We start from the raw sequence: 72,089 nt of genomic DNA on the forward strand, positions 1-72,089 counted from the left end.
ATGTAATGAAATCCTTTTGAATCTGCTAGAAATTTGTGATAATTACATCCAAACGTGTATTCCCAGAGTTTGAGGTGATATGCAAGGAAACAATCAGGGAGAGGGCAGCCTTGTGAACTATTTTCAGGATTAAAAAAGTACATAAGGAGCATTTAGTGCTTATGGATAATAATGATGGGAAAAATGAAAGTGTCAAATCAGGTGTTTTCACTTTTAGCTGGAATCCTTTATGATGCTACTCCTTTTACGCAGTTCTGAGGTCACATGTGTCTATGTGCACAGATACATATATATATGTATCTGTGACATGTGTCTGTTTAACAGATGGATAAAAATAAATGAATTTTTCTTGAATAAATGCAGGGTATCTGTTGCATGAATTCAGTTGGAAGCATTTTGGAACCCGTGTCTTCAAAAGGCAGAAAACCTTTTGAACATTTCATTCCAAGCTCCTGGTTGTAGATTATAACCCTGGTTGTTAAATTTCAAAAGGTGTTCCTCATCCACTGTGGCTGGCAGAATCTGAGCTAGAAGAACCATCCATACAGTGTATTCCTTTTGTGGCTCTTTTGTTATGAGTGTGGTCAAGTTTGCCTTGAAGATCCTCACAGAGATAATTAATGCCTCTTCTGTATGCATCATCTGTAACAGCTTGCAGAAAGTTCTTTTTGTGGTATTTTCATGTTTACACAAAGACTGTAGTCAATACTTTGAAAGAAAAGTGATTTTCTTTCAGTTGTCTTAGAAATTATTTGCTATCTCTCCCACCACATTTAGTCAGAAAGACTCCCCAACTCTGTAATATATAATTTAAATTTCAGGCAAAGCAACTGGAGAAAATTGTGTGAGTTTTCCATTTGGAAACTTGCCTTGCATCCCTGGGCCCTCCAGAGCTCACATTAAGTTTTAGTGTCTCTTGGTTTCCAGATGTGTGCTCAGTAGTTCTGGCCACCAGAGAGTTTCCTTGTCAGGGGTCTAGCCTATCCTGGTTAGAAGCCACAACATCTGTGGTTCAGTTTTTCTATTGAATTGGGATGTCGTCAGTTATCATTATTCTTTTCCTTTTGATATTAGCATGATATGCTGAAAAGAATGGTCCAGCTATTATTCATGTTGTGTACATTGTATTATTCATGCAGAAATCATTTGTTGCCATTGGGAATAGCATGGATATTTGAAAGGATTTTTTCTGTTATTAATAATTACCTCCATCTGCATTTTTAATATTATGTCCATTCAAAAGATCATATAGAATGGGCTTTTTATTTTATATTTTTTTTGTGAATATCTTTATGTACCACCAAGCAATGGGTATATTATCAAAAGCATCAAGAGGTAACTAAAGGAAATCATAACAAGTTGGAGTTCTTTCTAACTGAAAAAAAAAACCTGAGTATATTTATTAGAGAAAATAATCTCAAAAGTTTTTATCCTGGAACTTATGTATGCCTTTGAGCTACTCCTCTTACAGGATAGTTTGGCAAAATTTCAATTTGGTTCAGAAGGAAGCATAATGCTCATAACCACTTCATGTTGGGGCAGGTGAGGGAAAAGTCAGTGACAGGAACAAAAAGTGATAACTGAAGTAGGAATCCTTAAGACTCCATGAAATCTTAATCAACTATGAAGATTTAACCCCCCTCCCTACGTCCAATGGAAAGAATTGAACTGAATCAACTGATTGAAAAATGAACTCTAACTTTTGGGATATGACACTAAAGCAGACTAAAGTAAAATTTATTTATTAAGCAAAGGCCATGGGATTATAGTTGTTGGCCAAGAAGTTTGTTAGTACTTTTCCATTATAGCTTATGGAATATAATGATGTTCCATCAATATCAGAATGAACTTATTGGCCAAACCAATAGTTTGAGACTTTTAAGTCATCTTGAAGTCAACAGGGGCTTCCCTGGTGGTTCAGATGGTAAAGACTGTCTGCCGTGAGGGAGACCCAGGTTCAATCACTAGTTGAGAAGATCCCCTGGAGAAGGGAATGGATACCCACTCCAGTATTCTTGCCTGGAGAATTTTCCATGGACAGAGTAATGGCTACAGTTCCTGGGGTACAAAGGGTCAGACTTGACTGAATGAGGGCTTCCCTCATGGCTCAGATGGTAAAGAATCTGCCTGCAATGAAGGAGACCTGGGTTCAGTTCCTGAATTGGGAAGATCCCCTGGAGAAGGGAATGGCTACCCACTTCAGTGTTCTTTCCTGGAGAATTCCACGGACAGAGGAGCCTGGTGGGCTGTAGTGCATGGGGTCACAAAGAGTCGGACACGACTGAGCAACTAACACTTTTCACTTTTCAAATCAACAAGTAAGGCATTTGGTAATCCTGCCTATCAGTATAATAACATAGGTTGCAAGCCTAGTGTAAGACCTGGCACACATTAAGAATTTTAGGCTTGTTCTTTGTGAAAGCCAGGAGTGGTACACTGAAAATATATATGCATTTATATATAATAATGAAAATGTTTTTCATGTGAATTAAGAAAGTCAGTTTAAAGTTTCTAGGTGCATTGAGCTGATCAATGAAGGCCCAGGTTTCACTAACACTTCTCCTTCTAATCCCTTGGCATGCTTGGTTTTCACTTAATTGCTAAAGAAATAAAATCTATATTTTTAAATTTAAATGTTTTATTCCATCATTTCAGAAACGTTTATTTCTTGTTATGGGGCATATCTGATGTCTCTGCATCCAAGATGCAAGCTGTGATGTCATTAGGGTTAGGGCTTAGCATCAGCCCATCTTTGAGGTAGTTTGTTAAGTAGTTTGCTAAAGATATATTGGAATTTTGTGGCAGTTTTAAAGAAAATTTAGAAATGTGTAATATATACAAATACTGCAGTTTGTTTCTTCTTTTCTCCTTTTTCCTTTTGGGGAGTAACTGTAAAGTTTGGTTCGGGGGAGACATTTCTTCTTCCTATCCTTTGAAACTTAAACTATTTTATATAAATTTAGAGACAAGCATGTTGGCTATCTTCATTTCACTTCTGTGGACCCAATTTCCTCTTGATTGTAAATTTGTCATTGGGGAATCCTTTTCTTCCTTTAGGCCAAACAGCTGTTTTTAATTTTATTTTTCTTCTTTTTTTTTTTTCCACCAAGGAGGTCAAGTTCCTTTGGGGGAAAAACTAGTTCGTTATGTTCTTTTCTTTTCTATCAGCATGTACGACAACAAAACACAAATTGCTTTTGGGTTGTGAGTTGCTGTGGTATCCATTTAAATACCATTGCATTTCCAAATATTATAATTATACTACTTCCAGCCCTCAAATAAAGCCCAGTTAGAAGCTTATTATAGCTAATTTATTTCCATCTGTAAATATGAAAAATGCATTCTTAGCCATGTATTAGTGGGTTCCTGAAAAGAGTGGCAGTTAACTTTTCTTCCTATTCTGCTGTGTGTTCACACTCCATTTATGAGTACTTAGGACTACTTAGCACAAATTACTAATCCAAAGCCTATTTCAGATACTGTCAGTGTTTTTGGAACTACTTATTCCCTCAATATAGTGTCCGGTATCTTTGCATTGAATGACTCATGACGTCTCTGTTCTTCAGACACTGTGGACTCTCTTATGATGAAAATTATATAACCATAATAGTGACTGGCAATATGGATGCTGTTCAAGTGCCAAGAACTGTTAGTAAAACTAGTAAAATAAATTAGTTCACATGTAACTGGACAAAAGCATAATACCTGAGATAGGGAAACTCTTAGAAGTTCACCATGTCCTTTTGAAAGTCAAGCTATCATCCAGGCCTAAATGATCTTGTCTTACTTCTCTTTGTGAAAGTGGATTGGTCCAATATCATATTCACTGATAACAAAACAATCTATTTGTTCTTGCTTTTTCCTTCCTCCCAAGTATTTGATTTACAGAAGAATTCGCATTTAATTGAGCTATGTGTTGTAAAAACAGAAATAGATTCAGTTGAACATTGGGTAGGATAGCTTCCTGTAGCTTTATAATCATCCCTCCATGTTTGAATATGGGCAGAGACATCAATGTGTGTGTTTGCTATGTGAAAGACCTTGTTTGCTTTTTTCTTCTGTATTTTTTTCTCTTTCTAAAGTTCCAGAGATTCAAATATTTACTGCTTTCAAAGTTTATAATTCAAGAATCGTAAGGAAAAATGGGGCTATGAGGACACATGTGTGGTTTATCATCTTCTTCTTGCCTCTAAAGTACTGAAGAAAAGAGAGCTTGTATTTATGATAAAAAGTCACTATATTACCACTCCCTTTGAGAATTTCAGCCAGATACAGAATACATAAGGTCAGGTTAAGGAAAACTCTTGGAGACAGTGAGGGACAGGGAAGCCTGGTGTGCTGTAGCCCATGGAGTCACAAAGAGTTAGACATGACTTAGTGACTGAATAAAACAGCAAGGAAAAGTACCTGAAGCCATCATGCTAGTTATACTGTATCTCTATTGACAGTAACAAATGGAACCATCCCAGCAGTCATGTTCATGTGTCATGGTTTATCAGAGGCAAGTGGCGGCCCAATAAATTGGGCTAAGAGTTTAAGGAGCCATTACAACAGATGGTGTAGATATTATAGAAAACAATCAAGACAGTGGCTCCAGTGAATTCCTCTCACAAGATAAATTCAATCATACATCTCAATGCTATTCCTCTAGCAGGAAAGGGAACTATCAATGCAGAGTCTCGAATCTGGCATTATATTTCATAAATTCAATAAACAAATGCACACCCAAAAACTTAAAAAAAAAAAAGAGGGCATGAAAGCAATTCTCCAAATTTTACATCTTCTTTTCTCTTAAAAATTGTAAAAAAATATTAATTAAAGGTTCACATCCACATTACAAAAGAATCCACCAGGAACCAGGAAAACAAAACTAATAAAGTAGTTAAAATCATAGAATTACTTTGTAGGAGTTTTGTTTATTGTTGTTGTTGTTGTTTTAGTCATTAAGTCAGGTCTAACTCTTTTGCGACCTCGTGGACAAGCCCACCAGGCTCATCTCTCCATGGGATTTCCCAGGCAAGAAAGAATACTGGAGTCAGTTGTCATTTCCTTCTCCACGGGATCTCCCCAACCCAGGGTCATAACCCATGCCTTCTACATTGACATGTGGGTTCTGTATCACTGAGCCACCAGGGAAGCCCCCATAAGCTAAGTTCTGTCCAACTCTTTTGTGACCCCATGGGTGTTTTGCAGAAGCTTATTAGTCATCTCTCTGCCTACCCTGGATTTCTTTCCTAAATGAAGTAGATGCAAGGGCCAACTGAACACTGAATATAACATCAAGCTATTTCTTTATTGGAGGAAGCAGCTTAGATATTTACAGGGTGTGTTTTACAACTTCTCAAAGGACTTCACTCACTCAGTTATGAATGAAAAACTGGAAACTGCAGACCTTCCCCCAAAGGGGCTGGCCTTAGTGATGTTACCAAGCATTGGAAAGAGAACACACTTCACTCTGGGCAGATACCTACAAGAGAAGGAAAGCAAGAGAACATGACCACAGTGAGCAATGGCCTTCATATGTTATAGCTACTCTGTAGAGGAAACAGAGGATGCCTGCCTCACATCAAGCTTTAAAGCTTCCCTTTCAATGATGATGAGTGAAAAGTGGGAAACAGAACATTGGAAACTATTTAAAAATACTTCACTGTGATGATAACAGTGCTGGTTATGTTCCTCTTTTATGGAGACATGCAGAAATATGATGAGTGAAGCTCATATGATGTGTATTTCCCTCTACCATCCTGAAGAAAGTCATGAAATTCAAGTACTCACGTACAAAAAAAGTAACATGTTACTCATAAGAAAGCCAAAATAAGGCTAAATTGGATTTTGTAAAATTAGGTACCAGAGGGTAGTGAGTAATACAAAATACAAAAGAAAAATATTGTGATTTAAGAATATGTATTAATTTAAATAATCTTTCATGCCTGAAAGCCACAAAAACAATAATTTTAGTTAGATAAAGTCCTGGATAGCAACATCATGTTATTCTGGTCAAAGAATTGAACTTTTTGTAGAAATTTCTGCTTAAAATTATTGAAATGATCAGAAACAATGAAAATTAGTCTTAACTATAATAAACTAAGGAACAACCACATTATCAGTTTAATATCTTTTAGAAACAGTGACAATCTTAGCCTAAGTGAAATAGGACACCAGTAACTAATACATCTCTCTCCAGAAACAACAAGGATGCCAAATTTCATTAAACACAAGTAATGTGATCCTGAAAAATCCTAATCAAGAATTCTTTACTTGAGAAAATTAAAACTGGGAAACGGGCAATATATCATGTCCACTTCCTCACCAAAGTAAAACAGAAAATAAAGCTCAGTGAAGGAAGTGCCATTTAGTTGCTTTGAGCTGGAGAGACTTCCCTCGTGGCTCAGATGGTAAAACGTCTGCTTGCAATGCAGGAGACCTGGGTTTGATCCCTGGGTTGGGAAGATCCCCTGGAGAAGGAATTGGCAACCCACTCTGTGATTAAACAGAACACATTTTCTTACAAAGAAAAAAATTGAATCGAGGTTACTTAACTCTTCCTTAACCCACCGGGCCTACTTGTCTCCAAAGAGCTAAAACTGAAAAGATAATTCAAACTATTAGTGGTCTGGTGTCCAAACTAAGTTCCATGAAAACAATGAAAATCAATTTACAAATGAAAAAATAAGACCTGAGACAAAGCGAGTCTACTCTCCCATTCTGATGCAAGTAGTGACTTTAGTAAGTTACTGTGGCTGTTTGATGATGAACTATAGCTAGAATAAATTCAACAAGAGATCTGTGCACAGATACTTAACACTAAAAAAGCAAAAAGTAAAAAGGAGAGACAGTTTTAAACAAGCAGGGTGATACAGGAAACACTTTTGGATAAAACACTAATTTTTATGATTAAAAAAATCAAATAAATGGCCTACTTAAATAAAATAAAGAATAAATATAAAAAGATGATGTGATAAAATAGAATTATTCTTTTAAAACAAATAGGCTAAGGAAGGGAATAATAGAAAATGAGAAAACTATTATGCAAATGAGAAGATGGATGTAGAAAAAGTGCTTTTGAAATCAAATGCAGAGATATGAAAGTTTTCAGAGAGAAAAATTGTAACTATACAAAATAAAAATAAGATGAATACAATTGACTAGAAAATGATAGATATGGAAGAAGGGAAACAAGGGGTTAATCATGATTAAGTCTCTTGGTATCTACAATGAAGAAATCATTGCATAAATATCCGATCAGAAGAAGCTAGTCACTAAAGCCAGCACTTCTCATGATTATATGCAGAATTGATTGGTGTCTATGGACTATCAAGGGTAAATGGTATGACCATAAAATAACAAAGCACAAATCATATGCATGTAGAGGAAATGAAAATATATTTATGCAATAGCTTATAATTCCAGTTTTTTTAGATTTTTCTGAAAAAAATTACTTGGAGACAGAATCCAATCAACTGAAATATTAATCTAAGGGGGGGGCTGTAAAAAAACTTGTGGATGAAATATCTTATATAAAGCTAGGTAGTGAGCATTGTATCTAACAGAGTATGTGTCTTCTTTGCAAGTTCTCTTGTAACATTTGCAAAAATAATGAACTCAGATCAAATTTAAAAGCAGAGATGCATTTAAAAATTGAAATAATAAAAATCAAATACATTGATTAAACTCTGATAAAACTAGGAAGGAAAAGCAAAATTAAAACAAGCACAAATATCTAACTTGAACATACTGAAATGTTTTCTATCTTTGATTTCCTCTTGGGTCCAAAAAAATCAAAAAAATTTCAGAACAAGACAAATGATGATATGTTGCATATCAAAAATATGTGACACAGATTCAGCTCTGCAGAGATAAAATTCACAGAAGTAAGCAATCAACACTGAATTACAAACAATGGAATTAAGCACTGGAGGTAGGAGGTTTAAAAAGAGTAAGAAAAACAAAATTTAAAAAGCACTATAAGATGAATAAATTCTGAGAATTTATTGTAACAAAGCAAAAGAACAAGAAGCTAGAAATCTTTTAATGGAAAAGCACAGACCTGAATAAAACAAAGCTAATCTTTCACTGCTTAAGTCTCAAAATAATCTTCGGGCCTCCCTAATGTCTCCTCAGATTTTATAACTGATATCGACCAGGAACTGCTCTACTCCTAGTCTTTAACTATGCTAAAGCCTTTGACTGTGTGGATCATAACAAATTGTGGAAGACTCTTAAAGAGATGGGAATACCAGACCATCTTATCTTTCTCCTGAGAAACCTGTATGTGGGTCAAGAAGCAACAGATGGAATCCTGTATGGAACAATTGATTGGTTCAGGATTGAGAAAGGAGTACCACAGGGCTGTCTGCTGTCACCCTGTTTATTTAACCTACATGCTGAGCACATCATGAGAAATGCTGGGCTGGATAAGTTACGAGCGGGAATCAAGATACGTGGGAGAAATCTTAACAACCTCAGATATGCAGATGATACCATGCTAATGGCAGAAAGCGAAGAAGAGCTAAACAGCCCTTTAATGAGGGTGAAAGAAGAGAGTGAAAGAGCTGGCTTAAAACTAAATATTAAAACAAAACAAAACAAAACAAAACTGAGGTCGTGGCATCTGGTCCCATTCAGTTCAGTTCAGTTCAGTCTCTCAGTCGTGTCCGACTCTTTGCGACCCCATGAATCGCAGCACACCAGGCCTCCCTGTCCATCACCAACTCCTGGAGTTTACTCAGACTCATGTCCATCGAGTCAGTGATGCCATCCAGCCATCTCATCCTCTGTTGTTCCCTTCTCCTCCTGCCCCCAATGCCTGCCAGCATCCAAGTCTTTTCCAATGAGTCAACTCTTCGCATCTCCTTTAGAATGGACTGGTTGGATCTCCTTGCAGTCCAAGGGACTCTCAAGAGTCTTCTCCAACACCATAGTTCAAAAGCATCAATTCTTCAGCGCTTGGCTTTCTTCACAGTCCAACTCTCACATCCACACATGACCACTGGAAAAACCATAGCCTTGACTAGCCAGATCTTAGTCGGCAAAGTAATGTCTCTGCTTTTGAATATGCTATCTAGGTTGGTCATAACTTTCTGATCCCGTTACTTCATGGCAAATAGAAGGGGAAAAGCCCTCTTTTTAGGCTCTAAAATCACTGTGGGTGGTGACTGAACCATGCAAGCAGAAGATGATTGCTTCTTGGCAGGAAAACTATGAAAAACCTAGACAGTGTGTTGAAAAGCAGAGACATTACTCTGTCAACAAAGGTCCAAACAGTCAAAGCTATGCTCTTCCCAGTGGTCATGTTGTGAGAGCTGGATCGTAAAGATGGCAGAACGCTAAAGAATTGATGCCTTCCAACTGTGATGCTGGAAAAGACTCCTGTGAGTCCCTTGGACAGCAAGGGGATCAAACCAGTCAATCGAACAGGAAATCAACCCTGAATACTCATTGGGAGGACTGATGCTGAAGCTGAAGCTCCAGTATTCTGGTCACCTGATGTGAAGAGCCAATTCATTGGAAAAGACCCTGATGCTGGGAAAGATTGAGAGCAGAAGGAGAAGAGGGTGTCAGAGGATGAGATGGCTGGATGGCATCACCGATGCAATATACATGAACCTGGGCAAACTTTGGGAGTTGGTGAGAGACAGAGGCCTGGAGTGCTGCAGTCCATGGGGTCACAAGGAGTTGGACATGACTAGGCGATTGAACAACAAAAGCTGTTCTATTTCTCTTCTAAGGTTTTTCCAAATAGTGTTTCTGTGTTTTCCCCTGAAGTTATTTTCTCTATGAAGCAAGAAATAACTGATCCTGGATCCACAGGGAACCTTATTCTAGATCTGATGGAAAGAACACTCCTCATTTAGGGATCTCTGGCTTTTGAGATGGGTAATTTGGTTGTTTCCCTGGAAGAGGGATGGGTGTGCTTGCTTTGAAAAGAAAGATACAATTTGAAGACCCAAGGAGAGTCTATAGTGCTACAGGTTATTTGCTCACTAAATACTGTTTCTTTAATTAGTGCCTAGAGCTCAACTATCCTTCCTAGGTTTCCTGGAAACTAGATGAGGCTTGTGACTGAGTTCCTGCAGATGGACTATAAACAGAAAACATCTCATATATGTGTTACTTCCAGAGTTTTTGCCTTTGGTCAGAATGAGACTGGCTTCACTGGAAGCCAGGGATCAAAGAAGGCAGAGCCCCATATATAAAATAGATAGCCAATGGGAATTTGGTGTATGGCTCAGGAAACTCAAACAGGGGTTTTGTATCAACCTAGAGGGGTGGGATGGGGAGGGAGATGGGAGAGAGGTTCAAAAGGGAGGGGATATATGTATACCTATGGCTGACTCATGTTGAGGTTTGATAGAAAACAACAAAATTCTGTAAAACAATTATCCTTCAATTAAAAAAAAAAAAAAAAAGGCAGAGCCATAAGCTGGAAGGAACATGGGTCCCTGAATCATGGATTCTTAGAGAAGAGCCATCATTAATCAAAAGTGTGGTTTATACATAATACAAAGTACATTCTTTTATATTTAAAGCATTATATCTGCAGGTTGATTCTTACAGAAACTAGTGTTTGCATATCAATATTTGGAACTATTTAATTCCTTCTACTATTATTAGAATTTATACATTTTCCTTTTTTCCTATATAAATAAACTACTCTGTACTGTTCTTGGTTGAAATATCTGATTATTTTATTAGGATTTCTGGAGTTTTCTGTAGAAAAATGCAGAATGGTTTTAAGGATTTGATAAAGATTTCCAAAATTCTCTCTAGAAGTACTGTGCCAAATTTGTAATCTCACAAAAAGTGAATAAGAAGTCAAAATTTTCTAGACTAATATGTTCTCTTTCCACTGATTCATGATGAAAAACATATATATATATGTTTGTGTGTGTGTTTAATACAATACATTGTCTGCTTCAGGGTCCAGTTCAGTTCAGTTGTTCAGTCGTGTCTGACTCTTTGCGACCCCATGGACAGCAGCATGCCAGGCTTCCCTGTCCATCACCAGCTCCTGGAGGTTACCCAAACTCATGTGCATTGAGTCAGTGATGCCATCCAACCATCTCATCCTCTGTCATCCCCTTCTCCTCCTGCCTTCAATCTTTCTCAGCATCAGGGTCTTTTCAAATGAGTCAGGTCTTCACATCCAGTGGCCAAAGTATTGGAGTTTCAGCTTCAACATCAGTCCTTCCAAAGAACACTCAGGACTGATTTCCTTTAGGATGGACTAGTTGGATCTCCCTGCCATCCAAGGGATTGTCGAGTCTTTTCCAACACCACAATTCAAAAGCATCAATTCTTCAGCGCTCAGCTTTCTTTATAGTCCAACTCTCACATCCATACATGACTACTCAAAAAACCATAGCCTTGACTAGATGGACCTTTGTTGTTCAAGTAATGTCTCTGCTTTTTAATATGCTGTCTAGGTTGGTCATAACTTTCCTTCCAGGGAGTAAGCATATTGTTATTTCATGGCTCCAGTCACCATCTGCAGTGATTTTGGAGCCCCCCAAAATAAATCCAGCCACTGTTTCCACTGTTTCCCCATTTATTTGCCATGAAGTGATGGGACCAGATGACATGATCTTAGTTTTCTGCACATTGAGTTTTAAGCCAACTTTTTCACTCTCCTTTCACTTTCATCAAGAGGCTCTTTAGTTATTTTTCACTTTCTGCCATAAGGGTGGTGTCATCTGCATATCTGAGGTTATTGATATTTCTCCTGGTAATCTTGATTCCAACTGTGCTTCATCCAGCCCAGCATTTCTCATGATGTACTCTGCATGTAAGTTAAATAAGCAGGGTGACAATATACAGCCTTGACGTACTCCTTTTCCTATTTGGAACCAGTCTGTTGTTCCATGTCCAGTTCTAACTGTTGCTTCCTGACCTGCATACAGATTTCTCAAGAGGCAGGTCAGGTGGTCTGGTATTCCCATCTCTTTCAGAATTTTCCACAGTTTCTTGTGATCCACACAGTCAAAGGCTTTGGCATAGTCATTCAAGCAGAAATAGATGTTTTTCTGGAACTCTCTTGCTTTTTTAATGATCCAACGGATGTTGGCAATTTGAACCCTGGTTCCTCTGCCTTTTCTAAAACCAGATTGAACATCTGGAAGTTCACGGTTCATGTATTGCTGAAGCCTGGCTTGGAGAATTTTGAGCATTACTTTACTAGTGTGTGAGATGAGTACAATTGTGCGGTAGTTTGAGCGTTCTTTGGCATTGCCTTTCTTTGGGATTGGAATGAAAACTGACCCTTTCCAGTCCTGTGGCCACTGCTGAGTTTTCCAAATTTCCTAGCATGTTGAGTGCAACACTTTCATAGCATCATCTTTTAAGGTTTGAAATAGTTCAACTGGAATTCCATCACCTCTACTAGCTTTGTTCATAGTGATGCTTCCTAAGGCCCACTTGACTTCACATTGCAGGATGTTTGGGTCTAGGTGAGTGATCACACCATCATGATTATCTGGGTCATGAAGATCTTCTTTATATAGTTCTTTTGTGTATTCTTGTCACCTCTTCTTAATATCTTCTCTTCTGTTAGCTTCAGGGTTATGAATTTCAATTTCTGGGTATTCTAGTTACAGATTCCATATTTAAATTATTAGAGTTTATCATATGCCTTAATATTTGGTATTATGAGCTCTCATTTATTTTTCTCAAATATTTGTTTCTGGCCATGGTTTTTTTTTTGTGTGTTTTTTTTTTTGAGAAACACTTTGTTAAAATCCTTAAAAATTTCCATAGGGAATATTAAATGAGATGCATCCATTTAATAATTTTTTTGGTAATTCTATATATTTACAATATTTACTTTCAACCAGAAAGGTATTTCTTGTTTGCTTTGTTAATCTACCTTAGTACAAATTTGTACTTTTCCTCATGGTCTCATTCACACTTTAATCTAATATGTCTATTGCAATATGAATGGAATGCAAGAGGGCTAAGCTTATAGAGAAAATATTGTTTTAAAAATCAATTGTATTTGGAATTATTTTCTGTTCCAGAGATTGTGTTTTTTCAAAATAAGTTCATATGAACCAACAAAGACTAAAAACATAGGCCCATTTATTCTAGTTTTAGGCTGATTAATATAACATACACTTTAAAAATATGGGAGTTAGCACTTTGATCACATTTTCAATGGTCAAACTATATCTGAAAACTATGTCTAACTACAGATGTCCCATTTTTGTAAAGGTGAATTTGCCTAGCAGAGGAAGATAAAGATTGCGAAGATTCTGGCAATCATGCCAAGCATAAAATAGTTTTAAAAAGTTGGGAATATCTTAGCCCCCAAAAAGGAAAGGCCTGAAAATAGATGTAACAAAATACATGAAGTGTTATCCTCTCAAAGGACTAGATTTTTCACATCTCTGATATGTGATAAACAGATAAAGATACAATGATAGAAATTTTAATACAATGTTTAATGAAACCTTTTAACCTCTAGAAAGGTCTAGAAGTGAGCAGGGCTATTTTTCTGAGGTGCTGAGTCCCAGAGGGAGCTGAGCGGACCATCTGTCAGTGACACAGAGTAAGACATTCTTACACAGGGTCACAACCTGGCCTCTGTGTCCCCAAAGGTCCTGGCCAGCTGTGATTCCGTCATGAGAGTGTCATGCAGTGAAGGTGGTCCCTATTGTTAGTGGAGCTGCATTTTAGCCATCTCAGCAGTCACTGCTGAAGCCAACTATGATTTGATTCTTCTATCTATTAATTATGGGCTGTAAATATTCTGTTTGTGCAGAAAATTCCCTATTCCCTGCACCTGTGGTTGAAAATTTTAGTTATGCAATCTCATAGTCAAATGGTTGTTCCAATGGCAACACAATTTCCTCTGCCACAATTAAGTATTTTTCTCCTTTAAAGAAAAATTCTGCTGTATTATGTGATAATCAGTTTAAAATAATTTCAGGTTTCAGGCTCAAAATACAGACTTAAAAAAAATTGTGAAATCTAGAATGAAAATCATCATCCTTATACTTTGGAGCATTTATTTTATCTGATCTTTTACAAAATAAAATCTCATTTAAAAAGCAATCTTATAAGACCATATGTTTTATATCTAAGCTCACAAATTTAAAAATAAATTGAATCTAATAAGTAACGCATTATAAAGGGATATTGTGTGTGTCCAGCACACATAGTTGTGTCCAACTCTTTGTGACCACGTGGACTATAGTCTGCCAGGCTCCTCTGTTCATGGGGATTCTCCAGGCAAGAATACTGGAGTGGGTTGCCATTTCCTTTTCCAGGGTTTCTTCCCAACCCAGGAATCAAACCCGTGTCTCCTGCGTCTTCTGCATTACAGGCTGACAATTTATCACCTGAGTCACGAGGAAAGCCCCCATATATACACTACCATGCTTAAACAGATAGCTAGCGGAAGGCAGTTGTATAGCACAGGATGCTTAGCTCAGTGCTCTGTGATGACCTAGAGGGATGCCCCTGAGTGGGTGGGAGGGAGACTCAAGAGGGAGGGGATATATGTATATTTATGGCTGATTCACATTGTTGTACAGCAGAAACCAACGCAACATTGTAAAGTAATTATCCTCCAATTAAAAAAAAAACTAGTATGAAAAACTTTAAAAAGATACTTCATTATGAAAGGAAAGAAAGTTCTGAGGCAAAATCTAGAGAGATAAGAAAATCATGGAAGGGATTTTGTTTAATGGGAGTAACTAGAGAATATTCATATGCTGATATAGAAGAATCATTAGTAAATAAGATTAAGTGCACAGGAACAATGGATAACTCATGGATCAAGCGTTGGAGAAGATAGATTTCAGGTATAGATACATGAATGGCCTGAAAATTGCTTCCTCTGCCACAGGTTAAACAAGATAAGGGGAGACACAGTTATGGATAAGGAAGCAGAAATGCAGCAGTGTGTTCATAACCACCCCTGACTTTTCCAGTGGTGATGGAAGTATAGTAATCTGCAGTGACGTGAGAGCACATTGAGACAGGGGACCTGAGGGTAATGGTAAAAGTGGGGAATGAATGATCAATGAAGGAACTAGAAGAGGGAGCTTGTTCAGAATACCCAACTGGATGGCTAAAGACTTTGGCAAGCAGAGATGAAAATGTACAATGCAGTTTTGTTGGCACGATCTAACGGCCTATATAGTTGTATGTGCACATTTCTTCTCTACTTTGAGCTGTGTCTAGCACTGCTGCAGTGGTTAATTTGCAGAGGAACATTTTGGAAGAAGAGCAGGGTAGAGGAGGCAGGGTGATGGGTCATCACATATAGGATGTAAATGAACTAAAACTAGAGAGTGATGGGTGATATCAGAAGATTTATTTGGCAAACTAAGGGGGGTAAGAACTGTTAGTGACAATAGAAAATTATTGTAGGAAAAGGATGTCAGGGCTTCCCGTGTGTTGATGGTGGTGCCATTGAGGAGTTAAGTGAAAGTCAAGTTATCCCAGTTGAGGTAATCAACAAACTCTAAGGCCACTGGGTCTTAGAAGAGCCATCTACTGACTTCGGAGTCTCTCCAAATGATGCAGGCAGGAAAACGATAAGGTAGATGCCAAAATCTTAAGGCAGCATGAACCTCAAAGAAAAACTTGCTTTCAAAAGGTTTTAGTTGTTAAAAAGTAAAATATAACATTCTGTGAAATGGTATTGTAAATTTAGGATTGTTATGCTCTCTGTGCCCGAGGTTCTCATAAGTAACATCTGGGGAAAATGGAGTCCAAGAAAGGGTAAGGAACAAAAATGAAAGAATGAATGTAGGTCTATGAGGGAAAGAGAAAATAAGGAAAAGAACAATGTGAAGAGGGATTCCAGTGTTTGTTATGCTTCAGTTTTATCACCAGATCTGCTAGTCCCTGACTGGTAAAATTGTTATAGATAACAGTCTATAAAATGGAGATAATATTGCAAATACTGTATATGGTAGTAATGAGAATTAATGAGATATACAGCCTTTAAAATAGTGCATAGTACCAAATGCTTAAGCAACATTAGCATTTATTTTTATTATTACTGTGTTGTCATCATTATTATTATCTGGCTCAAAATTAAGAAGACAAACTTTCTGGGAAAATTTCCTTTTAATCATCTAATAATAAAGTTTGATAGAGGTCTCTTTGTATTTTCCACAAACTCAAAACATTAATTTTAGGTTGGGTCTATGAAAGTAGAGCATAATAGAGTGGCTTTGGTTGTACATAAATCATGAGCATCAGAATCAGCAAGACCTAACCTAGCACTTCAGAGTTAGAATCTTTCTGTTGGAAAGGGGAGGAAGGGGGAGATATTTGCAATATTGATTTTGGGGACAGATCATTCATTTCAATGAGATCAAGCTTTCTGCTCCCAGAAAGTCTTGGGATTAGACTATTATTTTTTATGCTTTCACTACTATCCTCCTTATAAAAGTTAATGAATGTTTCTAAGAGAAACGGTAATCTTTGTAAATCATTTTCAGTTTGTGTAAAGCATTTAATGTAATTTTAAAATATTAATACATTTGCTGGAAAAAAATTTCTGCAGGTCGTCATGAAAAGTTGAGCCTCAGATTTAGATAAACAAAGGAAAAGAACGGACTATTATTAACATTTTCAACAAAGGTATAGATATAAATATTGCTGAAAAGATACTATTATTTTTAATTAAACAGTGAGGAACTGATGAAACAGTTTTATCTTTGTACATCTGAGCTTGTGGTGCATTCACTGCCATGACACTCAGTGCATCTAGAATTGTCTTGGCTCGGCATGTCTGATTACCCAGAGATACATTCTTTTCTTATGAACGTTATGGAGGAGGCTGCCTAATATGGGAAGAACTTTCTCCTTTAAAAGTCAATTTATTTACCAGATTTGTAAAAATACAGATATATTTTTGGAATCCGTTGAATGGGCTGTATCCTTGTTATTCCTGGTGTGTTGGGTATATTCCCCTACATTTAGCCTTCAACTATACTGCTGAAATCAATTTATCAGGTGACAAAATCATTTTCTTTCTCCCAATCATTATATCCATATGGCACCAAAAGTCATCTGAGATTTTGTTGTAGTTGTTTAGTTGCTAAGCCATGTCAGACTTTTTGCAACCTCATGGACTGTAGCCCACTTGGCTGCTCTGCTTATGGGATTTCCCAGGCAAGAATACTGGAGTGGGTTGCCATTTCCTTCTCTAGGGGATCTTCCTGATCCAGGGATTGAACCTGTGTCTCTTGGATTGGCAGGCAAATTCTTTACCACTGAAATACCAGGGAAGTTCTAAGCCTGGCTTAAAAAATTTAAGTTTTCACAGAAAACAGTTTTCATGTACCACTAGGTAATACTTTGTCTTATGAAAGTAAATGGCTTTATGAATGTCCCCTGCATAGTTATAGTCTTATCACATGTTCACTCAACAAAATATAGTAGCACTTTGTAGACTTAAAAAATATCACAACCTAAATGTTGAGAGTTATATTTTTAGGACTTGAGCCTAATGGAGACAGCATCTCTAGTAACCTCAAGAGAACTGCTCTGAGGAAGCAGGGGTTGGGGGTGCAGCCAGGTTATATAGAAATTTTGAAACAAAGGGCAGGTAGATTGAGCTCAAAAGATTATTGTAAACCAAAGAAAATCAGATATCCCAAGTTGTTTGCTAAGGAGTTTGCTCTTTTCTGTGTTTGGGAAGATGCAAGAGTCTGGGCTCATTGAAATCATTCCTTTGATATGCACCTCAGCTATGTGGGGCCAGTATCCTGTGTTTTCGCATCCTGAATTTCCTCAGGGCTCACCGTGGGGGAGAGGCTGCAGTTTGCTAAATGGCAGGTATTTCTTCCTTGCTCACCGCTGACCATCTGTGGTGGCTTCAACTGCTGATGTCTGTGACATCCTTTGCTTACTGATATGGCAGGAAATATCCCATTTTTCAACTTATTGAACAGCACCAAATATCATCATTGTGTTAATAAGTACTTGGGTAGAAAGATGAAAATATTCTTGCTCTTAAAGAACTTACCATCTGGTTGACCTCCAATTTGAGAAAGGAAAAAAGCACATAGCAAACCATATTATAAAAGTAATATTCTTTGTGGATTCATGCCAGATCATCCACCCACTTCTGACCCCTAAAATTGTAAAATAATTATATTATTCATAATGTTAGGGCTAAAACTATTTTTGGACCATTGCTTTCTTGAATTACAATTGTTTTGCATGGATACATGATTATAAGTAATTCAAATAATACAAAATATACAGGCTAAAGGATGAAAAAGCTTGCCTCTCACTTTCCTTCTTTCTCTTGCCAAGGTTCTTGCCCAAAGGCAGAAAGTATTAACTGTATAAGATGTATCATTTGCAGGATTTATTTAAAAGAGTAAATATCTCAATGTGTGTCTTGCTATCAAGGGACATGGGGTTTGGAGTGCATTTAAATCTTTCTATTATTTTTTTTCTGATTTCTTATTACTAATACATAGGATAGTTATTTTTGATTTTTATAGTTTTACTTTTGGCAGCATCACTATCCATTCATATTTTCCCAATGTTTCTAAACTGAATCTTGCTGTGTTCTAGATAGGTAATGCCATCGACCCATGGCTAGATTTTCTTTATCTTCAGTGTTTTTTCTTTCTATTCACTTTCTTTCTATCATTGCACTTCTTGAGTTCTGAGAAAAAGGTTGAGAATAATGATGGTGGGAATTCCTTGATGGCCCAGTGGTTAGGACTCGGTACTCTCACTGACAAGGGCATGGGTTTGATTCCTGGTCAGGGAATTAAGCTGAGAGATGCAGCCAAAAAAAAAAAAAAAGAGGTAGTGATAGTATTTCAGTGAGGATCTTTTTGGTTGAATATAATATACATTTATTTATTTTTGGCTGTGTTGGGTCTTCATTGCTGCATGGGCTTTCTCTAATTGATGGGGGCGACTCTTCATTGCAAAATGGCTGTCTGGGGAGGCCTTACAAATAGCTGTGAAAAGAAGAGAAGCAAAAAGCAAAGGAGAAAAGGAAAGATAAAAGCATCTGAATGCAGAGTTCCAAAGAATAGCAAGAAGAGATAAGAAAGCCTTCTTCAGCGATCAATGCAAAGAAATAGAGGAAAACAACAGAATGGGAAAGACTAGAAATCTCTTCAAGAAAATTAGAGATACCAAGGGAACATTTCATGCAAAGATGGGCTCGATAAAGGACAGAAATGGTATGGACCTAACAGAAGCAGAAGATATTAAGAAGAGGTGGCAAGAATACACAGAAGAACTGTACAAAAAAGATCTTCACGACCAAGATAATCATGATGGTGTGATCACTCACCTAGAGCCAGACATCCTGGAATGTGAAGTCAAGTGGGCCTTAGAAAGCATCACTATGAACAAAGCTAGTGGAGGTGATGGAATTCCAGTTGAACTATTTAAAATCCTGAAAGATGATGCTGGGAAAGTGCTGCACTCAATATGCCAGCAAATTTGGAAAAGTCAGCAATGGCCACAAGACTGGAAAGGGTCAGTTTTCATTCCAATCCCAAAGAAAGGCAATGCCAAAGAATGCTCAAACTACCACACAATTGCACTCATCTCACATGCTAGTAAAGTAATGCTCAAAATTCTCCAAGCCAGGCTTCAGCAATACATGAACCATGAACTTCCAGATGTTCAACCTGGTTTGAGAAAAGGCAGAGGAACCAGAGATCAAATTGCCAACATCTGCTGGATCATCAAAAAAGCAAGAGAGTTCCAGAAAAACATCTATTTCTGCTGGAATGACTATGCCAAAGCCTTTGACTGTGTGGATCACAATAAACTGTGGAAAATTCTGAAAGAGATGGGAATACCAGACCACCTGACCTGCCTCTTGAGAAATCTGTATGCAGGTGAGGAAGCAACAGTTAGAAATGGACATGAACAACAGACTGGTTCCAAACAGGAAAAGGAGTACATCAAGGCTGTATATTGTCACCCTGCTTATTTAACTTACATGCAGAGTACATCATGAAAAATGCTGGACTGGAAGAAACACAAGCTGGAATCAAGATTGCTGGGAGAAATATCAATAACCTCAGATATGCAGATGATACCACCCTTATGGCAGAAAGTGAAGAGGAACTAAAAAGCCTCTTGATGAAAGTGAAAGAGGGGAGTGAAAATGTTGGCTTCAAGCTCAACATTCAGAAAACGAAGATCATGGCATCCAGTCCCATCACTTCATGGGAAACAGATGGAGAAACAGTGGAAACAGTGTCAGACTTTATTTTTGGGGGCTCCAAAATCACTGCAGATGGTGATTGCAGCCATGAAATTAACAGACGTTTACTCCTTGGAAGAAAAGTTATGACCAACCTAGACAGCATATTCAAAAGCAGAGACATTACTTTGCCGATAAGGTCTGTCTAGTCAAGGCTATGGTTTTTTGAGTAGTCATGTATGGATGTGAGAGTTGGACTGTGAAGAAAGCTGAGCACCGAAGAATTGATGCTTTTGAACTGTGGTGTTGGAGAAAACTCTTGAGAGTCCCTTGGACTGCAAGAAGATCCAACCAGTCCATTCTGAAGGAGATCAACCCTGGGATTTCTTTGGAAGGAATGATGCTAAAGCTGAAACTCTAGTACTTTGGCCACTCATGCGAAGAGTTGACTCATTGGAAACGACTCTGATGCTGGGAGGAATTAGGGGCAGGAGGAGAAGGGGACGACAGAGGATGAGATGGCTGGATGGCATCACTGACTCAATGGAGGTGAGTCTGAGTGAACTCCAGGAGTTGGTGATGGACAGGGAGGCCTGGCGTGCTGCGATTCATGGGGTCGCAAAGAGTCAGACACGACTGAGCAACTGAACTGAACTGACTCTTCATTGCAAAGAACAGGCTTCTCATTGTGGTGCCTTCTCTTGTTACAGAGCACAGGCTCTAGAGTGTATGGGCTTCAGCAGTTGCTGCATGTGGGCTGAGTAGCTGCAACTCCCAAGCTCTAGAGCACAGGCTCAATAGTTGTGATGAACAGCCTTAGTTGCTCTGAGGTATGTAGGATCTTCCTGGATCAGAGATCAAACCTATGTTGGCTGCACTGGATGCAGGCAGATTCTTTGCCACTGAGCCACCAGGGAACCCCCAAATAACATGCATTTAACTTGAATAAATTTATGTTAAAAAAGAGGAAATCATTAGGAGATTCACACAGCTTACAGCTTGGCTACAGGGGTACTCTAAACCAGGCATTGACATGCAGCCAGAGCTCATTCCCTTGTTAGCTCATTTTTAATTTTCTCTCCATTCGGGCCTGTTTTAAAGGTATCGATCACCCTCTTATTAACAGAACCATAGATACAGGGTTTCTTGTTTCCTATCTCAGTACTTCTTCCACTAGTTGGAATCCCTTTCTTCCTCTTCAGTTTGAAAAACAAAAATAAATACATAAAAACAACATCTGAGAAAGAATGATGATTGGTTTGTGTTGGCTCAGATGTTTAACCTTAAACAATGAACTGGGAGTTGGTGGAGCCTTCTTCCCCACCGTACAGTTATTTTGTCATGAGGAGCACTTCCCCAGAGAATGGAGTTGTCTTTTCCAGAATACAGGAATAGTATTAAGCAGACAAACAAAAGATGTTCAGGACAGTAGACATCCTAATCTTGCTAGTACCTTTAATGGGACTACATTAAAAAATGCTCATCTATGAAGTGTGATAGGTGGTAAATTCTCTATTTTTCTGGCAGATGCATTTTAATAAGATAAAGAATTGGTGTTGACAGTTCATGTATGTAAAAGGTTTTCAGCATTTGTCTAGATGCTCTCATAGATTATATTTTAAAATCTATTTATGGTGTTTAGAATTTAAAAGGATTTAAAAAGATGCAAATATCCCTTGTATCCACTCTTGCCTCCTTTGCCTTTTCTTTTCTTTTCATTTTTTTGTCTTCTTCCTACTCTTCCCCTCAACCCATTTCTTTATATGCCCTCTTTTCAATGTTAACAAACTATAAGGTTTGGGAAAACACCTCTCAAAAGAACTGTTCTGACAACTGTTGAGTTGGGGTTGCACCAGTGATCCCGAGCAAGAGAAGCATGAAAAGCAGAGCAATCTTCACGAGTTTAGCAACAGCAGAGCTGAAGAAAATGATAGCATGAGCCAGAGCACAGGACACACACTAAGCATCTGAGTATCTCTCTAAAATGCAGATTCTGATTTGTACGTGTGGGATATAGCCTGATCATCATGTGTATAAATGTTGAATCACCATTTAACATCATCATCTGATTTCTAACAAGCAACCAACCATGTTGCCCATGGGACACAGTTTGAGTAGCAAAAATATATGCATTATGATTTCCTGTCAGCCATGCACATTAACTAAATAAAGTCTTTAATAGTACACACAGAGTCGGGAACAGTGACTCTAATTTTCATCTCCACAATGTCTCTCTTCTATTTTTTTGGTCAAGATAACCTCACAGATTATATGTGGCTGGCAATGGAGTAACACTAGTGATGTTTTGGGGGACATAGTTTGATTTCAACCAGGCTCCCTTTATTGAGGAACACCCTCAGTGGTAAAGGGTCTACTCACCAATGCAGGAGATACAGGTTCAATCCCTGGATTGGGAAGATCTCCTGGAAAAGGGAGTGGCAACCCACTCCAGTATTCTTGTCTGGGAAATCCCATGGACAGAGGAGCCTAGTGGGCGACAGTCCATGAATCACAAAGAGTGAACACAGCTGCGTGATTAAGGATGCATGAGCACTCACCACCCCAAAGGGGATCAGTCGAGAATTAAAAAGGAGGCCAGTATGTCACTGGAGAAATGAGAAGGTGTCCTTTTTTCTCATGTCACTGTATTGTCAGAGAAGGGGCCTGGATCTTCGTGGTTCTTCTCCCTTAAGCGGTTATACTGAAGCAGGAACTTTGCCACTTGTTGACCTGTCACCTCTATGGCCACTCTCAAGGACAAGCATCTTACTTCCTGTTGGCCCAGAAGCTTCACCTTGCTGTGTCATAGCTTTCCATTATCTCAAAATATCTGTGGTCACACTTTGCTGAATATTACCTGTGTTCTGATCAAAGTACTTCTTTTTTTAAACTCACTGGATGCCTGTTCTCCTTTTTTCATCTCTTAATACAGGATAAAACAATTAGAACATTAAGGACACTCCTTAAATAACCCATAAAGCTAAAAATCATTTAGCTTCTATATGTGTGCATGCGTGCTCAGTTGTCGTTGCTGTGGTTCAGTCACTAAGTCGTGTCCAACTCTTCGCAATCCCATGGACTGTAGCCTGCCAGGCTTATGAAATTTTGCAGGCAAGATACTAGAGTGGCTTGCCATTTCCCTCTCCAGGGGATCTTCCTGACCCAGGAATCGAACCTGCATCTCTTGCATCTCCTGCATGGCAGGTAGATTCTTTACCATTGCACCACCAGGGAAGCCCCTTAGATTTTATATTTTTCCTCCTACATTGATGTGTATTCTTTTTTTTTAATTGAAGTATAATAGACTTGCAATGTTGTATTAGTTCCCAGGGAACAAAATGGTGATTCAACATTTATACACATGATGATATGATCACCATGATTAGTCAGTTATCATGTTACTGCTTAAAGTTGTTATTCAGTTGCTCAGTTGTGTCTGATTCTTTATGACCCTATGGACTGCAGCACACCAGGCTTCTCTGTCCTTCACTGTCTTCCAGAGTTTGCTCAAACTCAGGTTCGCTGAGTCGCTGATGCCATCCAACCATCTCATCCTCTGTTGTCCCCTTCTTCTCCTGCCTTCAATTTAAAATTACTACCTTATTGACTATATTCCCTATTCTGTATATACACATGCCCATGACTTATTTATTATATATCAATAACTATGTTTGTGCCTCTTAATATATAGTGTGCAAATATTTTCTCTTATTCAGTAGGTCATGCTTTTGTTTTGTTGCTGACTTTGCTGTGCAAAAAGTCGTTTAGTTTGATGTAGTCTCATTTGTTTATTTTAGCTTTGGTAAAGAATCCGCCTGCAATGCAGGAGACACTGGTTCGATTCCTAGTTTGGGAAGATCCCCTGGAGAAGGAATAGGCTACCCACTCCAGTATCCTGGCCTGGAGAATCCCATGGACTGTACAGTCTGTGGGGTTGCAAAGAGTCGGACATGACTGAGCGACTTTCACTTCACTTTCACTTGCTGTGCAAAAGTCGTTTAGTTTGATGTAGTCTCATTTGTTTATTTTAGCTTTGGTTGCCCTTGTCTGAGACCACAGATCCAAAAAATACTGGTAAGACTCATGTAAAAGAGCTGGCCATCAGGGATTCCTTCTATGAGTTTTATGGTTTCAGTCTTACATTCAAGTCTTTAATGCAGCTTTAGTTTATTTTGTATATTGTGTAAGATAGTGGTTCAGATTTATTGATGTGTATTCTTAAGTAATTTTTAACCTTGCACTGTTTAATTTCAACATAAGTTTTAAGTTCTTTTTGGCAGGGATTATGCCTTTATTTCTTTCTTACTACTTACAGCTTTAGTATAGTATTTGGTGTACAGTGACATTCATTTTGTACTTTTAAGTGAATGCGTTTTTAATTTCATTTTGGTAAATATTTTCTGATGACACTTTATTGCCTCCAAGATATATAAAGAATGACTAATAATTGCCTGCCAATTTGGGCAACTGGTGAGTAAATGGTATTGTTAGGTTTTTCCTTACCCTGAATGTTATGAAAGAACTAGAGCATATTGTACAGTGATTAATTAATTGCTCCTGCTAGATACATGTGTCTCTCTCTCTCTGTGTGAGTGTATATAAGAGAAAGAGTTCAAAAACTATTAAAATAACTTCCTAAATGATACACAATGCTAAAATGATAAAATAAAATTTTAAATGGTCAAGATTTGTGAGGGCCTTCTCCAATGGCTCAGCAGTAAATAATCTGCCTGCAACGCAGGAGACACATTTTCAATCCCTGGGTGGGAAAGATGCCCTGGAGGAGAAAATGGCAACCCACTCCAGTATTCTTGCCTGAAAAATCCTGTGGACAGAGGCGTGCAGTCCAAAGAGTTGTGAAGAGTTGGATACAACTGAGTACACACACACACACACACACACACACACACACACAAGATTTGTGAAGACTTATACGGTGGTGAAAGTGTGAAAGTGTTAGTTGCTTACTTGTATCTGACTCTTTGCGATCCCATGGACTGTAGCCCCCCAGGTTCCTCTGTCCATGGAATTCTCCAGGCCAGAATACTAGAGTGGGTAGCCATTCCCTTTTCCAGGGGATCTTCTTGACCCAGGGATCGAACCAGGGTCTCCTGCATTGCAGGCAGATTCTTTACCATCAGCCACCACGGAAGCCCTATAGTGTGGTAATAAAAGCTAAAATGAGGTCTCCAAGTTTATGGACAACCAAAAGAGAAAGCATAGTAAAGTAGATAACACATATGAAAATTATTTCAAGTAAAAGAAGAGAAAAGGAACACAATACTTTTCACTGGGGAAACCTGAGACTCTAATTAATCCAGTTTAGTCCTCGAATGATGTCAATTCAATGGTTTTAAAATCTACATAGCATTTTTCCCCACTTGCACATCCCATACCCACTCTTTAGAGAGCCCAGAGAAGTGGTCAGTAGAATATCTCATTCAGTGGGATAATCCTATATCCCAGGTCCTCCTCTACACTTGATGGCTCAAGCTCATTCTCAATAGCATGCCTTTCACTATCAAAATGTTATTAGAATGGATGATAGATTGTATAAAACCTACCCTTGGGCAGACAAGGAGGGTAAAGAGAAATAATAGAAGTGAAAACATATCTTACACCAGTTAACACCCATATTAAAATCTGTTTTGTACAGATTTGAAGCAAGACTGAATTTTCTACCTGGTGAGAACAGAAAGTCTGTACCATGCTGAAGGGCAAGGGCAAAGAGGAAGACAGTGGGAGGGAAAGCTACAGTGTTTGCTGGAATGTCCTTCAGTGAAGCAGTCTTTGTGCAAGGTCTCAGTTCCTGACTCATCAGCTTATTCTCTTAAAGGCTTGGAGCCAGTGATTCTGTCTGGACCAGGCAAAAGCTGGCTATGGTGAAGGTCAGTGCAAATGGAAGCATATGAGGAAATATACTCCCACGTCTTAAATTTTTTTTCCTGGATGAACATCTGTTCTAGTCTTAGAATTAGGAGAAATAATATCATAGGAAGTAAAGGCTATTTCCTAGACTGGTCTTTTGCCCAATACCACATCCTGAGGTCCTGAGAAAGAACAGCTGGGAAGGTACCAGCGCCAGTGGCTAGGAGCCTGTTTTCATGATTTGTATTATCAAAAGTAGGATATTGGGGCATATAAGAGCTGTATGGAGATTTGACTTTCTACAAGTTTCTTTGGAAGAATCACAGAAACAGGAAAAAAAATTATAAATTTTAGGTAAAAATTACATTGTAATAAAGATTAAAGGCAACTTACTCTGCTTTTCATTTTGTAACTGTTTACCATTGTATGTAAATAAGATTTTATCCTGAGTATTTATTTATGTTTTGCTTCTCTAATATTAGGTCTCACATTCTAAGTTGATAAAAACAGTTATTTTTCTCTATAGCTTACACATGGATCAAAATCTTGAATTCATCTTTGACAGCGTCTTCTAACATTTTAAGTTTGATCCTTTACCACTCTTATCAGTATCCTTTGATTCTGTCCTCACAGGTAGAACCATTTCTCCTCCTTTAAACAATCCTGGATATTGTCATCAACTACGTTTTCTTAAAGCAACACTCTAAACTTTCTGGCTGAAAATCTTTTAATGAATTCTTCTTGATTTTCATAATGTGTGTGCTAAGACACTTCTGTCGTGTCTGACTCTGTGACCCTATGGACTGTAGTCTGCCAGGCTCCTCTGTCCATGGGATTCTCCAGGAAAGAATCCTGGGAATGGGTTGCCGTTTCCTCCTCCAGGGGATCTCTCCGACCCAGGGATCAAACCTGGGTCTCCTACGTCTCTTGCATCGGCAGGCAGGTTCCTTACCACTGGTGCCACCTGGGAAAAGCCTTTTTAAAATGTATGAACTATTTGTTCTAGTGTTCAAGGTTCTTCAAAATTTGGTACCCATAAATTTTCTAATGGGATCTTCTATACTTCATTTACATAATATAATTCATGTTTCAGGCAGACTGGAATATTTAATATGGCAGCAAAGGCCCTTCACAGGTCCATCTGTCCAGTTGTATCATGGGTACCTTTCCTGTTAACCATAAGAAGCCATCTAATCTTTCTCTAAGGCTTCCAGATGATTTATGTATTAGTACTTTTGAAAACTTATGCTCTTTCAAAATACTGCCTTTTCCTTGTATGTTTGAATTTCAGGTAACTCTCAAAATCCAAATCAAGAACACCTGAAAAGCCTATCCGTGCTACCCGAGCAGAGATGATCATTTTATCCTTTAACCATCCTTACATTCAGTGCATTTCCTAAACACATGCTTATGGCAATATTTCAGGATAATAAGTTCATTCTTCTCTTTCTCCCTTCCTAGACTGGAGAGTTAATTGAGGGCTAAAATACTCTTCCATTCATCTTTGTAAATCTCAAGGTCTCAGCAGAGTTCCTGGCACAGTAGGTTCTCAGAAAGTTAATGCTGACTGCATGAATATTTTTTATTTCTTGACATGCATTTTTTCACTTTTATAGCATTTCTGAAGCCAGTTTCTCTCCTAGAATGTTCTTTGATACCCCCTTCCATGTGTGCTTTCAGCTGTTCAGTAGTGAGAACATGTGTGACTTTGAATTGAGGCAATCTTTGGTTTGAGGACCACTACTTCACTCCCAGCCTGAGCTATATGCTTTCAACACTGCCTGGGCATAAATATATCATATGCTTAGCATTTGACATTTTAAGTCTTACATTGTGCATCACAATCCTAACCACCTGGCTGATGACCATATCAATGCATGAACCATATTTTAAGAATATCATTGTAATACAATACTTAGTATATTGCCCTGCACATGGGAGGTGCTCAATAGCTGTTACTGAATATGAATTGATGGCTTTATTTCCATCAGCTTGATGTCTTTGCCTAGAACAGCTCTGTGCCACTGATTACAATGGGAGATTGTATTGTACACTTTCCTTACTAGTTGCATAAGTTCTGAGGACTCTCACTGTTCATCTATATCTTACAAAAAAATAGTTTCTCTCACTTCATTATCCTTCTATGTCAATTCTGAATCTATAAAATTATTTCCTTTTTATATCTTCTCATTTTAAAATTATCTTTCATGTGCAATCATATTGTCTTCTGAAAGTCAAAACAAAGTCATCTTCACTGATTTCTTCCTGGTCATATGTTTAATTATTTTTGAAAGAATCCATATAGCTTAAGCATAATTTTTCTTTTCTTACAGAAAATTTTTGTCTTGTTTCTTTCTTTCTTTTTTTTTTTTTTTTTACCTATAATGTTTCTTTCATTGGCCCATACATTAATATAACCTCTACATGTTTTTTCCAGTAAGAAGTTGATACTCACTGGTCCATATTTCTCAACCTTATATTTATGATCTTTTCTTTGGATTTGACTCACATGAGCAACCTAACAGTTCTAAAATGTGGGAGAAATGGAATAATAAATTTAACTTATCAGGGAAGAGTTCCATATTTTCATCTCTATATTTTTCAAGCTTTTTCATAGATATAATCTCATTCTAGGAAATTATGCTTATAGATATGGTGAATTTTACACTTGGGTATATTTTTTCAATGTCGAGTGGAATTTAGGAATAAACATCTGTCAGATGTTTTTCTCAATAAAGACCAAGACATGCAGTGCAGTACTAATCTATTCCAGCCCATCCCCTTCATATTCCTTTTTTTCTCTATTTTCTTCCTATTATACACATGAATGTCTGGCATACTAAATAGCTTGCTTATTTTCTGTTTATTATCTGTCTTTCCTTATTGGGATGTAGGATGTAGCATGTAGGGAGAAACTTGAGACTGGTTTGTTCATTGATTGTTGAATTATTATATTCTAGATCTTAGAATAGTGCTTGGTGTAGAATAGTTCTACAATAGACATGTGTTTGATAAACAAATTCATTTGGTTTTTTGTTACTTGTATTTATTCCTGTGCAGGTCTTGTATCTATTGATCATTAAATGCTATATTTTTTCCTATGGATGAATCAACTTTTAAAAATTTTCTTACAGATTTCCCTGCCTCCTTCTAGTTAGTTCTTTTCTCTGTTGAATATTCCATAGCTTTCAAATTATTTATATCATTAGAAAGGGACTTTAAAAGGAACTTGTAACAGAGAAAATAAGTCAATATTTTATTCATGTCTTATGTAGAGAAAACATCTGATCACATTCAATAAATATGTGAGCCCCAAAGGGTTACCCATCTCAGAACTGAACTGGTCCAACCTCTGAAGTTAAGTGGAGTAGAATGGAGTGGTGCATCAGTTGGTACTCAAACTGGAACCACCATTGGACTTACTAACACAATGCTCATGCTTTTCTCCTTAGGAAATATGTAGCATCCTTTCTGTAGATATATCCAGTTCATAGCGTGCTTTTTTATTCACAGTTGATAGTTTAGAACTGGTTACTTTCAGTGCCAGATAAAATGATGCAGCATTTCATGGTTCTTATATAAAAATCTATAAAATAGGATAGACATCTCAAAAAAACATTTTTATAAATGTATTTGTATATTTAAAAATTCTGACTTTTTAATGTTTGGTCCTATAAATGACACTATTCAAAGCTGCAAAAAAGAACTCCTAACTTAATCCATTTAAAATCTTTTAAATTTAAATACCAGAATCTGATCAACGTGGCTTTCTTGCAAATACCTTAAGAGCTAGCCACATGTGATTCAGTAGGATTATATTAAACCTTTGATAAGGATTTATGTTCCCACAGAATAGCAAAGACAAATAGTTAAAGCTAGACAAATTTACATGCATATCCATAGGTAACCGATCTTCAGGGGTGCAAGTATGGGACATAGAGAATTCCTACTTGTTTCTCTGCCAATTTCTTGCTATGTTTCTTCATTCAAGCCATAAGTGCATTGGTAAAGATTCCACTGTGGCAAGTGAAAAGATGAATGGAATTTAGGTCTCTTTTGTGAGATCCAAGAGGAAAGAGAAAGGACACAGTAAAGCTTTTATTGACCCAAGTCCAAATCCAGTGTGTCTAACTAGGAAATTGTTCATTCAGATGAAAGCCAAAAAGTATCTCAGCCTAATGTGGCTGAAGCAGCAAAATCAATTCTGAGCACAACAGCTCTGTTGAGTAAGTATTTAAAGGAGACAGAAAAGGCCTGCACAAATTAATAAATGACAGTAAGAATAAGAGAGATATTGCCTTTGTATCATCTCCCTTTTGTGATATGATCTTTTATACATGATATTTTGCTGGTGAAATAAAAATAATTATTTTCTTTACCTGTTAAAAATAAAACACTGTCTTACTAAAACAGTTATTTTTATATCACTATTAATTTATGCCTTTGAACTAATTTTTCTTTCCAAAGATGAGGTGAATTTACTCTCCCTATTGGTTATGTTTGATTCCACTCCTCTAGTGTAAAGAATTCTTGTGCATAATTAAGCGTGGATCTTTAATTTTTTATTGGTTGATATTTTGCTTACTGCTAATTAAAAACAAGTTAAAGCAATACATAAGTGGATTTCTATGACTCATTCTAGGAAGAAAGGATTTTCAAATGATAGATATTATGACATTATGAAAGAAACATGCCAATAAACATATTTCTTATTAGATTTGGTGGATAAAGGATCAGAGTTTGTTAGTGATTATATAACGGCCATTATTAAAATTTGTTGGCTCCAGACACATGCAATAAAATTTCTTTTCCTTGTATCTATCTTTTTTATCCATGTTTTAATAGATAAGATCTACATTTAGCAATTGTCAATCAATATGACTGAAAATATCTTATCTAACAATCACTACCTGATACTGTATTCTCTCCAAAAGTGTTATCTTACCTGATTTATGCTTTCATAGTGACATATTATGGGGCTTCCCAGGTGGCACTAGTAGTAAAGAACCTGCCTGCCAATGCGGGAGACCTAAGAGACATGGGTTTGATCCCTGAGTCAGAAGATCCCCTGGAGGAGGGAATGGCAGCCCACTCCAGTATTCTTGCCTGGAGAACCATGGAAGAATAGCCTGGCAGGCTACGGTTCATTGCTGGAGTCAAGCCCTGGTGGATCCAGGGTAATTTGAAGGGGAGATGGCGTGGCGAGGAAAAACTTATTTATCTAGAAATATAAAAGAAATTAGGAAGAAATAGTATAGTAGGAAAATTTAGTGGAGAAAAGATGCTGAATAACTTGGTTTACTTGGAAAACCAATAAAGTTCCAAGACAAGGAACTTGCACTATCTATGTTAGGCCACTGGTGTCCTCTTGAATAGCGGGGAGTGCCCCGCCTTGGGCTCCCTCTCGCGTGGATCTTAAAAGCCGGGGCAAGTAAGTAGACATGGTGAGCCTCCACACCCCAGATGGGAATTCAGCCAGAAAATACAGTAAAGACACGGGGGAAACCAGTCCAGTGACTGGCCCGTCCTTTATTGTTGTAAAGGCTTTTTATACCTTTTTTTGTACATAGAGATCAATGGATAATATAAAATTATGCAGCGTCAGCAGCCCTGACTCTTATCGAGACCAGGCTTTCTCTCTGCATACCTAGTTGTATACACAAGTCTTAGGTGATTTACATCATCTTCTGGCCAGAAGGCCAATTAACATTTTACAGCCCTTTTCTGATAAGGGTTTGTCAAACAGAAGACTAATTTGTGTTGTTCTTCCCAAAGTCTGATGCCACTCTCGGAAAGCACTAAATAAAGTTACATTCTTACATAGCAAAGATGCAACAATTTATAACAATGAAAGAAGTATAGTGATTTATAACAAAGAGAAAGTTAATTAACTCAAAAGTCTAGTGTTGCTAACATCAAAACTACTATATTCCTATTTCTGCATCCCAATTACACTGATTAATATCCTCCCAGGTGCCTAAAAGATAAAGAATATGGAGGCCTGGTGGCAAACATTAACTCAACAAACTCTTCACCAAACTAATTCTTAACTCTAAAAGGCTCTATATCTTTAAGATGTTTTAAGCTTCATGCCTCTCACAGTTGGGGGCTGTAAACAATCCACAAATTGTAAAGTCCGGGGGAACCTGTCAGGCAAGTTAGAGAGCCATCAAAGGGGTTTGAGCTGAAACATTCTTTTTATATGCAGGAGACTGTTAACTAGAGCCCTAAGTTAATTCCTTTTAGAGGCAGAAGAGTGGAAAGCACTGTACAATAAGGCAGGCAGACTCTGGTTTTGGGGGGTAGATGTTCAGGAAAACTCAGGGGGAACCCCTGAAGCCGGATCACGCCTTTGCATTTTGTCGGGCTTCCTTCCTCATGACCTTTGCCATGGGCGGGATTCCTCATACTGGCTCCCGGCAGTTCGTAGGGTCATGGAGAGTCAGACACAACTGAAGCTATTAGCATGCATGCACGCTAGTGACACATATAGTGACATACTATACTCTATGTTCTCTAAAAAACCCTTCACTCAGTTTATATAACTAGGGCATGAGGTAATCACAGGAAAGCATACTTTTTCTGTAACAGCATATTCCACTTAATATGTTCAACTTGGTGTATATTTCAGGTTTCAGCTTAGGTGACCAGTATCTCTTAAATATTTGCCAAATGATGAGTATACGTTTCTCTATATTGAAGGGAATTTGTATTATATATGTGAATATTTTGTTAATTTCAATAAATAGGGATTTGGAAGCTAGATTCTGCAATGTTGTGCCAAAAAATTATCAAGCTATGACAAGCCTAGACAGCATATTAAAAAGCAGAGACATCACTTTGCCCACAAAGATCCATCTAGTCAAAGCTATAATTTTTCCAGTAGTCACGTACAGATGTGAGAGTTGGACCATAAAGAAGCCTGAGGGCCAAAGAGTTGATGCTTTCAAACTGTGGTGCTTGAGAAGACTCTTGAAAGTTCCTTGGACTGAAAGGAGATCAAACCAGTCAACCCTAAAGGAAATCATGCCTGAATATCCATTGGAAGGACTGATGCTGAAGGTGAAGGTCTAATACTTTGGCCACCTGATATGAAAATCTGATGATGGAAAAGACCCTGATGCTGGGAGGGTTGTGAACAGGAGAAGAAGGGAACGACAAAGGATGATGTGGTTGGATGGCATCACCAACTGAACGGACATCTCTCACATCTGGGAGATAGTGAAGGACAGAGAAGCCTGGCGTGTTGCAGTCCATGGGGTTGCAAAGAGTTGGACATGACTTAGTGACTGAACAACAATCACTACCCAAATTATAACATTAGGGTGATCTTACCTACTGCCAATGAGTTCCATGCATTGTGTACTTATTCTATGGCTTACTGAGAGAGAAGTGTCGGGGTCTTCAGTTTTGCTTTTAACCACACAATGCTTCATGTAACATGAAGTTCTCTTGTTAGATGTGTACAAGCTTGGCACTGCTATATCTTCTTGTTGAACTGACCCCTTTAACATAAGGACTTTGGTTTTGTAATGTATTTTCCCCATTAACTATGTGGGGGTCGAAAAAACTCAGACACTACCTTTCCAGAACCCTTGGGAAACACAGTCCATGTAGGCCCATAGACTGCCTTTCTGTGAACTAGGGACAAGATATCCCCTCTTAAGAGGCAAACATCCATGGGCATATATCTTGGTAAGCAAATAATTCCATCGTATGAATTAGATTTCCTCATAGCTAGTGGATAAAGAATCTACCAGCAGGGCAGGAGACCTGGGTTCAACATCTGGGTTGGGCAGATCCCCTGGAGAAGGAAAAGGCAACCCACTCCAGTACTCTTCCCTAGGAAATCCTATGGACAGAGGAGCCTGGCAGGCTACAGTCTATGGGGTCACAAAGAGTTGGACACAACTTAGCAAATAAACCACCATGAATTAGAAAAAGGTGCTACTTCCTATGGTTGCATGGAGCCCTCACAGCTACACACAACTTGGTGTGAAGCAAGCTGTTTTTTAAAATTAATTAATTTCTTTTAGTTGGAGGATAATTTCTTTACAATATTATGGTGAGTTTCCCCATACATTGACATGAATCACCCTCCATTCTGAAACCCCCTCCCACGTCCCTCCCCACTCCATCCCTCTGGGTTGTCCCAGAGCACCAGCTTTGAGTGACTTACTTCATGCCTCGAACTGAAGCAAGTTAACTCTTAATGTAGGTCTTCCTGTGCTTTATAGTAACTGCCCAACCATATGTAACCATATGCAGTGGTCCTGGTAATTACTTCCAATTAAGATATTGTATATAGTTATGCTTTGATGTTCTATTTTCTGTGACAGACCCATCATGAAAATACATGAAGTATGGAAAGGAAAGCCAAAATCTCTTAGGGATCAAGCATAACATAAAAATCTCCATGGCCATAAATGAAATAAAAATATATATGAGCAAGATGAATTCATGGGTGTGCTGGCGGTACTACCAGTGTCCTGCAGTAGTGAGAAAGGGTCAGGGGAAGTAAATGTTCAGTGTGAGATGGTGGATGTGAGCCAAGTTCTCTGCATGATATAGGAGTTTGATTGGCACCGGCCCCACCTCCCACCTGTGAAAGAAAGTGGAAAAAAATTCTAGTCGCTTTCTATTTTTATGGGAATAGGAAATGTAAGCCTGGGGACATAAGAGGAAATAAAACAGGATCACCAGCAGGATCTGAAACCGATTTTCCCTCAGCTCAGTGACTTGGTATCTGCAATATCTGTAATATCACTGCACTGCAGAAAAGACCACAATTTCATTTTAAGATCTTATCCTGGACTGGGGATTTAAGGATGAATTTCTGACTTTGCAAGAGTCTGCTTCCAGTCTCTTCTGCTTTCCGCCAAAAGTAGAGAACAGCAGAGTTTACAGCTTAAGAGTCTACTATTTTGCAGCTTTAATTTCGGGACAGTTGGAAAGTTCTAAATGTGGATGATATGTTGAGGGTGATAATGACATTGTATTTGTATAGGATAAAGTTACAGTTCTTAGGAGATAAGCTGGTGAAGTATTTAGCATTAAGGAGGCAATGACGCCTGCAACTTCTAGATGATTTAGTAGAAAAATTATCCATCTGCATACCATCATCTATTATCTATCTGTCATCTATGGAGAGATGGAGAAATACAATGAAATATTAACATTTGATAAATATAGATGAAGGAGCATGGTTATTTATTTCAGTATTCTATGTAGATTTGAAAAATTTCAAAATTAAATGAATAAAACAGTTTAATTTAGACTACCATGCTGTAGCTGTTGGAAGAAATGGCAACCCACTCCAGTATTCTTGCCTGGAGAATCCCATGGACAAATGAACCTGGTGTGTTACAGTCCATGGGGTCGCAGAGAGTCAGACACAACTGAGCGACTGAACATACACACACACCAAGGTGTTAATGCAGCAGAAGTGAGTGCCTTGTGAACCTGTTACACCTGCTCATGTAATATGCCTGTGTTTCAAGGACCTACTGGAGTCCAATCTTGTGTATAATACTTCTTAATAGGAATGATGTGCACATCCAAACTTATGGATATGTAGATCAGATAAACTCTAGCTTATAATAAGGCATTTTAGCTTGCATGATTATTTAGTATACCATTGTCAGCCACTGATCCTCTGTAAGGCACAGAAATATTCCAGAAATTGATGACAGAAGGCTTTGAACACTGTGGCTTTTTATTAGCCCATAAAGATCTAAATGAAGGTATAATTCACTGAAAGTTGAACATGCTGCAAAGCGTTTTTCTTGTTAAGGATCCTAAGATTGGAAAATTTGATAATTGGGTCAAAAAAGTCACACTTTATAATATAGTACATGAAGCTTTCAGAATTTAAAGAGGTTTACCAAGACTTTTCTAAAAATGGAGAGTACAAGGTAAAAACCTACAATGGAGAAGGAAGAGCTTCACAGAAAAAATAAGTCACAGTGTACAGAGAGTAATTATATTCCAGTTCTCCTCCTGTAGCACATGTGTTAGGATTGGACTACCCTTGCCGGAAGAGTGGAAATGAGATGTATCCCCTTGGAGGCACTGCAGCACTCACCATCGTGCTGTTCTTATGCCACAGTGATGATGACAGTAATTGCTGATTTGATGCCTTTATCAGACTAGATCTCTGAATGATTTTCATTGACTATTTAGTGTATGCAAGAAATACACTTTTGTGATGTTAACACACTGGTGTTTTTGTTGTTGTTTTGTTTTTACAGCATCTTCAAGTAGGCATTGATACTACCCAAAAGGGAAATCTAGTCTCAAAGGGCTACATACAAATAAAGCTTTCAGAAACAGGAAGGTATGGTAAAGGAGATGATGGTGAACATTGAAGCCATTAAAAAACAGAGTCAAGACTAAATACTGGTTGGAATTACAGTTAAAAAATAGAAAAATGAAATCTTGGTAATATAAAAATAAGAACGTAACTAACACATTTCATTTACAGTGGTAATATCTTAATATTTTATGATAGAAAGTGAAATAAGATATAAATTAAAATTTAGTTAAAATGAATTTAACTTAGTCAAGAGGGTATCTCATTCTGAAAAAACATTCATCTAAAGCTTGGAAACTCCTTTACTTTGAATTCAGTTTCTCTTTCTTCTGTAAATTTAAACACAATAAAACTTAAAATTTAATTAATTTTTTTCATTATAGTAGAATAATCTAGGTTTTAAATACCATGCTTTCTATCCATCTATCCACCCAACCATGCATCTGCTATCCAACTATCCTTTTATTTGTATATTCTTCTATTATACATAGTAATTGGAGATGCCTGAAATGCTCTTTATAGTAAGATAATTATAGTTATTTATAAGTGATAGGATTCATAGAGATATTTCCCCATATGTTTTGTAGTTTCCTATCTTAGATGCCTTTTCCCTATCATTTTTTCCAGAGCCATAAACTCATAAATCTTAAAAAATATGAAAATACGAATTTCTTGGCTTCAAGTGCCTCAAGTAACTTATTTAGGAAACATGAAATCAAAAGTTCCTATTATGTTTCAGTTCCTATCAAAATTCTTTTCTCTTCAGTAATTTTAACATACTAAAAAGAAGACTTTGAGTGAAAATAATAGGATCTGTTGGAGGGGGTTCGGAGCCAATGTTTTAAATACACGTTTTAAAAACTGATAAAATACATGGAAATAATCTGAGAAGAAGAGCTTGAAAGGAGTGGCTAGAAGGACACATTTGCTTGAAGTCACTTAATAAGCCCTTGAAAATAAATAAGACTCCGTGTTCTCTTTACTTCACACCTAATTTATCAATGAATACATCCATATTTTCAAACGTTGGATTCAGGAAATCGAATTATTACTAGTCTGGTGATTAAACTGCCTTATCCATCTGCTAGTATATTGTCATCATTATTTGAGCCTAGCTCAAGTGATAACAGCCATTATAAATCACTTTCATTTATTAATAATTATACTGCTTGTGTAATTCAAGCACTGATTGTATGAAATCTTTTAGAAAAAATAAAACATTGAATGAGATTTTTTTCCTGTATTAGCATTAAGACAAAATCTGAAATACAGTAAGTTGAACTTGGAGGAGATTTTCAGAAATCTAATGATGTCTCCAGGTAGCAGCACTTTGGATGATGCTCTGTTGGTTGAGATTGCATCCAGTGAGATTTCTGCTCTAATGGATAGCCCAGTGCTGGTGAGCTTGTGTGTCTGTTTAATTAGTGGGATTTGTGCTACTCCTACAATAATCTTAATGCTGTTAGTGCACTCATCAAGCTTTTTAACTCACTGAGAATCTTTGTTATTTTAGAATAAACTCTTCCTGAAGTCACAGAAGGACAATTGTGGTTATCATCTTAAATCACAGTTTGGTGTCTGTGTCATTTATATGGTCTACTAAGAATATTCATGGGACTTAAAAAAGGATACAGTAAAGTTCTATCAGAACCTTAGTGTTTTCTTACTAGATCACTGTTAAATAGAATGGAAAGCATTCTACTACAATCAGCCTTTCCAGTTTCTTATTACTATGAATTGAATAAATACTTTAAGTTGTTTATCCATCTAGTAAATACTATTTGAATGCCTCCTATTGATTACAAGGGCTTCTTTTGTGGCTCAGCTGGTAAAGAATCCGCCTGCAATGTGGGAGACCTGGGTTTCATCCCTGGGTTGGAAAGATCCCCTGGAGAAGGGAAAGGCTACCCACTCCAGTATTCCGGCCTGGAGAATTCCATGGACTGTATAGTCCATGGGGTCGCAAACAGTCAGACACGACTGAGCGACTTTTACTTCACTTTACTACTTATTACAAGGTATCCTGGAGGTGCCACTCAAAGCATTCGCCATCCAGGAATGTTCCTCCAGGTAAATAACTGGACTATGTTTGCCACAAGCTTCCATAATATTCTGTATTTGCTTTCACAGCAATTAGGCTCTTTCTTTCAGGTACTTGTTTTAAACAGTTTGTTTAAACTGTTTAAAGAGTTTAAAGAGTATAGGGTCCTATACTCTATGTGGGTGGAAACTATGTCCCATTTGTTAATGGCTCTATCCCTAGTGCCTAACACTGCAATAGACACATCATAGGCTTATGTATAGATGTAACTCACACAAGTACACATGGGTAAATGCATATACACAATCACTGCACATTAGATGTCCTCACACACCCACACACATACTTGTAAGAAACAGATAAAATATTAGGACTATTTTGTAAGAAACACAAACAAAACTCAGGAAATTATCAAGGAAAATAGCATGAGAAGGGCAGATGAATAACAGATGGAGGAGGATTTAAAAGAAAAAAATTAAAGAATAAAGAGTTTATTCTCCATGAAGAGGAGACATCCTAAGGAGATTAGCACATTGTAGGCAGATTTCCCAAATTCATATTGTGCATTGCCAAAGACTTATTTACACATCACATATTATCTACATTAGAGTCTGAGTCTGGGTAAACTTCATAATCATGTTTACCAAATTAGACATTTAATTTTTTTCCTTTACTGTCTTCAAGCGCTAGTTTTAAAGAAAATGAAAAAATATAGGAAAATAGAAGTGAAATCTATCACCACAAAACCCAAATGGAAATAGTGCTAAATTTTTTTCACTCCAGTTTTTCAATTTGTATGACAGGTGTTTGATTCTGACTTGCTGAGATAACACTCTCTAAGGTTTAACTGGTTTTGTCTACTCTGGGTCTCAAATTATAATCTTTGTGAGTTCAAGAGATTCATTTGACCTGATTAGCCACCTGTAATAGTATTGGAAAGGGCTATTAACATTATATTTCATGCGTATACTGAAAGGACTGAGAGTGACAAAACCAATGTTAGGAAACTTTATTGTTAATTTCAACATTAGTGCATACAATCAACAGTGGTCTATAAAATATTTCAAGTTTTTGTGTCTTTTCATTTTTTCCTGTTTAGGAAGACCTTTTTAGTTCAGGATGCTGGAGAAAATGTGAGTCAGATTATTAGGATCTGATGTGAAGGGTAAATCTGATGGTAACAATTTCTCTTAAATTTTTTTCACTGGAGAGCTGCTGGGTTGCCATTTCCTTCTCCAGGGGAGCTTCCCAACTCAGGGATCAAACCTGGGTCTCCAGCATTCTAGGCAGATGCTTTATCATCTGAGCCACTAGGGAAGTCCTCAGATTTTCCCTAGAGTTCTGTAAATTATTTCACTGTATGTAAAATTCTGGGTTGGCAGGTCACTTCTTTCAGCTCTTGAAAAATGAGTAAAAACATATATTAGCACTATTTAAAATTTAATTGTTTTCCTTTACAGGATTCAAATACTTGTTTTAAAGAAAATGGGAAAAATATAGAAAAATAGAAACAAGAATAAAGTCTATTACTACAAACTCAAGTTTAAACCCACTGTAATTCAAATTGTTTTTCACCTCTAGATAACATGTGGTTTTCTTTTTTCCCCACTGCTTTCAAGATGTTTTCTTATCTTTATCTTCAGAAGCTTGAATGTAATGTGTCTTATTGGATTTCTTTGGGTTTATCCTGTTTGTAGTTCACTCAGTTTTTGGGTTACGTAGGTTTGTTTCTTTTGCCAGATTCAGAAATATTTTTGCCATATTTTTTGCATACTTTTCCAGCCCCCTCCCTCTTCATTTTCTCCTTCTGGGTTTCTGATGGCACAAATGTTAGATCCTTTGTTATATTCCCACAGGTCCCTTGGGACTCTTTTCATTTTTTTTTTTTTCATTTCCTTTTTTTGGAGGGTTTATTTTCCTCTCTGTTGTCCAGATTCGCTAATTTCTAGTTTCCACGTTCAAATTTACTGATTCATCTCCCCGCTTCATCTGGTTTGAGCTCATCCATTGAGCTTTTTATTATTTCAGTCATTATATTTTTCTGTTCTGAAATTTTCATTTGGTCTTTTTTATATCTTCCATTTCTTTGCTTAGATAGTCTATTTGCTGAGTTTTTATATTTTTCAATTGGTTTAAACATGTTCATAATTGTTGAAGTGATTTTATAATGGTTGCTTTCTCAGTTAATTTCTAGCATCTTTATCTTCTTTTCCCTTGACATTTTCCTGGTTTTTGGTTTAGTAAGTGACTTGATTGATATTTTGGTGTTTCTGAAACGATATTGTGAAACTCTGCGTCCTATTTATCCTCTGTTTTAGACAGTTTAACATTATCCAGGCAGGAACAGCTTCCCTGGCGGCTCAGATGGTAAAAGCGTCTGGTCACAATGCGGAAGACCCGGGTTCCAACCCTGAGTCAGGAATATCCCCTGGCGAAGGAAATGGCAACCCACTCCAGTACTCTTGCCTGGAAAATTCCATGGATGGAGAAGCCTCGTAGGCTACAGTCCGTGGGGTCACAAAGAGTTGGACACGACTGAGCGACTTCACTCTCACTTGGGCAGGGACAGGAAATCTTTGGTGGCTCAGGCAGTAAAGAATCTGCCCCACAGTCCATGGGGTTGAAAAGAATCTGACACCACTGAGCGACTAACACTCTCTTCCTGGCAGGGACAGAGGGAGAAGAGGGATCCGTGCAGTATCTTTACTTCCTGGTGAACCCAGAAGTCTTAGGTTCCCCACTTGGCGTCCAACACATGAGCAGAGTCCCTCAGTACTGCTGGGCAGAGGTGGAAGTCTGGCTCCCCATGAAACCTCCGCTCACACCTCTTTGGCTGAAAGAAGTAAGAGTGCCTCCTTGCTGCTCCCACAGCCCTCCACTGATTCCATGGAAGGATGGCCCCATTATCTTTGGGGGCAGAAAGTGAAAGTGAAGTCACTCAGTCGTGTCCGACTCTTTGTGACCCCATGGACTGTAGCCTACCAGGCTCCTCCCTCCATGGGATTCTCCAAGCAAGAGTACTGGAGTGGGTTGCCATTTCCTTCTCCAGGGGATCTTCCCAACCCAGGGATCGAACCCAGGTCTTTTACATTCTGGGCAGACGCTTTAACCTCTGAGCCACCAGGGAAGCACCTCTTTGGGAGGCTGGTGAAGTCCTAATCTCCATCTGCCCTCTTCTGACACCATCTTAGAGGGTGGAGGGAGGTCACCTCATTGGTGATCGGTTTTCCACTCTGCCCTTGCTGTTGCAAACGAGGATGAAGCCTTCATTTTTCCTGTGATGTGTGCCCTGAGTAAGGCAGTTATTATCTAAATGTATCTCTCTGGGCTGCCTTCCCTGCTTGTCTTGTTTAGAAAAAGCAGTTTGTTTGTTTTTTTTCCTTTTGCTTGTCTCTGTTGGCATTTCTGGGTTGCTGATTTCTTCAGCTCTGACTCTGCAATATATGAGGCAAAAAGAAAACTCCTGAAACTCACCATCGTGTCATTCTTTGGGTCCCAAGTTCCCCAGCTATTCTGCCTATTTCTGTCCATTTCTGGAGTCTTCCTATGTTTGCTTTATAGAACAATGCCAGGGTTTTGGCTGTATGTGGGGGGGAGAAATAAGGAAAAGCATATCTACTTAATCTTCTCACATGATGAATTTTGAGAAAACAAATTTTGAGGAAATGACAGGATGAATTTGTGGAAAATCAGAAGTCTGAAAGTTACTCAATAGTGGTCTTCCAGTCCATTCAAACTCCATACAGAGATTGGTAACCATTGCATTCTTTTTCATTAGTTTTTATTAATGATAAAAAACAGATTGAGAATCACAGATTAGGTCATAATAACAATCATCTGACCAATTTCTTTAAGAGAAATTTCTTGAGTAGTTTTTCTAGGAGGAATTCTTTAAAACAGAACAGATTTTTGTTGGATTCTGCTGACAGTGTTGTGACTCAAGGAGTCTTAAGAGATATCTTTCAACTCTTTATATAGACAATAATATGGCTCCTAACATGTTATGAATGTTATATAAGCATTTAGTTGTTTCACTAAAAGTCTTCTATGTAGGTTACATTTCCTTTGAAAGTAATAGTCTGAAGTCAATTTTAAGCTTATTTTATTTCCTTATGTTTCTTTCAAAGAGTAAATCATTCCAGCTCTAGAATAGAAATGCTTAGTCTCCTGAGATTACTCTGCTGATGAACAGCCAAAGGAATAATTGTTTGGCTACATGAATTCAACATTTTTTTTAGCAAAATCATAGATATCCAGTTGTAGATTCTGGCAATTTAGGATGTTGGGTCAATATGAGGAATTTCCAAGGGGACTCTGAACCGCTCATGATATTACTAGGTTACAGAAGTAAACAGAATGGGCATAGTTTTTCAATAGTCAAAACAAAGTATGATCTATGGAACATATTTTATATCATAAGTAATACAAATGTAATACAAAACAGGTGACTAATATTGCTTAACTATTTAAGTGTACCATATATGATCAAATATAGCCAAATGGTAATTTAATTATTGCAATGAAAATACAGATACATTCCAACATTTTAAAAATAGCTGATTTACTGTGTTGTGAACTTTGAGGCTATACATGTGATTGTGTATGGTGAGGAACTTTACAGTTTATTATATAGAATCAGTTATAAAAAAGTAGATGAATATTCAGATCTTCTGGGAAGGAACTGTTGTGCTTTTTATGTGAGGAGATCAGTCATCCAAAAAAATATTTCCAAGAAATACTTTCTGCTGTGATGAGCTGAACATTTGTACTATTTAACTGAGCTCCTCCGAACACGAGGCTCATGCATGAGATCTAACCTTTGGTGCACCTTGAGCTGCTGTTTTACTTGGTGGCTGTGGAATGCATCCCTATTTGAGACTGTCCCTTAGATAATGCAGCTTGTAAAATCCAGATGAGAAATAAATTTGAATAACTGGAAAATCTAAAACTATTTATCCTGATATTGGATCAGTAACATTAGTTTTCTTTACTATGGAGAAAATTTAAATAAATTAAATGGAGTAAATTAACTAAATAAATTAATTAAATTTATAAATTAAATGAGACATATATAAGTGATAACTACCATGAGAGAATTATTAAAGTCCTTGCTCCTGACCTGTTTAGGGCATCTGCTCACAGGACATATCAACGTCTATGGGATACACTGTTGGCTTGAATTGGTATCCAAAATTGTCATATTTTCTTTCTTAAAGACTTATTCCAGTACCAACATGTGTATTTTCACTTTACCAAGTCTGCTTGGCCTCAACAATGTGTATGGTTAAGTGAACAAGGCCAGTGTGAAAGGCTACATTCTTAAAATTTTTACGGTATGACACACTGTATAAGGCAGTACTCCAGAGCAGTAAATATTAATAGATCAGTGGTTGGCAGAAGTTCAGGTGAAATAAAAAGAGGGATGAATAGGTGAAACACAGATTTTCAGAGCAGTGAAACTCTTCCGAAAGATATTTTAATGGTAGACATGTGACATTATGCATTTGTCAAAATACCACAGAACGGTATAACACACACACACACACACACCAATGTAAACTGTCTTTCCATAAAAATGTATGAATGTTGGTTTATCAATGGTAACAAATGTACCACAATAGAAGAGGAAACTGTTTAGAGGAGAGAAGATACATAGGAACTCTCTGCTTACCTTTTCTGTACACCTAAGACTGTTCTGAAAAATAAAGTTGATTTCTTTAAAAACCACTAAAGTTGTAGAGAAGTATATAATATGCAAATTTTTAATTAAATTTCCTACTTTGAGGTGCCCATCCCCTCCCTTTCAACCTTGTCTGTCTGGTATCTTAGTCTCAGGAGTGAAAGTCCTCCCCACCCCATGCACAAACAGTAGGTGAACAGAGGCTAAGCGCTCTGGCTCTTTTTTTGAAACAGATTTTTTAACCAATCTCTTGATTTTCTGTCTCAACACTCTGACTTCTGTAGACCTTGAACCTAAGTCTGTCATTGCTCTAGATTTATTCACTGCTGCTCAGTATTCTCCCGTCCAGGCAGCTCAGTTGAAACTTTCTCTATTCTGCTAATTTACTCACTGTACTACGTTTCTCATCTTCAAAAATTTGTTGTAATATTTATTCTGATACTGTCTCCTTTTTTTCCTTGCTAGTCTAAACATTCATAAATTGCTTCAGCTTTTTTTTTTTTTTTTTTTTAAGTAAAGCTTCAGGGGTGAGAGGAAAAAGCACATATAGCCAAACAACTCTGTTTAATTAAAAGTAAAGGTGGCTTTCTGCTTCTCTTTCTCGGCTTTCCCATCTTTCTCTTTCTCTGGACACAATCGCTCTTATTAAGTAAAGTTAAACATAATTTTTGCCAATATATTGCACAATGATATGAACTACTTTAAAGTTAATAATAACTGTTTTGGGCAATGAATTAACTTGATGGGATCATGAGATAACATTTGATGTAATTATTTAATTAATGAAAATGAAGTATTGCAATATGAGGGACTTGAATACATACTGAAGGATACTATGGATAAGAACTATGGCTCAAAGCCAGCTCAGAGCAATTCACATTTCAAATAATGAAATGATGAATTTTCATTGCTTCCCCCCCGCCTTTTTTTTGCTTCTCTAAGCTTTGCATCCTGATTGAAGCAAAGACATCTGTCTTTTCCCAGATAACAAGAACTTGGTTGCTGTGGCAACATATTGACTAGGGAACTTAAAATAAAGGTGGCTCAATTCCAGATCACTTTTTTTTTCTCCTTCACAAAAACAGCACACATTGGCTCAAAAGCTCTACTAGAATCTTTATAATCAATAAACCTGTTGTTTGCTGAAGGTTTGTATCCCCAAACTTGCATTTTAAGCAGGTTAGAAGTGAACATTTGGTTTTTGTATAATTTTAAACTGTGAAATACTGCACTGCATCCTTTTATACAAATTTTTCTTCCTCTTCCCTTCCTTTCTTCTGTCCTTCCTTCATTCTTTTCTTCCTTTTCTCCTCTCTTTTTTCTTCATTTCTTTCTCTCTCTCTAGTTTAAAAAATGGGATGGTAGGGACCCAAGTGCATGTAAGAGGAGGGGTAAAGGCAGTGAAAGAAACTCTTCAAAGGTCTTTGCAAAAGCAGCGCCTGGTTGCTAGGGCTTCGAAAGATTGTTATTTGTAGCTAACACAAAGTTATCCCAAATTGCACTCAGCCTTAGAAGAAAACAAGTTCCAAATTTTTAAAGAGAGGCATGGATTGACACTGCCAACATATGAAAATAATCTTTTGACACTTTGAGATGCATATCTATTTGTGCATTAAAATTTCTAAATTGCTGAGTAGGAGAATTATTGTTGAACTCTTAAATGGAGGAAATATATTTTTAAAAATTCATATATTTAAAAATATTTGAATTTTTATAGTATTTATTTGTAAATTTCATCTTTTGAGTCCTGTTGTAAAGTTGAGTTCATCAGCAACCAACCTGCATGGCAGGAAAATAAATGTAATGCTACCTTAGTTTTATTTATTTTTTTCCAATCCTAGAGCCTAGTAATTCATTTCTTTTCCATGTACTTAACAAACTAACACAAAGTAAATGATATTTGAGAGATGGTCTGTATATATGAACTTATTTAATATAAGGTTACTTAAATTAATTAAATATTACTCCAAAATTTTCTATAATACCAGGCCAAGGTAATTTACATGGGATTGGTAATTTTAACAAATAATAAATTCAGTAAGCAAAGGAAATAAAAATGATGTTATCTCTATTAACTGTTGGTTATATGATTTGAGATAGATATTTAGTTTTCAAATCTATTTAAGCAACAATTAGAACCATACATGGAACAATGGACTGGTTCCAAATTGGGAAAAGAGTACGTCAAGGCTGTATATTGTCACCCTGCATATTTAACTTATATACAGGGTACATCATGCGAAATACCAGGCTGGATGACTCATAAGCTGGAATCAAGATTGCAAGAAAAAATATCAATGACCTGAGATATGCAGATGATACCACCCTAATGACAGAAAATGAAGAGGAACTAAAGAGCCCTTTGATGAAGGTGGAAGAGGAGAATAAAACTCAACATCCATTATTTTGAAAGTAGTTTTGATATTTCAAATCCCCTAAAAGGATCTTGGAGACTTTCAGGAGTCCACAGATCACATTCTGAGAATTGCTATTTTAGAAACTACCCTGCTGTTATAAAGACTGAATACTAATACTTTCCTTAAGTTCATTAATAGAAACGAAAAGAAGAACTAGAATAATTTGGAAAAACATCAACAAAAATATTCAACTACCTTAGTCACCAATGCATAAGCCTCTTGAAAGAATTGTATCTTTTACTATTTGAACAACATCTTAGGTATGCAGTAAATAATAATAATAATAATAACAATAATGAAAGTTAAAAAAAATCAACATCCAAAAAATTAAGACTATGGCATCTGGTCCCATCATTTCATGGCAAATAGATGGGGAAAAAGTGGAAAGAGTGATAGATTTTTATGTTCTTGGGCTCTAAAAGCATTGCAGATGGTGGTTACATGCTTGCTCCTTGGGAGAAAAGCTATTTCAGATCTAGATAGAATCTTAAAAAGTGGAGACATCACTTTGCTGAAAAAGTCCTGTATAGTCAAAGCTATGGTTTTTCTAGTAGTCATGTACAGATGTGAGAGTTGGACCATAACAAAGGCTGAGTGCTGAAGGATTGATGCTTTCAAACTGTGGTGATGGAAAAGACTTTTGAGAGTTCATTAGACAGCAAGGAGATCAAACCAGTCAATCTGAAAGGAAATCAACCCTGAATATTCATTGGAAGGATTGATGCTGAAGCTGAAGCTCCAATACTTAGACCATCTGATGAGAAGAGCTGACTTATTGGAAAAGACTGAGATGATGGGAAAGACTGAAGGCAGGAAAAGAAGAGAATGACAGAGGATGAGATGGTTGGATGGCATCACCAACTCAATGGACATGAATTTGTGCAGACTCTGAGAGATGCTGAAGGACAGGGAAGCCTGGCGTACTGTAGTCCATGGGGTTGTAAAGAGTTGGACATGACTTAAGAGACTGAACAACAACAACAAGATATTCAGTTTTCAAAGCTATTTATGGCCTGGAGTTCACGACTCATCGACTGAACAACAACAAAAACGGGACCCCTAGCCCAGTATAAATATAGATAAATGATTTTTTGAGAGCATATAAATATAAAAAAGTAATATTTTGGAGTAATGATCAAATGCTAACCTCTCTTTTCCCATCTCTCTGGTAAGGATGTAGGTTATTATAATGCAGTCAAGTATGATATTTACTTGACTAGAGATTTTTAAAATAGAGAAGATTGGAGACATAATTTCCCTTCATACATGAGAATTTATAGGACACTGAGTTTACAGATTTGATCTCAAAATGTTATAATTCTTTTTTTCCCCATGAAGCCTCCTATGAGTATGAGTAATGGCAGCAAAAGAAAATTTCTTCCATGCAAAGCTTAATGGATATAACAAGAAGGTGCTTATTAATATATTAATTTCCTTAGATGGTTCTATCATCCAAAGAGTGAAGTATATATCTTTCAATACTAGGGATCCCCTGCTGATCGAGAGAGTTTGTAATGAAGATAGAAGAGACTTACTGGTCATCTCCAGCTTTGACTTGTATACTTACTGCTTCCGATTTATCCTCCTCCTAGGGCTCTATCTTGCAGGTCCACCATCCTGTTTCTTTCTACAGGTTATGACAATCAAGGGATCTAGCTTTATTTCTTTGATATTCACCTCACACTGTAAATATCCTCTTAGTCTTCTGATTTTATTTTCTTGATACTTTATGTTATTAGAACTTCCCTAATGGCTCTGTGGTAAAGAATCTGCTTGCCAGTGCAGAAGACGTGGGTTCGATCCCTGGATTGGGAAGATTCCCTGGAGAAGGAAATGGCAACCCACTCCAGTATTCTTGCCTGGGAAATCCCCTGGACAGAGGAGCCTGGCCGGCTACAGTCCATGGAGTCACGAAAGAGTCAGACACGACTCATCGACTGAACAACAACAAAAACGGGACCCCTAGCCCAGGATAAATAATTTCCTCCTGCTCACATATCTCAGTGAGTAAGTCTTTCTGACTTATCTCTCCAGAAGACTTCAGGAAATTCTTTTCATGAGTCTGGTTCCTGATCCAACAACATAAAGTATCAAGAAAATAAAAGGGGTCCAGAGGTAAGAAATATTGAAAAGGTATTTAGCTCATTCTGCAGGGACAGTTTTGAATGCTGGATACTATGCTAAGTATGTGTCCTTCCTAGGGAAGGACCAATCCAAGAGATGAGTAGTATATCTGTATAAGACAAGAGAAAAGATACTACATCCATTTGTGAACTACCTCAGAGCAGCACTGGATCTCAGATTTCAAAATATATCTAGTTAAGATAATTCAAAAATGTTGCACAGGAATGGGGGTTCAGTTCAGTTCAGTTCAGTTCATTTCGGTTCAGTCGCTCAGTCGTGTCCAACTCTTTGAGACCCCATGAATCGCAGCATGCCAGGCCTCCCTGTCCATCACCATCTCCCGGAGTTCACTAAGACTCATGTCCATCGAGTCTGTGATGCCATCCAGACATCTCATCCTCTGTCGTCCCCTTCTCCTCCTGCCCCCAATCTCTCCCAGCATCAGAGTCTTTTCCAATGAGTCAACTCTTCACATGAGGTGGCCAAAGTACTGGAGTTTCAGCTTTAGCATCAGTCCTTCCAAAGAAATCCCAGGGTTGATCTCCTTCAGAATGGACTGGTTGGATCTCCTTGCAGTCCAAGGGACTCTCAAGAATCTTCTCCAACATCACAGTTCAAAAGCATCAATTCTTCGGCACTCAGCCTTCTTCGCAGTTTAACTCTCACATCCATACATGACCACAGGAAAAACCATAGCCTTGACTAGATGGACCTTAGTCAGCAAAGTAATGTCTCTGCTTTTGAATATACTATCTAGGTTGGTCATAACTTTTCTTCCAAGGAGTAAGCGTCTTTCAATTTCATGGCTGCAATCACCATCTGCAGTGATTTTGGAGCCCAAAAAGATAAAGTCTGACACTGTTTCTACTGTTTCCCCATCTATTTCCCATGAAGTGATGGGACCAGATGCCATGATCTTCGTTTTCTGAATGGGGGTAGATGCACGCAAATAAGACAAAGAACTCAGAAACAGGCTAACACACATGTAGAATCTTGATATCTCAGAGAGGAAAATTAAAACTGGATAGAAGATGGATTATTAAAAAACAAATAGTGCTAGTACAATTGCCCATCCATAAGGAAGACAGTAAACCTGTATCCCTGCTTAATACTATGCAAGCAATAAAGTTCTATTTAGTAAATATGATTTAAAAATGGGATAAAAATATGGGTACATCTGTGTATCTTCCTGAAATTCCAAATAAAATACAAGAATGCAATATTGATAAGAGGCTGAAGAGGAATTAAAACTCAATAAAGTGAAAGAAAGTGAAGTCACTCAGTCATGTCCAACTCTTTGCAACCCTGTGGACTGCAGCCTATCATGCTCCTCTGTCCGTGGGATTTTCCAGGCAAGGGCACTGGAGTGGGGTGCCATTTCCTTCTCTAGGGGATCTTCCCAACCCAGGGATTGAACCCAGGCACCCACATTGCAGGCAGACACTTTACCATCTGAACCACCAGGGAAGCAAAAAATCAGTAATAAGGTATAATTCCCATGGCATATATAATAAAAAATAATTTTCCATTAGTTTCATGGTAACACATGTATAGATAAAGAAGTCTGGAAATACAAGTTCTTTCAACATATTTAGAAAAAGAAATGACATCTTAAAATGAAAAAAAATATAGCTGTAATGAGAGGTTTGCACCTCCCTGGAAGCTCAGACAGTGAAGAATCTGCCTGCAATGCAGGAGACCTGGGGTTTGATTCCTGGATCGGGAAGATCCCCTGGAGAAGGGAATGGCAACCCACTCCAGTATTCTTGCTTGGAGAGTCCTATGGACAGAGTAGCTTGGTGGGCTACAATTCATGGAGTCACAAAGAGTTGGACACAACTGAGTGACTAACATTTTCACTCAATGAGAGGTTTGATATTTATTCTTCAGTGCTAATGAGTATACAGAAAATGAAACAATAAAGAATCTGAAAATGTCAAATCATAAAATCAATAGGCAGTACTTAAAGCTCAACATTCAGAAAACAAAGATCATGGCATCAGGTCCCATCAGTTCACAGGAAATAGATGGGGAAACAGTAGAAACAGTGTCAGACTTTATTTTATTGGGGCTCCAAAATCACTGCAGATGGTGACTGCAGCCATGAAATTAAAAGACGCTTACTCCTTGGAAGAAAAGTTATGACCAACCTAGACAGTATATTCAAAAGCAGAGACATTACTTTGCCGACTAAGGTCCATCTAGTCAAGGCTATGGTTTTTCCTGTGGTCATGTATGGATGTGAGAGTTAAACTGCGAAGAAGGCTGAGTGCCGAAGAATTGATGCTTTTGAACTGTGGTGTTGGAGAAGATTCTTGAGAGTCCCTTGGACTGCAAGGAGATCCAACCAGTCCATTCTGAAGGAGATCAGCCTTGGGATTTCTTTGGAAGGACTGATGCTAAAGCTGAAACTCCAGTACTTTGGCCACCTCATGCGAAGAGTTGACTCATTGGAAAAGACTCTGATGCTGGGAGGGATTGGGGGCAGAAGGAGAAGGGGACGACAGAGGATGAGATGGCTGGATGGCATCACAGACTCGATGGACATGAGTCTGAGTGAACTCCGGGAGATGGTGATGGACAGGGAGGCCTGGCGTGCTGCGATTCATGGGGTCTCAAAGAGTTGGACATGACTGAGCGATGGAACTGAACTGATGATGAAGAATGAGTAAATAAGTATTGTTATGTAAAAGTGATTTTATCTCTTACTTCTTTGAAAATATATTAAATTGGCCCCATATTGATCTCTCCTTGAAAACTTCAATGAATTTTACTAGATGCAGGCTACAATGACTCAGCATTGGCCATTATCACTTGAAATTAAGTAAAATAAAATTAACCACATACATGCCAAGACTTAAGCATCTTAAAATAAAGAATAATACTTTTAAAAAAAATCTAAAATAAAGGAAAAAAACAAAATCACATTATCTAGAATATAATGGAAAAAGTGAGCAAGATTTTGACTTATAACTTTTTGAGTGATTATTCAATATTACTAATCTCAGCATAATTTATTTTAGGACGAATTAAAATAGATCAATATGGTCATATTACCAGAAACTGAAACAGAATTTGGTAAAACTCACCAGTTTTTCTGAATTAAAAAAGAAAGTCTATGTAAATCAAAATAGAATAGAACCTAAATATTACATAAAGATGACTAGAAACCAATAGAATTAGCATAATCAATATTAATGTATAAAGCCACTTAAACTGGGATTTAAAACTATAAAGCTAGGATTAAGAGATACAACGGAGAAGGCAATGGCACCCCACTCCAGTACTCTTGTCTGGAAAATCCCATGGACAGAGGAGCCTGGAAGCGTGTAGTCCATGGAGTCGCTGAGGGTCGGACATGACTGAACGACTTCACTTTCATGCATTGGAGAAGGAAATGGCAACCCACTCCAGTGTTCTTGCCTGGAGAATCCCAGGGATGGGGGAGCCTGGTGGGATGCTGTCTATGGGGTTGCACAGAGTCAGACACGACTGAAGTGACTTAGCAGCAGCAGCAGCAAGAGATACAAGTTGAAAGTGAAAGTGAAGGCTCAGTTGTGTCCGACTGTTTGAGACACCATGGACTATACAGTCCATGGAATTCTCCAGGTCAGAATACTGGAGTGGGTAGACTTTCCCTTCTCCAGGGGATCTTCCCACCCAGGGATTGAACCCAGATTTCCTGCATTGAAGGAAGATTCTTTACCAGCTGAGCCACAAAGGAAGTGCAGAGGTACAAGTTACTATGTCTAAAATAGACACACAAACAAGGATATACTATATAGCACAGGGAGTTATAGCCATTATCCTGTAATAAATTTTAATGCAGTATAATGTGTAAAATCACTGTGCTATAATCCTAAACTAGCCAATCTGATCATATGGACCACAGCCTTGGTTAACTCAGTGAAACTAAGCCATGCCACCTAAGATGGACAGATCATGATGGAGAGTTCTGATAAAATGTGGTCCACTGGAGAAGGGAATGGCAAACCACTTCATTATTCTTGCCTTGAGAACCTCATGAACAGTATGAAAAGGCAAAAACATAGGACATTGAAACAAGAACTCCCCAGGTCGTTAGGTGCCCAATATGCTACTGGAGATCAGTGGAGAAATAACTCCAGAAAGAATGAAAAAGATGGAGCCAAAGTAAAAACAATACCCAGCTGTGGATGTGACTGGAGACAGAAGCAAGGTCTGATGCTTTAAAGAGCAATATTGCATAGGAACCTGGAATGTTAGGGCCATGAATCAAGGCAAATTGGAAGTGGTCAAACAGGAGATGGCAAGAGTGAATGTTGACATTTTCGGAATTAGCGAACTAAAATGGACTGGAATGGGTGAATTTAACTCAGATGACCATTATATCTACTACTGCGGGCAGGAATCCCTCAGAAGAAATGGAGTAGCCATCATGGTCAACAAAAGAGTCTGAAATGCAGTACTTGGATGCAGTCTCAAAAATGACAGAATGATCTCTGTTCATTTCCAAGGCAAACCATTCAATATCATGGTAATCCAAGTCTATACCCCGACCAGTAATGCTGAAGAAGCTGAAATTAAATGGTTCTATGAAGACCTACAAGAACTTTTAGAACTACCACCCAAAAAAGATGTCCTGTTCATTATAGGGGACTGGAATGCAAAAGAAAGAAGTCAAGAAACACCTGGAATAACAGGCAAATTTAGCCTTGGAGTACAGAATGAAGCAGGGCAAAGGCTAATAGAGTTTTGCCAAGAGAACGTACTAGTCATAGCAAACACCCTCTTCCAACAGCACAAGAGAAGACTCTACACATGGACATCACCAGATGGTCAACACTGACATCAGATTGATGATATTCTTTGCAGCCAAAGATGGAGAATCTATAGTCAGCAAAAACAAGACCGGGACTTGATCTGACTGTGGCTCAGATCATGAACTCCTTATTGCCAAATTCAGACTTAAATTGAAGAAAGTAGGGGAAGCAACTAGACCATTCAGGTATGACCTAAATCAAATCCCCAACAATTTTACAGTGGAAGTGAGAAATAGATTTAAGGGACTAGATCTGATAGACAGAGTACCTGATGAACTATGAATGGAGGTTCATGACATTGTACAGGAGACAGTGATCAAGACCATTCCCATGGAAAAGAAATACAAAAAAGCAAAATGGCTGTCTGAGGAGGCCTTACAAATATCTGTGAAAAGAAGAAAAGCCAAAAGCAAAGGAGAAAAGGAAAGATATAAGCATCTGAATGCAGAGTTCCAAAGAATAGCAAGGAGAGATAAGAAAGACTTCTTTAGTGATCAGTGCAAAGAAATAGAGGAAAATAATAGAATGGGAAAGACTAAAGATCTCTTCAAGAAAATTAGATACCAAGGGGAAATTTCATGCAAAGATGGGGTCAATAAAGGACAGAAATGGTAGGTTCCTAACAGAAGCAGAAGATATTAAGAAGAGGTGGCAAGAATACACAGAAGAACTGTACAAAAAAGATCTTCACGACCTAGATAATCACAATGGTGATCACTCACCTAGAGCCAGACATCCTGGAATGCAAAGTCAAGTGGGCCTTAGGAAGCATCACTATGAACAAAGCTAATGGAGGTAATGAAATTCCAGTCGAGCTATTTCAAATCCTAAATGATGATGCTGTGAAAGTGCTGCACTCAGTATGCCAGTAAATTTGGAAAACTCAGCAGTGGCTATGGGACTGGAAAAGGTCAGTTTTCATTCCAATCCCATAGAAAGGCAATGCCAAAGAATGTTCAAGCTACCAAACAATTCTCATCTCACATGCTAGCAAAGTAATGCTCAAAATTCTACAAGCCAGGCTTCAGCAATACATGAACCGTGAACTTCCAGATGTTCAAGCTAGTTTTAGAAAAGGCAGAGGAACCAGAGATCAAATTGCCAACATCTGCTGGATCATGGAAAAAGCAAGAGAGTTCCAGAAAAACATCTATTTCTGCTTTCTTGACTATGCCAAAGCCTTTGACTGTGTGGATCACAAGAAACTGTGGAAAATTCTGAAAGAGATGGGAATACCAGACCACCTGACCTGCCTCTTGAGAAATCTGTATGCAGGTCAGGAAGCAACAGTTAGAACTGGACATGGAACAACAGACTGGCTCCAGATAGGAAGAGGAATATGTCAAAGCTGTATGTTGTTACCCTGCTTAATTAACTTCTATGCAGAGTACATCATGAGAAACACTGGGCTGGATGAAGCATAAGCTGGAATCAAGATTGCTGGGAGAAATATGAATAACCTAGGATATGTAAATGACACCACCCTTATGGCAGAAAGTGAAGAAGAATTAAAGACTCTTTTGATGAAAATGAAAGAGGAGAGTGAAAAAGTTTTCTTAAAGCTCAACATTCAGAAAACTAAGATCATGGCATCTGATCCCATCACTTCATGGAAAATAAATGGGGAAACAGTGGAAATAGTGTCAAACTTTATTTTTGGCGGCTCCAAAATCACTGCAGATTGTGATTGCAGCCATGAAAAAAAGACGCTTGCTCCTTGGAAGGAAAGTTATGACCAACCTAGATAGCATATTCAAAAGCAGAGACATTACTGTGCCAACAAAGGTCCATCTAGTCAAGGCTAGGGTTTTTCCAGTGGTCATGTATGGATGTGAGATTTGGACTGTAAAGAAAACTGAGCGCCGAAGAGTTGATGCCTTTGAACTGTTGTGTTGGAGAAGACTCTTGAGAGTCCCTTGGACTGCAAGGAGATCCAACCAGTCCATCCTAAAGGTGATTAGTCCTGGGTGTTCATTGGAAGGACTGATGCTGAGGCTGAAACTCCAGTACTTTGGCCACCTGATGCAAAGAGCTGACTCTTTTGAAAATACCCTGATGCTGAGGACGATTGAGGGCTGGATGAGAAGGGGATGACAGAGGATGAGATAGTAGGATGGCATCACTGACTCAATGGACGTGAGTTTGTGTAAGCTTCGGGAGTTGGTTATGGACCAGAAGGCCAGGTGTGCTGTGGTCCATGGGGTCGCAAAGGGTCGGACATGAATGAGTGACTGAAATGAACTGAATACTCCTAAAACTAGTATATTGTAAGTCGATTATATTTCAATACACAATAGATAAAAATATGAATTTACAAATTTGATGATTTTTTAAGTTACGTCTCATGTAGTAATACAGGAAAATTAAGTAATGTAAACATTTTTACATGCAAAAAATAATAATTTGAATTAATTTTTACAAAAAATTTCAATAATAAAAATAATTATTGATCGGTTACTCTATACCAGTCACCCTGCTAAGCAATTTAAAAAGTAATCTCATTTTAATTCTCTCAGTGGCCCAAGATTTGTCTCATCTTACAGATGAGATTTTTGGGGTTTATGGATGTTTTTTAAGTGTACAGAATTAAGAAGTGGTAGAATCAAGATTCACATATAGATTTAACTCAAAAGTTAAGGTATAAACAAACATGCTACACTTCCCTTTGCATTGAAGACTTCTGACTGTGGATAAATTAATTCATATTTTTGTATAGTCAAAAATTAAAAATTCAGAAAAATAAAAAAATTTAGCATAAATAACAGTTCACTTTATAATGAATGGATTGCCTTGCAGGAATAGTTGAACCATTGAATCACTTGTATTAGTTTTTTAAAATTAAAGATATCCACTTAATTTTTGTCTTTTCAGTTAAATACTAGACCTGTTAGTTATGAATTAAATAGTACACAAGAATCATCTGTCAATTTAATAAAACAACTTTTGGATACTTTTCTCTAGAATGAGTGTAATGAAACCAAAGTAGCTAATTTCTTTAGTGTTATCAAAACCACATTTATATGAGAACTTTGGAGTGAAAATAAAAGTCACATATTTGGTCCCAAGTAAATCAAACCATAAATTTAATAAGTAAATTGTTCACCTTTAACTGTGTTATTTATCATGAAAGAGAAGTGATATGTGAGTAGCTTAAAATTTTTTTCTTGATATTTTTTTATCCTGTGCACACTATCATAACCCAGAGTGGATCCATCCTTCTTCACAATAGAAAACCCCAAGTCAAGGGAGGAGAGAAGGAATGAGTCATAACTCTCCAGCTGAAGCAGCTACAGAGTGAGTTGGCACCACTAATGTACTTCAGAATATTTGATTTTAAAAGTAATTCTAACTTTCAAAAAATTAAAAAAGCTAATATCATGGCATCCAGTCCCCTTGCTTCACAGCAAATAGATGGGGAAAAAAATGGGAACAGTGGCAGATTTTATTTTCTTGGGCTCCAAAATCACTGTGGATGGTGACTGCAGCCATGAAATTTAAAGACGCTTGCTCCTTGGAAAGAAAAGCTATGACCAACCTAGACAGCATATTAAAAAGCAGAGACATTATTTTGCTAACAAAGGTCCATCTAGTCAAAGTTATGGCTTTTCTAGTGGTCATCGATGGATGTTAGATTTGGACCATAAAGAAGGCTGAGCACCAAAGAACTGATGCTTTTGAACTGTGATGCTGGAGAAGAGTTTCAAGTCCCTTGGATTGCAAGGAGATTCAACCAGTCCATCCTGAAGGAAATCAACTCTGAATATTCATTGGAAGAACTGATGCTGAAGCTGAAGCTCCAATACTCTGGCCACCTGATGCGAAGAACTGACTCATTGGAAAAGACTCAACATATTGGAAAAGACCCTGACGCTGGGAAGGATTGAGGGCAGGAGGAAAATGGGTGACAGAGGATGAGATGGTTGGATGGCATCACCAAATAAATGGACATGAGTTTGAGCAGACTCTGGGAGATAGAGAAGGACAGACAAGCCTAGTGTGCTGCAGTTCATGGAGTTGCAAAGAGCTGGGCACGTCTTAGTGACTGAACAACAAATATTTGAGCAGTTGATTTGGACAGCACAGAATTCTAACTTCATGGTACAACTTATACTTTGAGTATGACAACTGTTACTTATTTGAAAACTTATTACAATAAAATAAAAGACTATGTTTTTGGAGGACACTTAGTTACTTTGACCTCACAATTCATCTTCATCATCTGATATTTATGGCATTTGATCACCTTGTACACAGCATTATTCTGTATTCAATTAGGATTCAGATCTTGATTTTGAGAGTATGATATGTCATGAAATAAGTAGGTTATTATAAATCACTGGGTTTTTTTTTTTACAATAAATGGCATATTAAGAAAAGATAATGATGCAATTACTATCATTTTTAAATGTAATACTTTTGCAACTGAATACATTTATTTGTCTCTGAATCCATTATGTTGAAGCCATTTAAGTGGTTCTTTGCTTTTTTCTTATTTCAGAACATCTGAAAAATGATAATAACCAAATCAAGTCCATTTGTAATTCTAAGAAGATGAAGTGAATATATGATTATGAAATGAATTTATTCCTAATTTCAGACACATTAACTTGAATAGAGCCTTCTAAAACCTTTTAATGCATCTATTGTTTTAGGAATTCAATCGTGACCAACTTTTCAGGCTTATATGTTTAAGGTTTCTTAATATTTTATTGCTCTTCCTTTCTGCACCTGCACTCTGAATTAGTATGTCAGTTCATGTTTATAAATTTCATCATGGAAAGAATTAATTTTTAAAAATTATTTCTTTATGCCAGTAGATCTTAACCAGGTGAGTTTTCCATTCACAGGACACTGGCAATGTCTGGAGATAATCCTGATTGTCACTAAAATTGTGGGGAGAGATGCTGCTGGCATCCAGTAGATAAAGGGCTGAGATGTTGTTAAATCTCCCACAGTGCACAGAACAGTCCTTTACATCAAAGAATTATCCAACTCAAATTTTAATAGCACCATGGCTGAAAAATCTGCTTTACATAATAGCCTTGTAAAAGCTATGATTTTTGCTAAAAGATGAGATAAATTTAATCTCTTCATCATGAGTAGCATGTATGGAGTGGCATGAACCTTCAAAGGGCACCTTCATGATGATAGAAAATCAATAGGTGGAAATAAATGTCAAGCAGTTTGATTCCAGTAAGTTGGGATCAAAGCTTTCAGATGCTCTTTAGGACAAAATCTTGAAGGTCTCCACACAACTGAAAGCTAAGCTAAGCACATTGAATCCAATAGCTTCGCCCCTGTAGCATGTGGAGCATATGAGAATGAGCAGTATCAACTTGAGAGAGAGAGAGATATGTAGAAGAAGCTTTTAATATATATTTTTTTTTAAGGAAAGTGAGGTTTTGATTAAGACAGGGAGGGGATGGAACATGATGAAAAGGTTGAGCATATGGATGAAAGCAATTTGAGGTGGAAGGAAACTTGAGAGAGCAGAGTGGGTATCGTTGAGAGAGGTCTTCTATGCTGGGAGAATCTGGGCACATCTTTATGTGGACATGGTCTTCCTGTGCTGCTCAGGCTGAGGCCCCAAGGAATAAAAAGGGTTTAGTATTTCATACTGTTGCTGGGAAAGATTGAAGGCAGGAGGAGAAGGGGATGACAGAGGGTGAGATGGTTGGATGGCATCACCAACTCAATGGACACAAGTTTGAGCAAGCTATGGAAGTTACTGAAGGACAGAGAAGCCTGATGTGTCCATGGGGTTGCAAAAATCAGAAATGACTGAGCAACTGAACAACAACAACAAAGTATTTCATAATTGGGTAACACCAACAAGATGGAGAAGATAAATTACTTGGAACTGTAGCTTCACATGGGCTTCCCTAGTAGCTCAGCTGGTAAAGAATCTCGGCAATGCAAGAAATCCCAGTTCAATTGCAACATTAACTATTAAAAATTAACTGAATTTTCTAATATATGAATTCATCTCAGAGCAGGAGATGAGAGTAAATAAAAGTCATTTTGAGCAATGGCCCAGCCCGAGATAAAAGGCAGAACTGGACTGATTGTCTTTGAACATATGAAAGACTGAATGCAAAAGCATATTATTCATTAATACATTTCTTGCACAGGTTGGCTTTAGAGATTTTTATATCGGTGAAGGATGCAGAACAGCTTAAGGTTGCTGAAAAATATATAATTGTTGGATACTGTTTAAAACTGATCATGCTTTTCTGAGCTAGAGGAAAATGTTTATTGGATAGAACTTTCCATGAAACACTGAAGAGAATTATAGGCACTTATCTCTTGCTGGAGTCACTGGAGCCTTTGATGATTGGGAATGGGGAGTCTAGGTTTAGGAATTAAATCAGAGATAAGGAAGAAGAAGGAACAGGAGAATTTCAGCTTGAGAAGCTCAGATAGCACCCTTACAGAAAGGAAGAGAAGAGGGGTTCAGTTCAGAAAAATCATAGGATTCCTAAATCACATGCTGCACGTAGAATTAGATTACCAAGTGAGGAAGAACCAAATATTGACGTAGCTTCTCAAGCAGTAGAAGGTTGGACTTGACTGGGCCTTCAAATGTTGCTCAAGAAGTGTACTCAGCTTAGATCAAGCATAAAGAGAATTAGAGTGGTGAGGAGAGGGATTGATATCTTTCAAATACCACTTTTTGCTATGCTAGTCTATTAATTCAATGCATTTTGTTTGGGTGCATTTTACCCATCACAACACTGAGAATTGGTATTGATCACATGTCTGGCTTGTGATAAAAAAGAACAAACTCACGTATCTTGAGAAATGGAATAAAGACTGATGACATCTCTAGCATTTGAAGATTTATTCAGCTTTAGAATGTTTCTGACAATCTATTCCTCCTCTTTTCTTCTTAGAAGCATATCTTTTCACATATACTACTTATTAGACTACTTGATACCTGAATAGTTGCTTCCTCCTTGCTATTAATTCTCTGTATTTCTCTAGATATTGCTTCATTGATATACATTAGTATTTCTCAACTAACTACCAAACAGATGAACTAAATCTGCTTAACTGTATTTTTTTTTACAAGACACTGTGAGAGACATGAGTTTTCTAAAACATATAATTATTTATTCACACCAAAAAGAAAAGCACAATTATTTTTATGATATAAATACTAATTCTTTGAGATGAGTTAATTAATAATCTGGGGGTGCTTTAAAGAATACTCATTATCTGTCCATCGTATTTGGAAACCTGCCAACATAACAGTGGTTGCTTGAGACAATTTAATTTCAATGTTTGCTGATTCATTTCCTCTTGGGAAAAATCTGTCCCAAGTACAAATTCAATACAGAACATATTAGCTTTAGGATGCTGTTTCTGCCCTGTAAGGAGCAGGAAAATAATGTGATGTCTAAGGTGGGCTAGGCAATAAGAAGAGGTGGGGATTGTAGTGAGGCGAAAAGCACCTGTGGTGGTAAAGGCGACACTTTATTCAGTTCCTATTGCCTGCTGCCATCTGTGGAAATAGTATGAATGTGATGGATTTTTTGAGTTTTCAAGCAAGATCAAATCAAGAATTTTAAATATGTATTTCCTTATTTTTCTAAGTTAGTGGTGATTGAAAGTATGTACAGATTACCCATTTTCTTTTTATTTATGTAAAAAAGAAGCATTTTTAGAGATGATGTTTCATATCATAATAGTTTTACAGTCCATAATGTCTGCTCTTCCTATTTAAAATTATGTTTTTATGAAATCATAAACAGCAAATATTTCTGAGTGAGAAATACACTTGAAGTGTTTCCAAGTCAGAAAATATGCTGTATAAATGCTGTGCATAGTAAGATGCTCTGGGTGGAAATACTTGAAAATAACTGTAAAATCTGTCAATAATGTTAACACTGGAATTTAATTCATTCTATTTTTGAAAGTACTTTATTGAATCAATGCATTCTTGATTAAAAGTATGCCAGAAGGAGAATCCCAAGTTTAATAAAAAGAGTGAAAATATATCTACCCTCTTCTTTCAGAATTCACCCTTGCAGAAAAGAAAAGGAGAAACACAATCCTAAGTGACATTTTGTTATAATTTGTCAAAGTTCATAATCTCCCCCTAATTTACAAACATGGAAATTAGACAGCAAAATAGCAAATAATTCAGAAAAGTGAACAAGGATCAGAATTAAATGCTTACACAGAGAATAGCAAACCAGTGGCTGATTCACTTCAAAACCCTCAAAAATGAAATAATAAACATAAAAGGCTTTAAAATATAGAGTTAGAACAAAGATCTGGAACAGGTGGATTGTTTAAAAGTTTGTATTGGAAGCAGTTAGACCTCTAAGGTCACAATTCAACCATGTGCATGGGATTCCTACTGCTATTTCTCTAGGAGAGACCATATGTTTTCTTTAGAGCAATTTTATTCAAAGTACTCCACGCAGGTTCTCTAGATAGAGAAGGTTAGACATAAGGGCTTAAGTAAAAATAACGGGTCATATATCAGGATATACTGAATATTACTAACATTTCCAGTTCCTTTTTGCTAGTAGCTGAGCTATACCCCAGGCAAGCAACTGATCCTTCTCTGAAGAAACAATGCTCCAAAGAAAATACTTCCGAATTCTGATACCTGGAAGTTTCCTAAACAAAGTCTGATCTGCAACTCATCACTCTATAGCCCACTGACAACATTCCAATATGCCTAGAACTTGTCCTCAGCTTTAATGCCTACTTCTTGAGCATAAGTATAAAAGCGATAGTTGCTCAATAGTATCCGACTCTGCTAACTCATGGACTGGAACCCACCAGGCTCCTCTGTCCATGGAAATCTCCAGGCAAAAATACTGGAGAGGGTTGCCATACCCTTCTCCAGGGGATTTTCCCAACCCAGGGACTGAACCCAGGTTTCCTGCATTGCAGGCAGATTTTTCACTGTTTGAGCTACTCGATTAGTGAGGCCATTAAAGCTGCTCTGATGTTTCTTGTGCATATATGAACAATAAAGGGTCTCCAGACATTTGAGGAAAGGCTCCCCGTGAAAGAAGGAGGCCCATCCCTGCCTCTTCCACCCCATCAGAGTGGAACAGAATGCAGATACTCTGCCTCCAGCTGAGGTCAGATAAGTTCCTGTTGGGCTTCCCTGGTGGCTCAGTCCATGAAGGTCCACCTGTAATGCAGGAAATGTGGGTTTGATTCCTGGGTCAAGTGGATCCCCTGGAGAAGGAAATGGCAATCCACTCTAGTATTCTTGCCTGGGAAATCCCATGGACAGAGGAGCCAGCGGGGCTACAGTCCATGGAGTAGCAAAGAATTGGACAGGACTGAAGTGACTCGGCACGCACACCCGCTCCATTATATACACATTTTATATATGAGGCTATGGAAGCACAGAGAGGTTAATAAACTTCTCCAAGGTCTCACAGTTAATAAGTGACAGAGCCCTCTTTAGTTCTATTATGAACAGATGCTATAGCCAAGCAATACATTTGTCCTCCCCTCCCTACAATTTCTTACATAATCTATTGTGCTTTATGGAGGGACAGCAATGTTTCAGTACAAATATTACAAATGGATTCTTCTTTACTCAGGCTAGCCAGGACCACGTGACTTCTCTCCCACCCTCCTGGTGCTGGTAGGTCCTTGGCTGTTGCCCCAGTCTCAGAGAACTCTCTCCCTCCTCTTTCATCTGAGAGCTCTCCCCGTCTTTCATGAGCTCACCTTTTCTCTGGCCTGCCTTGAGGACTTCGTGTGCATCATTTTTTGGTTTTGTTTCTTGCTAGTCCCTCTCTGGGAACCTCTTACCCACCTTTTTATGCCTCTTTTCTGCCACCTTTCATCTCTTTCCCCACTGCCCTTCGCAGGGGAGCTCAAAGGTTGCTCAGCACCATTGCCAGCTTCGCTGTTCTCAGCAAAACTCTGGTTATTTGCACTTCTTAATCCAACTGCTTTCTTTTATAAATGGATTTTTGACAAACCTGTTAAGGATGAGAAAAGTCGAGTTTCTTTTTGGAAAGGGTTGATGTTTCCTAGACTTCTAAATAATGCCACAATCGTGTGCAAGGCTTTCACTTATACAGGTTTTCTGGCAGGATGAAAATGAATAAAATAACAGAAAGGTACCCTGTCCCTCATAATAAATATGACATAAAAGATCATGTAGTTAATCACCATAGAGTTATACAGAGAGAACAAAACTTCAGAGCAATTCTTCATTTAACTTTTAGGATAACCTGAAGGAAAATTAACCTGAATTTTCAAATTCCTGTAGTCTAATGAGGAGAAAGTTTGCCACCTTTCAAAGTTTTCCATGTAATCGCAGCTTTGATTATTTTTTCTAAAACTAAAATGCTGCTGGATAAAAATCTAGAATCAAGGCTTTCTGGATATACATTTTATTTACATTAAGCATTTTTCCCCTTTAATCAGTTCTTGTAATCTGCAATGATAGGCAAGTCATGTATAATTTTTTCTTGGTTATTGTACTCATATTCTCATGCAAAAATAGTAAAATGTTTTATTTTTCTTTCTTTACTGAAATTGATGGCTTACATCATACGGAGAGGCCTACATGAGTATTTGTTTTTAAATTAGGACCATATTCTCAATTCACTACACAATAAAGGGATTATACATTTAAAAGAACTGTATGCAATCAAGAAGAAATTTTAATTAATCACAAATAGAACTGGCGCAATGGAAATAATTTGACCCGACAGTTGGAGGTTTGATCAGCATAACACAGAGATTAAGAAGACTTTTGACCTGAACAGAGTCAGAATTGGTTCAGTCTGGAACTTTAGAAAGGGAAAGCTAATAGGTTCAAATCGCACAATATCATTGTTCCCATAAGGCTACCTTCCCATTAGCAAACAGTGAGAAACCTGCTTTGTCTCTGTAGAAACCATCCAGTAGCATATGTAGCTCTGGTCTACAATGAAGCAACAGAGATTATGCCACAACACACTATAATCTTTCTCCCATGTTTTCTATGTGTAAAACACTGAGCCAGCTCCTTTGAAGCCCTAATTGACTGTCTGTATCAATTAGTGGCCTGATGGCTTTCCAGCCTACATTTATGTTTCCATAGTAACCACTGGTGTTTGGAGAGGGATGGGCGTACTCACTGGGAAGTACTTAAATGCATACAATATAGAAGAATAATTGAAATTTTTAGCTAGCTTGAGGATCTGGGCTCAGTAATTCATATCTAGTAACAACATAGCTTAATTAACAACATATCATAATTCATATCTTCCAATAAGTTTGAGTGGAAAGCCAAACATTTTGCCAAAATGAAATCCTTTACTGAAGTAACAACAGTAATGTGAAAGATAGATATATAGATTATACAGCAATAGTAAAATATATTTCAACAAATGAAAGCATTGACAGTGAGACTCTGATGATGAGTTTAAGAACTCTGTCATAAGAAGAAAGGATAAAGAAACATGAAGTACAGTAAAAGGCAGGGTAGGGGGTTGGGAAGAAATTGGTTTTGATGTCAGAGTTTGCTTCTGTCTTCCAGTTTCTTAGCTGATATGACTCTTAGAAAGCATTGTAATCTCTTCTAGCCATATGGTAAGTGAGAATATTAGTATCATCTTTATGGGTCTATTGAGGGAATTCAATAGGCTAATACATGTGAAAGACTAAGAATATTTCCTGACTCATGGTTCATATGTAGTAAATATTATCATCATCGTCATTGTCATTTCAGGGTTTGGAAAAGAGGAAAAGGGAAGTGCAGTGTAATAACTAATACCCAATATTAAGCATCCGTCACTTTGAAAAGATGGTAGACTTATTCTATGTTACTCCAAAGGTCAAAGTATATCCAATACATTAAAGTTATGGTGAGAAAATTTTGGCTCCACATAAATAAGTAATTTTCGAACAATCTGAATGGAGTGCAATCTGAATTAACCTGATTGTGGACAAACACCTATCAGATTATTAGAGATAGAATGGCCTACACTGAGGTAACATAGTTGTGAAGTTTCTGTTAGCTAAGATATTTTATGATTAAAATATTTCTTATTAAAAGAGAAATAAACCTATGACTGACCAACTTCCTGAGGATAAATTTTAGAGGATAAATGCTAATAATTATAAAGGTTTCAGCCATGTAAAAATGAAAGAACACTGCACACATATGAAGCTAGAAGAAATGAAATTAATACAGGATTGCAATAAATACAGATTGAAAATATCTATGGCTATGTTAATTATGCTATTATAATTTGACAATTTGAAACTGTATAATATATGCACCAGTTATAGAAACAATTAAAAGCTATCCGGCTTGGAATACAATGAACAAATAACAATTCAACCTGGAGATGATATAATTTCCAGATTACCAAAATAGAAGGTTTAAATATTATTGAAGGCAAACTGTGGCCCTTGAACATGGGTCAGTAATGATTTTCACAATTTTATGTTATTAAAGTTTAGGAAAGAATAGTTCTTTCAAAAAGTGTAAATGATTCAATGTAACAAGTAGAAGAGAAATATATAATCACTACATTCACTCTGTGCCCAATCAAAAACACCTCTCTAGGAAACAAAAATGTGTACAGTCAGTGACAAGATGTTTCTTACCCTCCAGCTAGGGGATAGCTGTAGGGTATCACCGGGGTTTATCTCTTCACATGAATTCAAAGTCTGAAATTAAGCATTCCTTTTTCATATAACTAATACCCAAGTAAAAGTGTGCTGTGAACTGTATGGTTCATACCATATGGAAGACTCAGTGGAGATTTGATGATGATGAGAGCAAGACACAGGGTGAAGTCTGGGACTAACTGGTTAGAAACATGGTGTCTAGTCATGATTATGGTACAAGGTAGGAGTGAACACCACCTCTGTGAAAACCACCTAAATTCTCTGATTTCAACTTCTCCACTTGGAAAATCATTGCTGGATAACCACAAAGTTACCTCACAGTAGAAATTAAAATACATCATTTCACAGAAGCCATTATTCTATTTCAAACTAACAACTACTAACTGTAATTTATTTATAGAGAGATAGTGGCTAGAAACCTTCCTGAAAATTAATTTCCAATTTAAAAAATACTATATTGTTTTTCCCTGCTATATCCATGGGTTCTTATTAGAAGTTTAGTGATCAAATCTTGAGAAAGATATTTCTTTGAGAGATTGAAAGATAATGTTTTTAAAATTCAGATATTTTAGTTACAAAATTGTGGCAATGAAACCTCTACTCCCATTTGCCAGTTCAGTTCAGTTCAGTCACTCAGTCATGTCTGACTCTTTGGGACCCCAAGAATCACAGCACGCCAGGCCTCCCTGTCCATCACCAACTCCCAGAGTTCACTCAAACCCGCATCCATCGAGTCAGTGATAACATCCAGCCATCTCATCCTCTGTCGTCCCCTTTTCCTCCTGCCCCCAGTCCCTCCCAGCATCAGAGTCTTTTCCAAAGAGTCAACACTTCGCATGAGGTGGCCAAAGTACTGGAGTTTCAGCTTTAGCATCATTCCCTCCAAAGAACACTCAGGGCTGATCTCCTTCAGAATGGACTGGTTGGATCTCCTTGCAGTCCAAGGGACTCTCAAGAGTTTTCTCCAACACCACATTTCAAAAGCATCAATTCTTCAGCACTCAACTTTCTTCACAGTCCAACTCTCACATCCATACATGACCACAGGAAAAACCATAGTCTTGACTAGACAAACCTTTGTTGGCAAAGTAGTGTCTTTGCTTTTGAATATGTCATCTAGGTTAGTCATAACTTTTCTTCCAAGGAGTAAGCATCTTTTAATTTCATGGCTGCAATCACCATCTGCAGTGATTTTGGAGCCCCCCAAAATAAAGTCTGACCCTGTTTCCACTGTTTCCCCATCTATTTCCCATAAAGTGATGGGACCAGATGCCATGATTTTCATTTTCTGAAAGTTGAGTTTTAAGCCAACTTTTTCACTCTCTTCTTTCACTTTCATCAAGAGGCTTTTTAGCTCCTCTTCACTTTCTGCCATAAGGGTGGTGTCATCTGCATATCTGAGGTTATTAATATTTCTCCCGGCAGTCTTGATTCCAGCTTGTGCTTCTTGCCAGGGTTATGTCAAAAGGGAAAGGAGATTCACTCAGCAAATTGGTTCTGTCTTTTACCCACTTCTGTTGTAAAGTAACCTGTTCTGAGTTCTGCAACTTCTTTGAAGCACGTTTTAAAATATGGAGGCTTCTGACTTCCTTAGATTTAAGGTCAATATTATCCATCTAACCTATGTATGCCTTGACCAGTAATGCTGAAGAAGCTGAAGTTGAATGGTTCTATGAAGACCTATAAGACCTTTTAGAACTAATACCCCAAAAAGTTTTTTTTTTTCATTATAGGGGCCTGGAATGCAAAAGTAGGAAGTCAAGAAACACCTGGAGTAACAGGCAAATTTGGCCTTGGAGTAAAGAATGAAGCAGAGCAAATGCTAGTATAGTTTTGCCAAGAGAACACACTGGTTAAAGCAAACACCCTCTTCCAACATCACAAGAGAAGACTTTACACATGGACATCACCAGATGATCAACCCCAAAATCAGATTGATTATATTCATTGCAGCCAACGATGGAGAAACTCTACACAGTCAGCAAAGACAAGACTGGGAGCTGACTGGCTCAGATTATAAATTCCTTATTGCCAAATTCATATGTAAATTGAAGAAAGTGGGGAAAACCACTAGACCATTCAGGTATGACCTAAATCAAATCCCTTACAATTATACAGTGGAAGTCAGAAATAGATTTAGGGGACTAGATCTGATAGACAGAGTGCCTGGTGAACTATGGGTTAAGGACATTATACAGGATACAGGGAGCAAGACCATCCTCAAGAAAAAGAAATGCAAAAAAGCAAAATGGCTGTCTGAGGAGGCCTTACAAATAGCTGTGAAAAGAAGAGAAGCCAAAAGCAAAGGAAAAAAGGAAAGATATACCCATTTGAATGCAGAGTTCCGAAGAACAGCAAGGAGAGCTAAGAAAGCCTTCAGTGATCAATGCAATGAAATAGAGGAAAATAATATAATGAGAAAGACTAGATATCTCTTCAAGAAAATTAGAGATACCAAGGGAACATTTCATGTAAAGATGGGCTCAATAAAGGACAGAAATTGTAGGTACCTAACAGAAGCAGAAGATAGAAGAAGAGGTAGCAAGAATACACAGCATAACTGTACAAAAAAGAACTTCACAACCCAGAAAATCATTGATAGTGTGATCATTCACCTAGAGCCAGATGTCCTCGAATGCAAAGTCAAGTGGGCCTTAGGAAGCATCACTACAAACAAAGCTAGTGGAGGTAATGGAATTCTGATTGAGCTATTTCAAATCCTGGAAGATGATGCTGTGAAAGTGCTGCACTCAATATGCCAGCAAATTTGGAAGACTCAGCAATGGCCATGGGACTGGGAAAGGTGATTTTTCATTCAAATCCCAAAGAAAGGCAATACTAAAGAATGCTCAAAGTACTGCACAATTGCACTCATCTCACACATTAGTAAAGTAACGCTCAAAATTCTCCAAGCCAGGCTTCAACAGTACGTGAACCGTGAAATTCCAGATGTTCAAGCAGGTTTTAGAAAAGGCAGAGGAACCAGAGATCAAATTGCCAACATCTGCTGGATCATGGAAAAAGCAAGAGAGTTCCAGAAAAACATCTATTTCTGCTTTCTTGACTATGTCAAAGCCTTTGACTGTGTGGATCACAATAAACTGTGGAAAATTTGAAAGAGATGGGAATACCAGACCACCTGACCTGCCTCTTGAGAAACCTATATGGTCAGGAAGCAACAGTTAGAAATGGACATGGAACAACAGACTGGTTCCAAATAGGAAAAGGGGTATATTGTCAAGGCTGTATATTGTCACCCTGCTTATTTAACTTATATGTAGAGCACATCATGAGAAATGCTGGGCTGTATGAAGCACATGGTGGAATTCAGATTGCCAGGAGAAATATCAGTAACCTCAGATATGCAGATGACACCAAACTTACGGCAGAAAGTGAAGAAGAAATAAAGAGCTTCTTGATGAAAGTGAAAGAGGAGAGTGAAAAAGTTGGCTTAAAGCTCAATATTCAGAAAACTAAGATCATGGCATCTGGTCCCATCACTTCATGGCAAATAGATGGAGAAACAGTGGAAACAGTATCAGACTTTATTTTTGGGGGCTCCAAAATCACTGCAGATGGTGATTACAGCTATGAAATTAAAAGACACTTACTTCCTGGAAGGAAAGTTATGACCAACCTAGACAGCATATTAAAATGCGGAGACATTACTTTGCTAACAAAGGTCCATCTAGTCAAAGCTAAGGTTTTTCCAATAGTCATGAATGGATGTGAGAGTTGGACTGTGAAGAAAGCTGAGCACCGAAGAACTGATGCTTTTGAGCTGTGGTGATGGGGAAGACTCTTGAGAATCCCTTGGACTGCAAGGAGATCCAACCTGTCCATCCTAAAGGAAATCAATCCTGAATATTCATTGAAAGGACTAATGTTGAAGCTGAAACTCCAATACTTGGGCCACCTGATGCAAAGAGCTGACTCATTTGAAAAGACCCTGATGCTGGGAAAGATTGAAGGTGGGAGGAGAAGGGGACTGCAGAGAATGAGATGGTTGGATGGGCATGAGTTTGAGTGAACTCGGGGAGGTAGTGATGGACAGGGAGGGTCTGCCGTGCTGCAGTCCATTTGGGTACAAAGAGCCAGACATGATAGAGCAACTCAACTGAACTGAACTGAGAAAGATTGAAGGCAGGAGGAGAAGGTGATGACAGAGGACTAGATGGTTGGATGGCATCTCTGACTCAGTGGACATGAGTTTGAGCAAGCTCTGGGAGATGGTGAAGGACAGGGAAGCCTGGCCTGCTGCAGTCCATGGGGTTGCAAAGAGTTGAACACGACTGAGTGACTAAATAACAACAACCCATCTAATCAAATGCAAATCTCCTGAAAGTTTCCAAAATGCAAAAGTTCATCTGAAAGAAGACAGCTTTTTTTCCCAATGTTATTTAAATATTACCTCTACATTTGAGATTGTGAGGTGTTGATTTTTTTTTTCTTTTCTTGTTTTAATATTGTTGGGTTAGATTTGCTTCACAACATTTGCTAGTGTCTGCTGTACAGCAAAGTGAATCAGCTGTACACATACACATACCCCCTCTCTTCTGGATTCCTCTCCCATCTAGGTCACCACAGAACAATGAGTAGAGTTCCCCATGCTATACAGCAGGTTCTCACTAGTTACCTATTCCGTGCATAGCAGTGTATATAGGTCAGTTCCAATGTCCCAGTTCATTCCACCTCCCCTCCTCCCTTGGTGTCCACACATTTGTTCTCTATATCTTTGTCTCTATTTCTTACAGTACTTTTTTTTTTTTGTCTATAGATAATAGAGCCATTAGGAGGAAGTGTTCTTAAGTAAAGAGAAAATAAATAGCAATATACATTAATAGCATAGAAGATGTTATCAGTGCTTTATAGTTAAAAGATCTCTTCCCCTACCCTACCCCTAAATTCTGACATATTGTTATCTTGGTCTTTGCTGATATCTTCTAGTTTATAATTACTTTGAGCTATAATTCTCTATAGATTCCTTCTATAGGAATCAAGCAGTATAAAAGGTTAATATAATCTGCTTAGAATACTGTCACATGCCCAAGCCAAAACTGCTGCTGCTAAGTCACTTCAGTTGTGTCCGACTCTGTGCGACCCCAGAGATGGCAGCCCACCAGGCTCCCCCGTCCCTGGGATTCTCCAGGCAAGAACACTGGAGTGGGGTGCCATTTCCTTCTCCAATGCATGAAAGTGAAAAGTGAAAGTGAAGTCACTCAATCGTCTCCGACTCTTAGTGACCCCATGGACTGCAGCCTAACAGACTCCTCCATCCATGGGATTTTCCAGGCAAGAGTATTGGAGTGGGGTGCCATTGCCTTCTCCAAAGTCTAAACTAATCTCAGGTAAAAAGAAGGAAACAATGGAATTGGTTTAAAATACTTATAGTTCACTCCATGGGACTGGGGATATCTTCATTTTTTAATGAAGGTCTTTGTCTAAGCTTTGTCAAAGAGGAGGATAACTGAATAAAATTAAAAGAGAAGAGGTTGGGAATAGTTCTTGAGTAACCAACCAGCTGGTTAGTTTCTCAGTTGTACAAGCCAGAGGAAGAAAGCCTATGGCCTCACTGGTATAAAAAGCAAAGGACATTATCACCATCCATCTCCTGTTCCATAAATAAGATTTATTTTCAATAAGAAAAACTACCACTTAGAGCTGTATTTCTCAAATTTCAAGTGAATATGAATTATGTAAGGAACTTTTGTATTTGCAGATTGTGACTCAGTATATCTGGGGAGCAGCCTGAATTTCTATTAATACATTTTCAACATCCTCCCGGGACCTATCCATGCAGCAGGCCCAGAGACCACACTTTGTATAGGAAGGCACGTGATGTCAATCTACTGCCACTTCCTTGCTAATAAACATCACCTGCTCAAAGAAAGTAATCACAGATAGTTCTGGAATTACAGAAGAGGATATGATTTCTTGAAGTTTAGAGGAAATCTTTTGATTTCATAGGAGGTTGCGAGCCGGTTATGCCATTGTTGTTTATATGTCTGTCATCACATAGGATAGTCTTTCGGAAGGCCAAAGCATGTTATTTTTCCGTAATCAAAGTCAGTAGAACCA

Source organism: Oryx dammah, unplaced genomic scaffold, assembly GCF_014754425.2.
Source record: "Oryx dammah isolate SB20612 unplaced genomic scaffold, SCBI_Odam_1.1 HiC_scaffold_24, whole genome shotgun sequence".
Taxonomy (NCBI): Eukaryota; Metazoa; Chordata; class Mammalia; order Artiodactyla; family Bovidae; genus Oryx; species Oryx dammah.